Here is a 72,089-nt window from a genome sequence, read left to right on the forward strand (position 1 = left end):
GGTAATTGGCAGAGCTGAAATATGAATCCAAATCTAACTGATCCCATGTCTGAGCTCCTAATAATTTGTGGTATTTTCCATCGAGATCCATAGTAACCATTGTGGTAACACTGAAAATTAACATAGCTCATGAGAAGTACGTAGCCACCAAAATGGCTATATTAATCTAAGCACCCCAAAAGTAGTGCATAATCTTTTGTGAAACTTATTTTTAAAGGAATATAAGCAACCTAGAGTGAAGGGAAGGAAGAATGATCCTAAGGGAACTAGACTCCAAGTTTCTGAGCCAGAAAAGCTAGAAATGGTACACCTACAAAAAATGGGAGCTCATGAGAGTTTCAGTATTTGAAATGCTGGCCGTCATTATACAGTAGTTAGATATGCCTAGATATAGACACAGTGGACCTGAAACCAATGAACTAAAGCAAACCAGAAGATAGCTTTCTAAAAAACAAAGAGATCTGAAAATGGAACGGGCTGCCTTGAGAGGTAAAAAGATTCCCACCACTGGCAGGTTCAATAGAACTTAGAGGACATCTCATCACAGATAATGAAATCAGGACTTGAATTCTCTCACATAATTTACAACAAATTATAAGAAGTTATATATAAATATATTTATTATATATTTATTTTATTATATAAATCCCAGAAGTTTAATAACAACTGGACTTTGAAAATCTTGCAAAGAGGCAACTAGTCAACTTGGTGCAGTAGGGCTAGGGCTGGGGCAGGGAGGGCTGGCCAAAGATAAGGGAAGAGGTAGTGTTTCCATTCAAGGAGGTGGTACCCTTAAAAAATCACTGGATCAGGGGCACCTGGGTGGCTCAGTCGGTTGAGTATCCGACTTTAGCTCAGGTCATGATCTCACAGTTCATGGGTTCGAGTCCTGCATCGGGCTCTGTGCTGACAGCTCAGTGCCTGGAGCCTGCTTTGGATTCTGTGTCTCCCTCTCTCCCTACCCCTCCCCCACTCATGCTCTGTCTCTGTCTCTAAAAAATGAATAAACCTTAAAAAAATTTTTTTTAGATCACTGAATCAAGTAAATCTCCTATAGAGTGGCTGAAGTTGTCACGTGTAATGATCAAGATAGGTTGGCAAGGCATGATTCCCACTGCTCTGAACTAGAGTAATAGAAGTGACCAGTTTCATTTAGAGCATGAGTCAGTACATAGAATACATCAGAAATAAACAATAGAGTCCTTATAGTACCATCTTCTCAATTCTGCCCTCCTAATGCCACAGCGGCATTCCTGTCTTGAGTACGATACTCCAGTATCCTAATAAATTATGCTCTTTGCTTAAGATAGCCTGATGTTTTCTCACTTGCAATGAACAGCACGTATTAAGTACTTAGTATACAGCACATTAAGCAAAATAAAGAAAAACAAGTAAAAGAGATTTTGGAAAAAGTGTTATTTGTATTTGAAACTTTCAGGCCCATTGTTCCTACAAGAAATTCAGCCTTTCCTCATCCCAATCTAGGTATAGATGCTCCTCCCATGTGCTCCTCTAACAAAAGAGAATTGGCCTGTTTGCCTATACTCACTAGATTATAAATTCCAAATTAACAAGGGTTGTATTTTTGATATAAGCCCTCATTTTTTACACCATCTCTCATTGATATAACCCAGCATCTGGCGCTATGTCTTTTATAAGCAAGTGTATACCTTGTATTACTATGTTCAAAGAGTAATCTCTGTACCAGGAAATAGCCGCACATAATGGAAACAATTGGTCTGCTATGTGCAAGACCTGGGTTCTAATTCAAGCACTGCAGCAAATGAATCTCAAGTTACTTGCTGGCATAATGGGAAAATAACCTCTGTTCCAGCTTTACACTTCAGGTATGTAACATTTACTAAGAACCTAAGTTACCTCACACTTCCCAATTCAAATAAACATTGACATACGATTTCTTTTATAATCAAGATATATAGGATTTCTTGTCATCTTAATTCTCTAAAGACAATGTTTTCTTTATAAATCTCTGGCAGAGACGTGCTACTCGGGTCCCTTTGACCAACCCACCGCCTAACTGCAAGGAAGAGGGGCTATGTGACAGCCTCTGGTGTTGGCTTTGTCAGGGTTCACCTCAGCTTTCTAGCCAAGATCATGCTAATCTCAAGGTTGGGCCGGACAGCTGGCAAGCCAGTGACACAAGGGCCTAGCAGCCACTTCCACCCAAGGCCTCTGACAGGCAGTCTCTGCTGCAGAGATCCCCACTGGACCGACAGCTACTCTGTCAGCTACACGTCGAGGAACGACAGCTTTCCGTCGTTAGCCTTGCAGCCTCCTTTGCCTCTCACCAGCCCACTTTGCACTTCTCCGTGTTAATTAGCATTGACTCCTGGAGGATTCTGTGGTGAAATCAGACTAGTTTGTTCCCAATGTAGTCCACTAATTTAGTCTCCTTCTCATTTACTTAACCTCTGCTGATGTTAATAATGCTTGAAAGGCTTTCCATCAGAGCCTGCCATGTTAGCGTCCTCAAAAGCATTTTAAGTCTAGTACAAGACACGACTTTTTTCTTCACATAAAATATTGCAATTTTACCAGAAGTTATTTAAATATATTTCATTGTATTTAGCAAAGATATATTTATTATTAAAACAGAAACCTTAAGAGCTGGGACCAAAAAAAACCCCAAAACAAACCCCCAAACACCCCACCAAACCTTAATAGCACCATCTTGTGGTGTTTAACAGGAACTGTTCACTACTCAATCGTATTCGAAAACTTTTGAAGCCCTAACGCCTTCCTGTTATCTTCTGTCCATCTAGTTTAGCCAAGGTTTTAAAATATGGCCAAATGCACTTAAATTAAACCTTTAACGCTGTTAAGTACACAGGCCTTGCTTTCCTTTTTCAGGGACTTGAGGTAGAACAACCCCCTCTCCCATGTCTTGTGATCACTACAACATACTAGGACTTATTTTGTTTGTGGCCATTTATCAGTATCTGACATTTTGCAAACAGTTTCTATCTTTCGTTTATCTGGCTTCCCTACAAGAAAAGAAGCTCTATGGAAACAGAGCCTTTTCAGTTTTACTCATCCTTATAATGCTCAGTGCCACGTGGCGTATATTCTCAAAACTTTTTGAATGAGTATTTTACTCAATGAATGGCTACAGTGAAATCCGCCTTGGAATCAGAAAAAAATCACCTGGGATAGAATTTTACTGTGAAGATCTCGGAACAGGAACTAGTTGAGCAGCTAGAGAAGTGATGTTCACAGCCAGTCAGGGAGAACCAGAAGACCTGGCAAGAAGAAATTAGGGGAAGACCAGACCGGTGTAGGGGTGTTTCTAGATGTGCTCACAATTGTGTTAATTACTGAAAACAAATGCCTGAAGGGAGTTCTCCTCGCACACAACCACTTACGACTCTAACATGCATGCAGCCTGTGCTTGAGTATTTAGAGGGGTACAGAATTGCTACCTTACAAGGCAACCTGCCAACTACATTTTGAGACCTTAGACCTACCAACAGTAGGTTAGGAGAGTTATAGGTAGGAATGAGTAATTATAGACGGAAAAGTTAATACCATTGGTTAATTAAATCATAAAATAAGTGGCCCTCTTGGTGCAGTGGTAGCGTGTCAGTCTCATAAAACAAACAGAAAAGGTGTTAATTAGAAAAATTATTTATTTCTGCTCCTTTCATACACCTTATTGTGCAGGAAACGGTCTTGCAGACACATCTGAAATAATGTACTGTCACACACTCTGTTTAAAGGCAAAGCACCATAGGTAAAGCTGATCGTCTGTCCAGAGTTCTCAGCTTACGGGATCTCGCTTCCTGATTTTACATTAATTTTTGAAAGTCACAAATATCATCTCCAAAAAATGTTAAGGGGGCTGTAAAAAATAATCACTTTATTCAGTATTACAGCTGTAGAAACGGAGTATATTTTCTTTAAGAAATGAAAAACTAAGAAGAAAATGCCACTTAACATCATTGGTACGTCGGCATAGGCCAGCAGGAAAAATACTGTGATAAGCTTGTCTCTTTGATACCAAGAACACATTCTAGTTCAAGCTTTAACATGCTTCCTATGTTTTCACTAGATGCTTCTTTTCTGCTGCTTCGTTCTTTTCCATAGTTCACGTCAGAGGATTGGTACAGCCTTTAAAACTTCATTAGCAGGAGCAAATCCAATATCCACAGATTTCATCCCAAAAGGCATTTTAACCCATCAGATATCCCCTGCAGGAATAAAATTTATAAACACAGAAAGTGAAAAGGAAGCAACATTTCAAAACACCCCAACAAATTTTATGATCAATCAAATGACAATCTGAAAATATAATTGTGACTCATCCTTATGGTTTTTATTTAGAATCTTGCCTCCCCAATAAATAAATATATTACTGGGCTTCAGTTCCATTACCCTTTCCCCTCAAAGCATACAGTTACAAACCAATATGGCTCCAAACCTGGAAGCAAATGAGCAGAGACTCAAACACCCACAGAGGCTGTTAAAAAGCCAGGCCGTGAAGCTATCCTTCAACAAGGACTGATCTAAAACGCAATCAAATAGCTAGGTTATCTATGTCCTCAAATCACAGAATTAACAACAAAAAGAAGAGAAAGGAAAGGATAAAATGACAACAGGTATACAATGATAACAATGAGAAATGGCAGATTACATCAAGGAAATAAAATGAACTGAAAAGTATTGCTATGCCTAATTAAGCGTAAATGGAAAAGGATTCTGAGTCTAGAAGGCAAAATTATGCTTAATGTTCAGTGTCCAGCAAATAACTGTTATCAAATAATATTTGCTGAATACAAATGTAAATGCTAAGGAAGCAATAAAACAGTTTAGAAAGTGGTGGGTCAAAAAAGAGGAAGATAAAGTTTTAGTACATGTACTAAAGTTAAATTTCAGTTACAGGGAAAAATTGCTTATATGCATTCTCCTAGTCCCTAAATGATATTATTATTGTACATTTACTTTTACTTCTCATTTCTCCTTTCCTTTAAAATTTCTTTTCTGAACTGATCTCATGATCTCAGGATTCACGCAGGAGCTCCCTAGCTTTTTTCATCAGGTTTAACACATGGTAGTTCAAATTGCTAAAAAGGCAATTGTTGCCACTCTGTCCTCAACTGCATAATAAAATCTATTCAATAGACTATTTCATATAGCCTTTATTTTTTAAATTTTTTTAATGTTTACTTATTTTTGAGAGAGACAGAATGCGAGTGGGGGAGGGACAGAGAGAGAGAGAGGGAGACACAGAATCCAAAGCAGGCTCCAGGCGCTGAGCTGTCAGCACAGCTGACGTCCCTATACAGCTTTAATAACATATTTGCCTAAAAATAGAAACCCATCCCTCTGCTCTGAACTAAACACTTTTCTAATTTTAGAACATTACACCATGGGGTGCCTGGGTGGCTCAATCGGTTAAGCCTCCGACTTCAGCTCATATCATGACCTCACGGCTCCTGAGCTCGAGCCCCGCATCAGGGTCTGTGCTGACAGCTCAGAGCCCTGGAACCTGCTTCAGATTCTGTGTCTCCCTCTCTCTCTCTGTCCCTGCCCTACTCACACACACACACACACACACTCTCTCTCTCATCTCTATCCCTCTGCCCGTCTCTCCCACTCATGCTCCCTAAAATAAAAAATTTTTAAAAGTTAAGAAAAACCTAAATAATTGCAATAGTAAGATGGAGGCAATCCAGAGAATTAAGCACTTTCCAAAGCTTTTTTTTTTTTTTTTAAGCAGTAGATAGCTCTGTTATCCTCAAAGTCAAATACCTGAGCTAAAAAGAAAAGCACTTATATCCTAAGGAGAACACCTAAAACTATAAGGAAGAATGAGAAGCTTAAGTAGAATAAAAACAAATCTGGCTCTATGGACAAAACCAGCCCACCTGTTTTTTTCCCCCAGATTTTTTTTCTTTATTTCTGAGAGAGCACGGGGGAGGGGCACGCACGGATGAAGGGCAGAGGGACAGGGGAGAGAGCATCTTAAGTAGGCTCCAGGCCCAGTGTGACAGAGGCTCAATCCCAGGACGCTGGGATCATTACCTGAACCACAAATCGAAAGTCTGATGCTCAACCAACCGAGCCACCCAGGTGCCCCAAACCAGCCCACTTCTATTCTGCTACATTTCTCCAAACATTCCATCTGTTTTGGTTGGTAATTTGTAGTAGCCTCTCGATCTCTCTAGGAGCCTCCTCTTTTCTTGTTTTGCTCTGGAAAACTTCAGCCTCTTCCATACCAAGTGTATCTTTTCCAACAGGGACAGAAAAAAAGAGGAACAAAAAGAGGAGGCTGGAGTGCCTAATTCTTCATACAACTTAGCCAATGGCTAAAACTGTTTTCCCCAGACAAAAATAAGAGCCACTGGCAGAGGAGTCTGAGGGAACTATGTGGCCACACAGATATTCAGCTGACAGAGAACGCTGCTCTTTTCCCATCTTTCCCATCCTGCCTTAGCATAAGAACATGACTGCAGGAGAAGTGAGTCCTTTGGACTTTCTAGGGGAAGTCTGCCCATTCTACTCTAGATGTTACGGTGGACAGGTTAAGCCACAGAATAAGTGAACCTGTGAAACACACACATCCTGTATTCTTTTACTGTCTATTATAATAAAATATGGGAGTATCAGTTCTAAGAAATCAGTATAGTTGAAACTTGACGTTTAATATACTCCCTGAAAAATAAATTTACCAAGAGCTAATCTTTGTATGGTATACTTGTCCAATGTTCCTGCAGTTACTAATTCATCCACGGGTGAAATAAGAATATAGGGAAATGTGATCAGACTTGTCCCTATTTCAAGTTAACAATCTCAAATGGAATTACAAAAGTTGCCATAAAACCAATTTTTTTTGTTTTAAAAATATTGTATGTTTTCTGAAACAAAATCTTCTTATACACACACACACACACACACGATCCTTTTCCCATCTTTTTGGAGAGGCAATAACTCCCTCCCTGTCCAAGGCTTAATGGGTTTTCCTCATACCAGTATTCAAAGAGCAGCAGTAATTAATGCCTTGAAAAAATTCCCTACTATCACTATTACTACTGAAATCCCATATGTTATAGATTAAGCAAAAAGCAATTTAAAGAAACAAGATCTCCAGTCAGTGGTCAGTGACATTGTAGCAAAATAACCATTTTTCATGAACATGAATGGAGATGACAGAAAGACAACTGGTCTCAATTTTACTACTAACCATAGCTATAACCTTGAACAAGTCACAAATTCCTTTGGTTCTCAGCATTTTCATCCGTTTAAATGAGGGTTAAATTAAATCCTCTATGATTTTATGTGATCCAAGTGATTATTTTACCAACTTGCAACAAAAGTTAAACTGCTGATTATACAAAGTACTTGATAACTTACGGCAGTTTCATTCTCATGAATACTCTAGCCATGAAAAAACTCAATAGGACACAGACGAATCCAATGAATAGAAGAAGAAATCTATTGAGTTTTGGAATGTTTGGTGCATTCGATCGGTCCAGGATTATGAAACCTAAACCTCCCATTGTGAACAGGAAGCTGGATGCGAGTCCTTCCATAATATATTGTCCATTTACTCTGAAAAAGAAAAACCAGATTAAACAATAAATGAAAATTCCCAGAAAAATAAAAAAACCTGTCTTTAGATTGAAAGACATATTTCTGCTTAAATATTTTTGTGCTGCTTTTTTATTCTTAGCCTTACAACTATTTTACCACATTTCTGTATATTCATTTCAATTCCTGCCATCTCTGAATTATGAATCAAGCACTATTCTAGGTTCTGGGGATACAACAAAATCTGTGTCTTCATGGAGCTTATGTTCAAAAAAGTTTTAGAACCTCAACTAACACAACTGTCAATGTAAAATCAATGCTGAGATTTTAATTATTAGCTTAAAAAGCAAATTAGTGTATGTATAGAAACCCTTAACCCAGAACTTTTGTTTTGCTTTTAAAAATAATGACATTTAAACTTCTATCAAATTCAAATTTGAATTGGTAAGAAATGTTTCTAGAAGTTTCACAAGAGTAAACCTCTTGTTTCAAAGGGAAAATTTTATTATTTTTTTTTCAAAGGGAAAATTTTAAAAGGAAGTATTTTTAACTAAGGCTCCATGAGCCCCACAAGAATTTCCAGCAATCTATAAATCCTTAGAATTATATGCAAATTTTTATACATACGTATATCTGTTTTTTTCTAGCAATACAGACCTTTCAAAATTCTGAATCCATGAATCCCCAAAAAGCAAATTCCTCTGTTAAAGGGATAATTTATACAAAGGTATATCTAAAGAAGGTATATTTTTTGTTAGCTAATTGCCTTAATTGAAAACACAATACACACATACACAAAACACAATACATAATACATTTTGAGCACTGGGCTCAAAATTCCAACAGTACCAATGATAACAGTATGAAAGGTTTCCCTACCATCAAGATCTCCTGTCATCTAGATACCCCTCACTCCCAGAGAATCACAAACATTTTTTTCAGGAATATGCTATGTATGGAACATCATTAACGTTCAGCATGAATACAAATATATAGCTATGTTTAGATGGACAGTTATCAAGTGGATTTAGAAAGCAACATAATAAGCATTGCCCAGGTAAGCCAAACCACACTGGAATGGTGATTCATTAGTCAAATGGAACACCTAAGTCTCAAAAATTATTTTTAATGTTTATTCATTTTCAGAGAGAGAGAGAGAGAGAGAGAGAGAGAGAGAGAGAGAGAAGGGGAGGGGCAGAGAGAGAGGAAAAGAGAGAATCCCAAGCAGGCTCCACATGGTTGGCACAGAGCCCAACACAGGGTTCAATCTCACGAACCGTGAGATCATGACCTGAGCCAAAATCAAGAGTCAGAAGCTTAACTGACTGAGCCACCCAGGCACCTCAAAAATTATTATTATATTTTATTATTTAATAGTATAGTCTAGGGGCTCACAGATTTTTTTCTTAAATGGCCAGATAATACATGTCTCAGGCTTATAGGCCATATGGTTTGTGTCACACTTAGCACTGCAGCTTGAAAGCAGCCATAGATAGTATATAAACAAATGGGCATCCCTGGTTCCAATAAAATATTACTTACAGGGGCGCCTGGGTGACTCAATCAGTTGAGTGTTCCACTTCAACTCAGGTCATGACCTCAAGGTTCGTGGGTTTGAGCCCTGCATCGGGCTCTGGGCTGACAGCTCAGAGCCTGGAGCCTGCTTCAGATTTGGTGTCTCTCCCACTCTCTCTCTCTGCCCCTCCCCCACTTGCTCTCTGTCTTTCTCAAAAATAAACATTTTTTAAATTTTTTTTAGATTAAAAAACATTACTTACAAATAAACTGGTACCTGCAGTTTCCTCATCCCCAGAATAGCCTATAAATGTATTTTAAACCAATACCCTCCTTTAAATAAGTGATCATGTCAATCACTGTGAAATATATTATTTCCTAATAAATAATATACTTCTGTTCTTGCCCACTTCCTGCATCTCTGCATTTAGCATTTTAAATTTTTTTTTTCAACGTTTTTATTTATTTTTGGGACAGAGAGAGACAGAGCATGAACGGGGGAGGGGAAGAGAGAGAGGGAGACACAGAATCGGAAACAGGCTCCAGGCTCCGAGCCATCAGCCCAGAGCCTGATGCGGGGCTCGAACTCACGGACCGCGAGATCGTGACCTGGCTGAAGTTGGACGCTTAACCGACTGCGCCACCCAGGCGCCCCTGCATTTAGCATTTTAAAACAGCTATTATCTAAATGCAGATGGACCCATAGGTTTCACTGTATTTTTAAAAAGCACTCATGCCCCAGCAACCTTCTTTCCCACCAAATCATTCAAAAAGGCAACTGTTACCTGTAGGCCAAGAAGGCTACTGGCCTCTGATGTCCATGTTCATCGGTCATAGAGCCAACACTTGGAGGTTCAACAATAACATCATAAATTATTCCTATATGAAAGATAATAGTACAGATTAGATTGGATTCCTAGTTTTTAAAAAGGATTAGAGTTTTCATCAGTCTCTAAAGATTCATTTATATTTAAACAGGACTGCTTTGATATATTATTATAATCAAGTGAGGCCCAGCTAATCTCCTAAACTTTAGATAAACCTTTCAGAAATTCAACTCAATATTTTAGCATACTATCTCTAAAACAGGTATTTCATAAAAGAAATTCATTCAGTAACTGTTTCTTATACTCAAGAATTCCTCCACAATAGGGGCGCCTGGGTGGCTTTGTCGGTTGAGCGTCCGACTTCAGCTCAGGCTGGTCATGATCTCGTGGTTTTTGAGTTCAAGCCCCGTGTCAGGCTCTGTGCTGACAGTTCAGAACCTGCAGCCTGCTTCAGATTCTGTGTCTCCCTCTCTCTCTGCCCCTCCCCTGCTTGCACTCTGTCTCGCTCTCTCTCTCAAAAATAACATTAAAAAAAAATTACTTCATAAAGGAGATTAAATATTAAAGGCTATTATTTTAGTTCAAGAAAATGCTGTCAATTGAGAGGTACTGTGACTAGAGTAATTTTCTTGCTTAAATGTAAAATAAGGAGACATTTTTAAATCATACCAATAGGCAGACAGGCAATACTAGAGATTCATGATCATTAATGTCCATCACTTATGTCACGATGTCCCTGTGACCATTAATTCCATCAACATTAGTATTTTCCGGATCTCCCACTGTCCACATCTACTCTCCAACATCCTCACTTCCAGCTTTTCTTACACATCGTAGGACTGACTGTGTCTCCCTCACCCTTGACTAACAAAGCAATCACATTGGGCTTCCCTAATCTCTCACCACCACCACCAAGCCTACCAGCTGGCATCTACAGCCATCCCTTCCTCCTTCCCTCCAGCTCCAAGAGAGGAAGAGTTCCTCCTCCTACCAATGTGGGATTGCTTCTGCAATTATCAGGATTCCATCCCCTCCTGCCTTCTCAGAGACTTTGTTCCTTTGGCTATCGCTCCTCCTTCCTGTATTTCAACCCTCTCCTTCCTACATCAACCTTCCCTGGATTCCAGACCCTTCTAGTTAAATCCTATTACTATGCTTCCTTTTTGAAAAAAAAGTGAGACTTCCTTCTTGGGGAAGAAAAAAAAAAGGTAAACTTGTTGTCTCCCTTTCCTTATTCTTCAGTCTTCAACTCACTCGAACTTGGTATCTGCCTCCGCTGATCTTACTCTTGCCAAAGTTGCCAATGATCTCATGGTGTCAAATTCGATGGACATTTTTCAGTTATCTTAGGAGGCTTCACGGCAGCACTCAATCCAGTTTACTAAATCCATTTTCCTTGGGGGAAAATTGGTTTCTCATGGCTTTTGTGATACTCCTGTCCATGTTTTCTCGCTACCTCTCTCACAGGGCCTCCTCTTCTATAAAACCGCTACATGCTGGGAATTCCTTAGGGCTTGATCCACTGTCCTCATTGTCTACATTCCCTCTGGAACTGAACCCATCCCTTCCCAGGGCTTTCAGTTCCATGCGCTAATGAAGGTCAATATGCCAACACCGATCAAACAATGTTAGCCCCAGTAGAATTAGATGTAAGCTCCCTAAGCACAGGGACTTTCACTATGTTCTTCAATACCTGGCTTATGAGAGGCGTTCAAAAAACATTTGTTGTTAACCAACTTCAATACAGACCTATTTTCTCAACTCTAGACTCATATCTGCAAACTTGACATAACCATGCCCAACTGTTACATATCCCGAAGTGACCTGTGGTTCACTGTACCCCAGCAAAAACCTTCATCTCTTCAATCTCAGAAAATGACACTTCCATCTACTCAGATGCTCAAACCAAACACCAGTTTAAGATTCCTTCGCACTGCATTCTCCCCAATCACTCCTGATAACCCAATCAATCCATCAAGATCTACTGAATCTACTTCTGAACTATCTTTCATTGTATTTTCCTCCATCTCCACTGCCACCAACCTAGTTAGTCTTAGTCAACTACAAAACCCACCTAATTGGTCTCTTGGTTCCGTATCTGTCCATCCTTTTCCCTTTGCCTACTATTTCCTCTCCCCCAATTCTTTAGATTTTGGCTAACCTGTCATTTCCCCAGGAACCACACTGCAATGTGATGTTCCCAACTTCTGTTATTTTCCCATAATCTCTTGTTCTTTCCCTTCAGTGCAACTCCGGCAATTTGTAATGGAAAAAACAACGCAGTGGAAAAAGCTTTATGTGATATTTAACCTTATGTGATATTTAACCAACCTCAACCATGACATTATAAGCTTCAGAAGGACGGCGTCCTTATGTTTCGTTCACTGTCGTTCCCAGTACCTAGGGCCTGGAACTTAATCGAACCTCAATGCATTGTTTGCTGAATATTTCTCAGCAATGAACATTATTTATGGAAGTACACTCACAGTTTTTAGAAGAGACTCCTTTCCAGTGGCAAAACCGATTCCTTGTATGAGACACCTCATGGCCTTGGCCACTAAAAAGTGTCCTTTGCAATTTGCCCCTGGGATTGGAGCAGAGAATCTCCCCATTACAACAATCAACGGGAATAAGTGGACAGAATGAAAACTGTGAGGCTTCTAACAAAGGCTTGGACTCCAAGGGAGGTTAGGGTTAGGAGAAGAGACCAGCAGATCAAAGCAGACGAAGACTCATTTTTTGTTAAAATCACATGCATTTTAAATTTCATTTATTCAATACAGCACCCATTAATGTGCTGAGCAAATGTTAATGTTAATGCAATGTTAGGATAGTATCTTACCAACATAAAAAAAAATATTTAAAATATATTTTACTTAAGTTAACTATCATTATTCTAGATTTGGGATGGGAGTTGATTCAAAGACAAATTCTAGTCCCAAGCCCTCAAAGTTTCACATTCTTCCCTCTTAACAACTCTTTTCACATCTATGAAAATAAAGACGCCTATGGCTATTCCCTTAAAAAGGGAACTTTTGCTGTCCCTAATCTGTAAGCTTCAATTTTATAACACCTAAGTTAAGTACCCCACTTCTCAAAATCTGGAAGTACAATAGAATAGTCTTGAGTACATCGTGGAACTGTGGCTTGCAAGGGTGGTGGCCTGAAAATTGTAGCCGGATTGCCAACTCATCACTATACAAAACAACGCCCCTTTTGCAACTTTTTATTTGGAAAAAAAACAAAACACCAGGATAGGACAATTCTGGAGTGTTTAATAGTACTGCTATTTTCCTTATTCTTTAAATCTTCAACTTCTGCTTTTTGAAATACAATACCTTCTGCAAATCTAACTCCGATCTTAAATATTAATCGAAACCGTGGATTTGGAAATTTCCATTCACATTTATTGTTGACCAGGGCAAAAAGCAACAACGGACCCTTAGGTGTGGGTTAACAAACCCCAAGGATTGTCATGTCTCTTCCACGTTTCCAGGGGCTGTACACAAAGATAAGGTAAAAGTCCCAAAACCCTCCTGACCAACCGAGTAGAATGGGCAAGACTAGACTTCTCCAGGGCCTCTGTCAAACAATTTACAGGAGGGGATGGAGTCCTGATAATTGCAGGCAATAAACAGAATTACAATCTGGGCTTGAAAAATATATTCGATTCGCATCCCTAGGCTAAGAGGCTAGAAGTGCGGAAAGGCAACGGGCGTGAGAACATGGAGAACAATGAGAGTAGCCTCTCAGGACACAGGACAGGGCGTGAGGGCACATGAACCTCTGGGCTGTTAATACTTGAGACCCCAGAAATTCCCTCCACCCTGCGAAAAGACCTAGAGCACAGCGATGCTTCCCCCGGGGCTGAGAGCGGAACGGACGCGCCTCGGGGGCCGCCGGCTCTCCGCGTCTCAGCGCCTCTCGGGCCCGAGCCAGCCCGAGTTACCTCCGGTAATGAGGAAGTAAGACACCACCACCAGAGCGTACACCGTCATGGCCGACGGCATATGCACCCAGGGCGGCTTCTTCAGCTTCAGGTTGGGGCATTCGAGCACTAAGAACGGGACCCGGTACAAAGTCTCCATGCTGGTAGCGGCAGGGGAGCCTCCCGACCACAAGCCCCACGCGCCACCCGGAAACAGGCCCGCCCTCCCGTTCGCCGGCGCATGCGCCAGCGAACGGAACTTGCAGGTCCGTAACTCTAGGAGACCTACATATATAGGAAAAAGAAGAAACTACGAAGAATGAGTAAACAACACGATTTAAAGCTATATCTTATTAAATCTTTTAAGCATAAATTTGAATAAGAAGCTCAGTTATTGCTAATGAGTAGACAGGTGATTTATATACCTTCAAGGACCTGCAGGGCGTCAGACGTGGCCAAGCCTGAGAAGCAGAGGAGGCAGTCTACATCTGAGCCCCTCCCACTTGCCGGCGCTGGGGATTTGGAAGCTGATTGGATGCGGGCGTTGTAGGTTCCCAGAGCTACAGGATGAATGGAAGCGTTTGGGACGTTCTGCCTTTTCCATTAGCGGTTTTTTTCAAGAGCCTGAGAAAGTCCTAGTTGCTGAACTTTTGCTTCACGATGTAGTTGTGGGGACAATCATAATAACAGTTGTTATTAATAATTGCTAAACTAGTATATTATCAAAGTTTAAAAAATATCCAGTCCAGATCTATCAAAATTATCAAGAGGGCATCTCCACAGGATGCCTAAAGCTGATACCTCGACGTGACCAAAATACTATTTTAAATAACCCATGTCCTACCCTCCACTTTGCTTCTCCCTCAACCATCTCTATCCTCATAAATGCTAAAATCTTTCTGGCCGAAAATCTTGAAATCAGCCTGGTGTCTCTATTAAAACTCCATATCCAAAACATCAGCAATAATTAATGAGGGGGGTTTACACGGAAACCAGTATTTATACATTGGAAGATTTTCTGGGAATTCTAAAGCAGAATGTTTCTGAACTTAGCATGGTTTTATAAATGAGGAAAACTTTGGAACAATTAAAAATATGTTGCCTTGAAAAAATAAGGGAAAGAATAGAAATTCAAAGTTTGTAAGCTTCCTTTGCAGCTTCAGGAGGGAAACATTAATTAACCACTGCTTGGCAGATACTGTGTTAAGTGATTTACACTGGTTCTTATTTCATCTTCATGACAACTCTATTAGGTGAATTCTATCGCCAGCACTTTACATATGACAAAACTGAAGCTTGAGAAGTGAAACTTACAAAGTGTAGTATAGTTTGTGATTGGCTGAGACTTGCTCTGAATGGAAGTAAGATTTGAGATGCTTAAGATGGGGCAAGTGTATCCTTCTTCCTATATGTTTTAGGACAAAATAATTCTGTATACATTGTGGGGAAAAAACCTAGACATTTTTAAAATATACATTTTTTAGAACAAAATAAAACTACCTAGTCAGTACTTCACATTCATCTATGTATTATTAATGTCACTTTTTTACTCTGTTCCAAAAAGTAAGTTTGTTCCAGAAACCAACTAATTATTATTTTTAACATCCTAAAACTTGAAATATTTGCCAACTTGACTTTGTAATATTCTATAAGCCAGGTATTTAAAAAAAAAAACCCTTTTATGAATAAAAATGCACATCTGTTACCATCTGTGTCCTAACCAAAAATATTTCTGCGGAAAATGTTTTGGTTAAACACAACATAAACTCTGTAACCGAAAACCAAGGAAATAATGAATATAACCATGGATATTAGAGTATGCCCTTAAGTAAACATAGAATCAAATCAGTCAGTGAGTGGATATTTTATATAAATGAAGAAGGGCAAATGTTGGAAGAAACAGATTCAAAACATTATATACAGTCAAGCTTATCATTCTAAGTTACTTATACATACAAGCAAAAATGGCTAATTCTTACTACACACAAGAAAATCTCCACTTAAGGAAGATAAGAGCATAAAACTGATATCTGCCAAGATTCTCAAGTTTAAGATAGGAAGTATTAATTAAAAGCCTTGGGGCACCTGGTTAGCTCAGTTTGTTAAGCTTTCGACTTAGGCTCAGGTCATGATCTCCCTGTTTATGAGTTTGAGCCTGCATTGGGCTTTGTGCTGACAATGCAGAGCCTGCTTCAGATTCTGTCTCACTCTCTCTGCCTCTCCCCCATGACTTCTCTTTTTCTCCCTCCCTCCCTCTCTCAAAAATAAATAAACATTAAAAAAAAAAAAAGCCTTGAAGTCAGGAATGGCTCTGCTGATCAAAAGAAGGACAATCCCACAAATAAGTTTTTAACTAAATTCTAAACAAATTAGAGCTACCAAGACTATTAATACTATACTGACTGTAGTTTATTTGAATATGTATTTAGGGAGGAAATTTGTAGCCTTTTTTTTTTGTCAGATAATAATACACAATTTTAACCCTGATTTATTTACAAAGACATTTTGCAGTTGAGCTGACAGTCTCGTGAACTATGTTCTTTCCCTCCGGGGTCTGTATAAGCATGAGTATGTTTGTTTCCCCAGCTCAACAGGTATTTGCTGAGTGGCAACTCTGTTCCAGGCCCTGGGTGAGGCACTATTATGTCTCCTGTTCTATCAAACTCTTCCTGATGCAATATTGGATTGTGAATTTTGTTATCATTGTCATTATTTAAAATTTTGAAAATTAAAATTCACAAGTAAAACATAGGTATATGTGTATCATGACGACAGCAATGCATGGAACGAGTTCCCTTTCCATCGCTGCTCTCCTTTTACTTCTCCTTCCAGAGGCAGTAAGAATGCCGGGATTAGTTCAGCTGGAATAAACATACTCAGATGTGAAGCAATCCCTGTATCAGTTTCCTGACCTGTAGAGTGAGAGCTCTTATGGTAGGAAAGATAAAGTCGAACCAATAGAACAGGCTTTACCTACCAAAACAAAAGCGGTGACTGCAGAGACTGATGTCATCATCAAAGATCTGAAAGATGCACTATGGCAATTCCTACTACATTGCATTCAGTTAGCTAATTCAGCCCTTGTAAAAGAAGGATGGATTTTGAAGAACAACAGTGGATTAATGTAAATTTAATCATATCGTAACTTCCTCTGGTCATGTTATTCCAATCTGTTTAGTGAGTAATCCGATAAACTGATGATTTTGAATGGGAACCCAGAATAAGCAAAGCTTCTCCAACAGGTCCAGCCTGCTGAGAGCAAACTTCTCTGTCACTTGGGCCACATAACTCAGCAGATCCAATATCCTTCGTAATGTCTGTGGCAGATAGGGATGTTCTGTTGAGCTTTTTTTTTTTTAACGTTTATTTTTGAGACAGAGAGAGACAGAGAATGAACGGGAGAGGGTCAGAGAGAGAGGGAGACACAGAATCCGAAGCAGGCTCCGGGCTCTGAGCTGTCAGCACAGAGCCCGACGTGGGGCTCGAACTCACGAACGGTGAGATCATGACCTGAGCTGAAGTCGGACGCTCAACCGACTGAACCACCCGGGTGCCCCTGTTGAGCTTTTGACAAGCCCCTTAGGGGAATCATAGCACTAAACCCTAGGCTTTTGCAGCAAACCTATGTCCCCCTCTGAAGATAAATATGTTCACTGAGAAATAGCTTCTGGCTTGCCATTGGAGCTTAGTTAAGACTATGCTATTGACCATGGGCAACAAGTTACCATGAAACCTGAACCTCTAACCTATCAGCCAATAAACATGGTGCCTACAGCAGCATTCTATCATCAAATGAAAGTGTTTTACAGGAGATCAAGCTCATGCAGATCTTAAAATTACACGTAAGTTGCATGAGAAAATAACCCAGATGCACATGGCCCACATCCTTGCACATTGCCTCTGCTCTCTCAATCTATACTGTGGGCATTATGGAAAGTGCCCTATTGCCGGTAAACTGAAGAAGAAAAGGGGAGGAGGCTATTTCACAGATAGTTCTGCATAATGTGCTTGCAGTAACTGAAAGTAAATGACTACAGATTCACTTGGAGGGAGCCTCACTTGAAGGAAGTGATGAGGGAGAATCCTTTCAATGAGCAGAATGTTAGACTCTACCTGGTTGTTCATTCTACCTGGAAGGAGTGATGACCAGAGTTGCAGGTCTATAGTGATTCGTGGGCAGTGACTAATCATTTGGCTGGCTGGATGGCCAGGGAATTAGAAGGAACACAATTGGAAAATTGCTGAGGAGGTCTGGAGAGAGACCTTCCTGTAAAAGTTCAAAGTATGAAGATATTTGCGCCCCAGGTGATACTCAATAAATTGCAACATAGGTACAGAAGGATGTTCATAATCAGGTGGATAAGATGATCCATCCTATGGATAGTCATCCTCTTTCCCCAGTCACTCCTGTCCTTGCCTAGCGGGCCCACAAACAAAGTGATCATGGCTGCAGGGATGGAAGTTACACGTGGACTTTCACTCATCACGGCTGATCTGGCTAGAGCCACTGCTGAGTGCCCAAACTGCCAATTGAAGAAATCAACAACAAACCCACAAAATGGTATCATTCTCCAGGAAGATGAGCCATCTACTTGGTATAGGTTAATCACATAGGACCACTTCCAGTAGGCATTTGGTTTTTACTAAAATGGACACTTAATACTGCATACGATTTTTTCTTCCTTGGCCACAATGCTGCTACAAAAATCACCATTGTGTGGATCTGAAGAATGCCTTGCTCATCATCGCAGTATACCACACAGCATCGCTGTTGGCCAAAGAACTTGTTTGACAACAAATGAATTGTGGCAATTGGCTCACGTTCATGGAATTCCTGGCTTTAGCATGTGCCCTATCACCTTGAAGCAGCTGTGTGGAATGGTGGAATGGCCTTTTGAAAACTCAGTTATGATGCCAACTGAATGTCAACACCTCTTGGAGCTAAAACAATGCCTGCCAAGATGCAGCGTGTGCTGTAAATCAATGATCAGTATATGTGGCTGTTTCTCTTGGAACCAGGATTCACAGGCCCGGGAATCAAGTGTAGAAAATGGGAACAGCTCCTCTCACTGTGACTTCTAGTGATGCACTCGTGAAACTTTTGGTTCCCATTCCCTACAACTTTGGGCTCTGCTGGGCTAGGAGTTTTAGTCCCCCAAAATAATATTTCCATCAAGGGATGGCCACCTCAATAGTTCCATTAAACAGAGCCGAGAGGGTCACCTCACCTCTTGAGTGCCCTCATGCCAGTGAATCAAAAAGCAGGTAAAGGGTACTATACCGACCAGAGGTTTGATCCTGACATCCATGGGAAATTCTGATTGCCACTACAAAATGGCAGTAAGGGGGAGTGTGCTTAGGATACAGGAGATCCCCTGCGCCTCTTAATACCCCCAAAGTCTATGGTTCAAGTCTATGGAAAACTACAACTTAGTAGGGTCAGGATTGGTAATGGCTCAGACCCTTCAGGAATTAAGTTTTAGATCACTCTGGCAGATAAAGAACCTCAGCCAGCTAAAGTTTTTGCTGAAGGCAAGGGGAGTGTGGAATAGAGAGTGGAAAATTGTAATTATAAATACCAGTTGTGACCATGTGAAGAGTTGTAGAAATAAGCAATGGGACAGTTATGAGTATTTCTTCCTTATCTTGATATGAATATATTTGTACGTATGTTAACCAATATTTTCTTCTTTCTGTTTCCCATTCTCCTACCATCTATGGTATGCTATTTGTTGATAATATTTAACCTGTCAGTATTTCAGTTACTGGATATCAAAGAAAGAATAAGACTTATCTAGAAGAGGGATGATTCTTGCCCCAAAATAAACAAAAAGCCTTTGTTTTCTCCCTGGAGAGAGCTGGTTACAGTTGCACGAGGGCTAGTTGCATTGTATTAGGGGAAAGCATATTGTTGCTGCTGCCCTTATGTTAAAATTAAATTAAATATAGTTCAAAAAGGTATATGTGGATACCATGCTAATAAGGACTAGACTGTGGTGGATTTGTATTGTGTCAATTTAGCTAAGCTGGAACTATATTTCCCAGAATCTCTCCACTGTGAAGTTCTGAATTAGTGTGGGCCTCAAGAGACATTATTACTTTTAAGAGACACTATTTTTTTTAAGCTAGTGAAATAAATTACCATCTGATCATCAGTTACTTCCGAAACTGGAGTTAGCAGATTCGTTAAGTGAATTATGAAACATCCATGTAGGGGCACCTGGGTGGCTCAGTCAGTAAAGCGTCTGACTTCAGCTCAGGTCGTGATCTCACAGTTGGTTGAGTTCAAGCCCAACATCAGGCTCTGTGCTGAGAGCTCAGAGCCTGAAGCCTGGTTCAGATTCTGTGTTTCCCTCTCTCTGCCCCTCCACTGCTTACACTCTTTCTCTCTCAAAAATAAATAAACATTATATAGATATAGATATAGATATAGATATAGATATAGATATAGATATAGATAGATATAGATACCACATGTATCTATGTGATATAATACTATACAACCACGAAAAATGATATTGTAGTAGTGTATTTTCTGAAATGGAAGATGTTTACAATATGTTTTTTTTTAAATTTTTTTTTTCAACGTTTATTTATTTTTGGGACAGAGAGAGACAGAGCATGAACGGGGGAGGGGCAGAGAGAGAGGGAGACACAGAATCGGAAGCAGGCTCCAGGCTCTGGGCCATCATCAGCCCAGAGCCCGACGCGGGGCTCGAACTCACGGACCGCGAGATCGTGACCTGGCTGAAGTCGGACGCTTAACCGACTGCGCCACCCAGGCGCCCCTACAATATGTTTTAAATGATGAAAAGCGTCCACAAAATTGTATATAGACCATTGGCCCATTTGTTTTGTAGGTATTTTCTGGGCACTGTGCACTGAAAAGTCTGAGGGACATGGAGATGATTAATATCTATGTGATGAGATTGTGGAATTTTTCCTTTTTTGAAACTGCCTGTATTTCCTAACTTTTCTATAATAAACATATATTACTTTTGTAATTAAAATAAAGTTTTAAAAATAGTATTTTGTTGGAACATAGTAAACATCTTTCTGGTCTTTCATGAGTATATCTGTCTCTCTACCCAGGTATTGTTCACTGCTGTATTCTAGAAGGGGTGAATAATAATGCCTCCCAAATCTGTTTCCATTCAACGTAAGGGTATCTGGATGTTGATCACTACACAGACATTACTACACCACGGACAGCCATCTGTAGTATCAGAAACTCAGTGTCTTGAAGTCAAGGACAATATCATTTTTGCCACAGAATTCCCTGCACCTCCACAGTGCTGGCACATAGTAGGACTCCTTAAATATTAGTGGAATGAATCCGTGAATGAACCCCTTGCCTCTTCCATGTCTTTTTATCCTTCAATGTATCACCTTAACAATTGTGCTTCCTTAATTTTTCTTTCGTTTGTTCCCACATTTTCGTCTCCACCACCGCTTCTTAGTCCAGACCCAACCATTTCCCATCCCAGTTCTCTCCACATTGCAGCCAAGGTGTTCTTTCTAAGAGACTGAACAAATCTCAGTATGCCAATCAAGATGCCATCCTTACTGCTAACTAGGGAGATGTAAGTAGCTGGGTAAAAAGTAAAATTTGGTTTCTTTTTGCTCGTTACTATCTTCTTTCTTTTCTATCTCAAAGCTCCTTTCCATATCTTAATACATGTTTTGCCGAAATTGTGGGTATATTCTGAAAGCATCTACTTATGCTCACATACTTCTTTCCTTTCCTTTGGAGAAATGGGGACCAGCGAGGGCAGGCAGTAGTGCTGGTGATGATAATGTTCACCATTTCCTCCTTCATTCATCAAGCATTTATAGAGAATGTAGCAGAGACAAGTTCTGTTCTAAGTGCTGGGATGAGGGTGGAGGAGGGACAAGATAACTAGTACCTGATTCCTGCCTCAAGAAACTGCCATTCTGATCAGGAGAGAAACACGCACACACACACACACACACACACACACACACACACACACACCACAATCAATAGCAGGACTGAGAAGTGCATGCTTACTGGAGTTCTGGACAAATTGCTTAGCAAGTCCTGGAACAGAAGTTACTCATTCTTGTGGGTAGGAAATTCCAGACTCACAGAAGAGCTCATATTTGAGCTGGGCATTGAAGGAGGAGCTAGATTCCTTAACAGTCAGGCTTTTCAGGCACGAGAAGCAGTCTGAACAAAAGCAGAGATGTATGAAATTCCAAGGGAAGGTGAGTCGCTTGCATTGATGGTTCAGTGGTAGAATTTCTCGCCTGCCAAGGGAAGGTGAGTGATTGCATATGACAGAAGACTAATGGAAGAAAGGCTGGAGATATGACTCTAAAAGGAAGGATGAAGCCTGATTGTGGAGGGTCTTTCAATGTCATAATGCATCTAAATTTTACTTAGATAGATTGATAACTGAAGGATTTTTGAAATTGAGACAATCGGGTGTGTGTTTGGAAGACAGATGGGAGAGCAGACAGACATGAGGCAGAGAGAACTTTTAGGACCTCAGTGTGAAATCCCAGATGAGAGACAATGAGGGCATGGGATAGACTGTGGGAATGTTCAGAGCAGGGAGGTTGGTGGCAATGGAAAGACTCTAAAAGATCGTCACTGGTAGAATCAGGTGAATTTGATCAACAAATGGATATGAGGCTTGAACACTGATAAAAGCGAACTGGGAAATAATGGTCTTGGGCAACTCCGCTGCTGAGTCCATGAGCTGGACGAAAGAAGAAGGCTTTTTCCTGGACCTAGAGGAGGAGACTGGGGTAATGGCCAGGGTCAAGTAGTGCTTTCGTGGATAGCAAGAGCCAGGGTGGAGCACACCTGCTTCCTCCCTGGGACTCTTGCTATATATGCATGCCACATTCACCCCCAACCCACTCAATGCCTGTCAGAGGAAGATACGTGGAGCTGAAGGCTAAGGTCCTGCCATCTGCCTGATGAGAACTATTGTCCTGGAGGTACTCTCCAACAGGGGACCTTGCCTCAGGAGGGGACCTTGCTCCTCCTGGGACCTTGCTCCCAGGAGGGGATCTTGGTGGAGCCAAGATTTCGAGATCCAGGAGTCAGCAGCATCTGGGTGATAGTGCATGTCTTATCAGTGGATGAAGATGCCTAAACACGAGACGGAGTAGGCAGAGGGTTTGTTTAGAGGGATCATCCTCCAAAAGATCTCCTTGCAAAGCTGATAAAAGCTATGACCTTTCTTCCCAGAAAAATGCCCACACATACCCACCAAATGTAGCTATAATTATAGGAGGTTCAGAGACAAAAGTTGAAAGACAGAGGGAAGAGAACAGAGGACGATGCCTAGGGAATCACCCACAGGATTAAGAGGATACCACATAGTAGATACAACAAGATCAAAGGAGCAGAAGAATCAAGGGAGAGCAGTAGCAGAGAAGGCTCAGAAGGGGGAGTTTCCAGCAAGTCAGATGGAGTGAAACTGAACAGAAGCCACTGGGTTTGACAATTGGTCATTGGTGACCGTTGGCCAGTGAGTGTACTGTTAAGTACATGACACTAGAAAGACTCGAGAACAGATCTGACTCCACTGCAAGGCACAATCTTAAAACGTGGTATCGTGATCAATGCTTATAAATGGTTGGTGAATTAATTCATTAATTTCAGTAGCATGGTGGCAGGAGAAGAAACCAGATTGCAGAAGGGAGAAGTGAGCGGGAATTTTAAAAATAACAGGAGTGAAGGAATATAGGATTCATCCCTCCTAACACAGGAGGTGTGAAAGGAATAGGAGAGCTGAGGTGGTAGCTGAGGTTTTTTAAAGATGGTGCAACTTGGGCACGTTTGTATGAGACAAGGAAAGAAAATTGTAGAGATAGTGGGACAGAAGTGGCAGAAGGAAGGGAGGGTGCTAAGGAACAGAACAAATTCAGGGCCATGGCACAAGGGTGTGGAATGGAGCCCATCAGAGGTGAAATTTACCTTGGAAAAGGTCTGAGCCATCTTCTGAAGAAAAAGAGATTAGAGGCATAAGGCAGCCAATAGTGTGTGTCTAGACAGGAGTGTGTATACTATACACAGGAGTTGTATTAGGTTGGCTTATTTAATTCATCCAATAGGTGTTATTGACTCCATTTTTCAGATGAGGAAGCTGAGGCTTGTCGAGCTATTGGGCAAAAGGCTCAAGTTAACACATTTAGAAAGTGGCAGATCCCTGGCCTGCTGATTCCAAAGCCCACACCTTTCCACACATTAAAGTTTTGTGCCAAAGGATGATTGCTATGTTTTCAGATACCATTAGGCCACTTGGAGTGAGGGTTGGATTGGGAACAAAAGCACATACTTTCAGCCACTTTGAAGAATGCATTAGTATTCAACATTAAAGATCCAGATTAAAAAAAAATTATATACATATATATTTAAAATTATATAGGTATATTTTAAATTATATCTTTGCATGTAATATATATGTAATCTTGTGTAATATATGTTTTATATATACATATATATTCCATTACGCTTTTTAAAGACAAATAACTGTATCTGAACATTTTTTACCTTTTCGTGCAAAGCTGTTGCAATTCAACAAAATAACAGTATGACAGTATGACAGTATAACAGTATGACAGCCACCCACCTGTAATTTCTTTCTGTGGCCACAGCAGGGCAGGAGTTCGCTTTTACAGGAATCACAGTACTTCGCCAAAATGTATTTTCGATACCTTGAGATTTACAAACTATATTCGCAAGCATAATGAAAAGGCAAACTTATTTGAAAAAACTTGCCTCAATGCTGTGATCAAATAAACTCAATGAAACATTACACAAATGGAAAAGGCTGCTTCCCACGGCAGTCAAGCATATCTTTAAAATGCAAATGGTTTACTCTTTTAATGATGAAAGAAAAATCTTGTGAAAGCAACATTTTCAGATGAATAAAATATCAAACCCAGGATATTTTCTTTTACATCTAGTTGCCTTGCAAATCATATAGCTTTATACGAGTGAAAAAAAGAAATGTGTATTTGTCTGGCAAGTTTGGGTTATTAAATCTTAAGGAAAAAAAAGAAAGAATAATTTCCAGTTAAGCCTTTTAAAGTAAACTTATTAGATTTCATTTTTTTCAATGCAGAAATTTATAAAGAAGACATAGCAAAAGTGGCCTGAAATGCCATCAGATAGTCCCTGTTCTTTTAAAAATAAGATTACATGTTGAGAGTTATAAAATTCAGAAAGTACAAAGAATAAAAATATGAAAATTGAATGCCATCTTCCCCTTAGCAGTTTCCTCCTTCCCTATTTCTTCTTCCTGAAAGTAACCACTATTAATAGATTCTTACGATGAGGGATACTTTGCAAGGACTGTTTTACCCCGAGATTAGGAATAACATTTAATATAACAGACTTTAGGGGCACCTGGGTGGCTCAGTCCATTAAACATCCGACCTCGGCTCAGATCACGATCTCATGTTTCCTGAGTTCGAGTCCCGCCTCCGGCTCCGTCCTGACAGCTCAGAGCCTGGAGCCTGTTTTGGATTTTGTGTCTCCCTCTCTCTCTCTCTCTCTCTCCCTCACAAATAAATAAACATTAAAAAAATTAAAATAACAGACTTTAATCTTTCCAAAAGAATTTGAAGCGAAACCCAGACTGCAATTTTGTTGCACTTGTGAAATGTGGCAGTGGCCTCAGAACCAAAGGCCTGTGTAAAATGGCCAACCACTCCACCACCATTCCCACCGCCATCTTTCAAAGTGAACAAGAAATCAAAGTGCTTTCTCACCTCCAGAAATGATCTTAGCAGAGGTAAGGTATTTGGGGTACATTTGAACAGCAGCTGTCCCTGCTGACTGCCAGGAGCCCAGAGCAAAGACCACTGTCTCCAGGGGCTGTCAGTCTGGCTCTTTCCGACTCACTGAAGTGGATTTAACAACACAAAACAAAACAATCCTATCTTGGAAATGACAAGGGACTCTTTAAGACATTGATGTATCCATATTTGCACACACTGAAGAGAAAAGTATGTTTTATATATATACTGAATAAAATATCTAACTTTTTAAGAATGTTGTAAAATATTTCCATATGTACATTATATCAAAGTACTTTCCCCCCAAGTTCGGTTGAAAGGAAATACCCAGAGCATTAGGACCATCAGAATAGATGTCTCCAGTTGTGGTTTTCAGATGCCCTAACGTGTTCTGCCCAGAACTAATCAAATACAGCTTGGCATTTTCAGACTGTGTGTGTGTGTGTGTGTGTGTGTGTGTGTATAATTCCTTACAAAGAGAAAAAAAAAATCATTTGGGATAAAACATGATAGAGGAGGATAAGGTATCCGCTGACTTTTTGGTTTATTTCCAACATTGTCACTTGTTTTTAATCATACAAATGAGAGGACTCCATCATGACCATCTTGATGCACTTTGTTGATTTCTCCGTAAATATATATGAAGGCATTTCCATTCTAGAACCAGGAAAAGGACATGCAGAACGTGGTGTGGATAACACAGGATATTTAATTGAACTGAACACTAAGAACGCTTGAAGTTAAATATTATCTTCATTTTATAGGTGTGGTGACTAAGATTTAGAGAAGGTAAGAAACTTGCTCCAAGTCACCTAATTGATGACCAATTGGTGGACCTACGATTTAAACCCATTATTTGCCTAACACCAAATCGTATATACTTTCTACCGCATCTTGTGAAAAAGCAGTCCGAGGTGCATCTCTGTGAGAATCCGCTAGGGGATCTCGTTAAAATGCAGGTTCTTGGCTGGACTTTCACGGGTTCTGACTGAGAAAGTCTCAGACAGGGCTCCAGAACCTGCCCAGCAGATTCTTCAGTGACTTGAAAGTGTGAGAACCTTTGTCCATATCATAATGCTCAGTTTTTTTAAAAAACGGAAAAGGAAATTTCGTACAACAAACCTCATTTGAGCCCCTCAACATCCGTTTGTAAAGAGGTGGCAATCCCAGTGTGCTCTTCACCCTTGACCATGTCCTTGGCATTACCCGGAGACTTTGTATTTCTATTTAATAGAGTGATCCTTGACTCCCAAGAGATTGAATTACCCGCTTTTCCTCCCTGAAATTCCTTTGGCACAAGTCAGTCTTTCCACCCACCATCAGGAATTACAAAGCTAAAATGTAAATGAGCCTAGAGGGAATACACTGACTTATGTTCACACTATGGCTGATGGCAGATATGTTCTGAGATTAAGTTTTGAGAAGAGACGGAAAGGGACCCAGAATAAATATTAATTAAATGCCTACTAACATAAATTTTTTTTAATGAAGTAACTTAATTAAGTGTGCCAGGCACACTTAACCTTTTTAACAATCTTGGAAGATAGGTATTTTTATACCCATGTTTGCCTTTCATAAACAGAGACTGGAAGGATTTAAGTGACTTCTCGAGGTAACATGACAACTAAGTAGTGGAGACTATGCTTTGTTCATGACACCAAACCACATGCCTGTGTGCACAGAAAGAGGGGGCAAAGAAAGGAGATTGGAGACTTTGTGTACTCCAGAAATTCTCACCAGGGGCAGTGCCAGCATAGTGCCTGGTATACACCCTGTGCACAGTTAATGTCTGTTGAATGAATTGATGTGAATTCTTCATGCCATCAAAACATTCTAAACACTAATATCCTTAAAACCCTGTGCTCGCTCCCTGTTGCCCCTAGTAGTAATTCTCTAACTTATACAGAAAGCAAAGCACTTAGAATCATGGTGCTCTTTTCAGAACACAATATATATATATATATATATATATATATATATACACACACACACACACACACACATATATATACATATGTGAGAGAAAGAGAGTGAGTGTTCTCGTGTATGAGCAGAGGAGGGGTAGAGGGAAACGGAGAGAGAGAGAGAATCCCAAGCAGGCTCCACACCCAGAGCTGAGCCTGATGTGGGGCTGGATCTCATGACCGTGAGATCATGACCTGAGCCGAAATTAAGAGTTGGTCGCTTAACCAACTGAACCACCCAGGCGCCCCATAATAGATTTATATATTATGCCATGAGTTAATTTATTGTTAATCAGATCTTGTGCAGACAATATCTAGTACCAAAGATTTAAGAAAAAAATGTAAACCAACACATTCATCCATACATTTATGGTTTAAAAAAAAAAAAAATAACTGGGAATCTTGGATTACCTTGCAGAAGATCAAAATTTTATGGTTTGCTATTTCTTTTTTCCAAAGTGTTGAAATTCTCCAGATAACGTTTGGAATAAAAATATAATCTCCCTTCATTTTACATAACACACTCCTGTGCAAAAATACTTTTTTTTCATATTTAAATGGATAAGATAATAATAAGGCTTAGATAATAATAAATAGGTTTCCAACCTACGTAAAAATCTGATTGGATATTGGAAAGTCATGTAGGACTCAGGTCAATTCGTTGAGCAGGACTGTACTATAAATTAGAGAATGCATAGCATCAGTGCCCCAGCACATTTCCAGCATGCCTCATAGGTGCCCTCCAACCTTGAATCAGTAATCTACCAAGAGCCATAAGCACCTGAAGTAAGCAACAAGACTGTGAGGTCTTGGAGGGCACTGGTGTTATCATATTCATCCTCAAACTCCCATCCGGGGCCTGAAGCACAGATCTCCAATTCATTACCAAGACAATGAAATGAACTAACACCTCCATGAATGGGAGACTTGGGAGAGCACCAATCCAGTCTTCCAGAGCAGGTAAGTGACTTGTCATGATAACGGAAGTAGCTAGTGGTAGAACCGGTTTCTCAGTCCAGCCCTCTCTGCTTCTAGCATGATACTCTTTCTACTGTATCAGAAATCCTCAAATTGTGGTACTTCATACCTTCGATCCCCAGAGTTACCCGAAGACATCCCAAGGGGTACAGGGGCATTGCCAGTTTTAAGGAAAAGAATTTCTAGATTATCGGTTCCCATATGTTCTCTTTCCTAAAATTGATCTTCCCAGGAAGGTGTTCCACCAATTCTCCCTCTCATCCCCTCTTTCACAATCGTTTTGCTCCTCTTTTACGAAAGGGAACCCTAAACCCAGCTGGTGTTCCATGGTGCACTGACTGGAGACATAAAATTTGGGGGCAGTAAATGGACAATTTTAAATACTGGAGTCAGCACTGCCTTCTTCAAACAAGGCACCTCCAATGGCTTCCCATCCAGTCAGGAGCCAAAGAGCCAGACCTGCCCACAACATTTTGCAGGACTGAGCACAGGAGTACAAATAGATGTGTACTATCATGTCCAATATCACACCCAAATACTAAAAAAAAGTAAAAATCGAGACAAAAAAAGGATTCAACAAGGTAAGTTCTAGCCTCTCCTTTGACGAACATAGCTTCCAAAGGTCTTAAAGGCCAGGTCCGACATAATTCTAGGACTTGTCAAGGCTCTCTGTCTGAGCATGGTGGCATAGGAGTAGCCTGTACCCTGCCCAGCCCTCTTTTTTCCAGACCTCTGGCCCTACCTACCTTGATGGGCCTCACTTGCAGCTGTGTGGATAATGCAGCCCATACATCCAAGCTCCTCGCATAGCTCCTGCAAATACCCTCGGGCTTCCAGCGAGCACCTCAGGGGCACGGTTCCCCCTGAGAGACTGGCCAGAGAGAAGGAGAGCTCAGGCTGAGTGAGGGGCATTGGAGTGCCTTGGGCAGAGGCATCTGAGGCCATGTGGACCCTCAGCAGGGGGAACACATGCTTGGGAGCAGCATGCCCCCCAGTCCCCTGGACTCTTTGCTGGTGGGGTGGGGTAGTGGCAGGGGGAAGGCAAAGAAGGACACTCTAAAGCCTGGGGCCCAGAGCAGAGGCTCCTCCTGCTGTGTGAGGGCTGTAGCAGTGGTTGGAACAGGGAGCTCTAAGGACAGATACAACCTGGCACCCTGTGAACTTCCTAACCTCATCTCTCCTGCTTTCTCCCTCCACTCCAGGCACATGGCACCCTCCGGCCCCCTGGCTGTTCTCTACTTGGAATGCTCTTCCCCAGATATCCTGTTTTTAGCCTTCTCAGAGAAGCCTTCCCTCTCACTGCTTAAATTGCAAGCGCCTGCTTACCCCTGCATTCCATCTATTTTCCCTGCTTTACCTCTCTCTATAGCATGTATCAGTCATACTGGATATTCCACGTATTCACCCATTCATTCATTCATTCATTGTCTATCTCCCCTCATTAGAATGTAATTTCCATCAAGGCAGGGATTTTTGTCTTTTTTGCTTACTTTTGCCCAGAACACGGCCTTATAAACAGTAAATGAATTATAAATAATGCTTGATCGATTGATATTTAAGAAATAAAAAATCAGTGGCAGGGCTTTGTGTCTTTCCCTGTCTTACACGGAAGGGGAATGCTAGACATTGGAGCAGGATATCCTGGCCCGCATTGGGATGACCTTACCTCAGGTAAAATGTAGAATAATGGATAATGACAAAACTTTTCATGTACTGCCCTCCCCTCTTTCATCTTCCCCAAATTGTTGAAGAATAAATAATTCCTGAGAGAGAGTCCCTTGAGAGTGAAGCAAAAACAAGACAGACAAAAGGGCAACGCTGCCTTATTTCCTCCAGAGGGCAAAGGGCAAAGACTCCATGTCTCTCTGTTTTGCTTTTTCTTCCTTAGAAATAGAATTGGGGAGGAGCCCTTAAGTGACTCAGTCAGTTAAGCATCCGACTCTTGATCTCAGCTCAGGTCTTGATCTCAGGTTGTGAGTTCAAGCCCCACGTTGGGTTCCACACTGGGCTTGAAGCCTACTTAAAAAAAAAAAAAATAGAATTGGGGCCCCTGGGTGGCTCAGTCGGTTAAGCGTCTGACTTCGGCTCAGGTCACCATCTCATGAGTTTGTGAGTTCAATCCCCGCATGGGGCTCTGTGCTGATGGCTCGAAGCCTCAAGCCTGCTTCAGATTCTGTGTCTCCCTCTCTCTTTGCCCCTCCCCCACTCACAGTCTGTCTCTCTCTGTCTCAAAAATGAATAAACATTAAAAAAAATTATTAAACAAAATAGAGTTGTGGAAATCACCAATCAGGAACAGACTTTCAACAAAAAAAATTTAAAATCCCATGGAGAAAATGGAATGATAATATGAAGAGGAAAAATGAGGAATATAAAACATCCAACTGTTGAAAGAGCCTCCCGGTGTCTTTGTTTTTAATGGTTGCTATATAGATTTAATTCCATATATTTGAAAGGTGATAGTTTTTTTTTTTAATTATTCACATTTTTACTACACTGGAAATTATATCCTTTGGAATGATTTAAAGTTATAATGAAAAGTTTTATATGATAATCTAAAAATGTGCAAAGGTCTACACAGTTTTTCAAAAACAATTTTAAGGAATATGCAAGTAAAATCATATTTAAAGACCATTGAACTGTACCACTGTTTTAGAGGTATATTGCTATATAAGAAACTACCTCAAAATTTAATGTAATAAATTATTAATTTAATAAATTAATAATTATTTAATAAATAATTTAATTTAATTTATAATTTAATATTTAATTTAATAAACAAATAAATAATTTAATAAATTAATAATTATTAATAAATTAAATAAAAAGAATAAATTTAATAAATTATTAATGTAATAAAACAACCAATTTATTTTTTCTCAATATCCTTTGGGTTATTCAGACTCAACAAAGCAGTTTTCTGCTGGTCTTGCTTGAGGTTTCTCGTGCACTTGCAATCAGAAGGCAGCTATAGAGGGGAGCAGCGGTCATCTAGAGCAAGGGGGGGGTGTCCACAAACTACCACCAGTGGGCCAAATCTGACCCAACATCAGTTTTTGTAAATAAAACTCTACTGGAGTACTGCCAGGACTGTTCATTCAGGTACTGTCTGTGGCTGCTTCCACGCTATTGGTAGAGTTGAGTAGTTGCATCAGAGACCATATATAGCTTACCAAATCTTTATACAACTTATGTTAAGATGCAATACACATTTGCGTTTTCTTCAAGGCCATTCGTTCTTCAGGAATGTCAAGCGTAAGCTTATTCCCAACCCAAGAGAGAGAAACAAAAGAGAGAGAGAGCACGCATGTGAGCCAGTAAAGCCCTCAGGCTATGGCACAGGCCAAGAAATACAGAAGCTGAATGAGTATTAGGGGAATTCAGTCAATAATTTTGATCCCTTTCCTCCTTAATAGTAAGTTGATGCCTAAATTATAGAGGGGAGTGCATAATTTAAATATCCTCTAGTGCAGAGGAGTATGTCTTTAGAAAAGCTTTTCTTTCACTGGTCTCCCTTAGGAAGCAAGGGTAGCATACATCTTTTGGCTCTGGGGACACATAGATGGACCAAAAGCTATGTACTAACAGGGAGTTCCCTCTTAGTGATTAACAATTTGTTCATACATATCACATTTATTTGGCTGTAAATACTGAGAGTGAATAGGGTTGCAGGAATTACTTTATTTTTACGATCTCTTTCTTGACAGTAAGGCATTTACACATGTTGGCGCTTCTGTTTGGAATGTTCTCCCTACTTGTCACCCAGCTAACATCTACTTATCCTAAGATTAAACATCACTTCCTCAGAAAAACCTACTTTAACTCCCCATGAGGTTTCTTTCTTGCCTGTTTCACAACATTGTAGTTTCCCTTTATGATTCTTATCTCAAAGAGTGCAATTAAAAATGTATTTGTATCCTCATTTAACATGGTCTCCCCTATGTGCCACGAGAGCAGGGAAGAGTCTGCTTTGTTGACTACTGTATTACTATTTACTCAACAGCACAATTTCTGGAACATAGTAGTTTCTAATAAATATTTGCTGAGTGAATGAATGAAAGCTAAAGCAAATTGTAACAGAATATAAATGTAGTGACAAAAATATTTATATAATCTTTTAAATTAACCAGAAACACTTAAGATTTAGTCAAAAGAGTATTGAATGCTAATATTTTGGAAATCAAAAAGCATCTTTTGATACAGAATTATTGTGGGTCTCATCCCTTAAAAAGGACATTCATGAAGATAGTCTTAACTTTTCTACTCCTGGTTTATAGTAGTGTTTATCACATCTAGTTTTCGTTGTTTAAAGAGATGAAATTTGCACCTTTGCAAGGTTTTTAATTATTTTCCTCTACATTCACACAAATGGATTCAATAAAAGCTTTGTTTTGTATTTTATGAAATCAAATCCCGGAATATTCACGGACTCAAAGCATTAATAAGCTTTTACTCCAGAAAAATTTAAAGTATAAATCATTACTAAGTATGTACCAGATATATGTAGAGCTCCTGAACCAACAGCAGCATATTTAAGTTGTGACAAGAGACTGTAACTTGAGTAATAGCCAATAGCTAGCTGGTAATATTTAATATCCAGCTCCTGAGGACGGAAAAGGACTTTTGTAGCATTTGCTGATTTCCAGGTGTAAATACTCCCACCATGCCGATTTCAAGGCACGAACCGGACATCAATGAACACAGAGCTGGAAAGGCACACACTACTGGCTCTCACGGCCAGAATGGGCTGGCTACACACACTGCTGCTTCTGTTGGTAATATCTGATGATTATAAATTCTGACCAAACCCTTACTCTTAAAAATTCTAAGTAATCCAACTCAGACAAAAACCATAGCATTTAGCCTTGCTTCACAATCTTATTCTGCAGGAATTGAATATGATTTTAATTGGTGTGATAAGAAATATGGGTTACAGTTAAAGCTGGACATGGTCCGGACTCAAAATTCTGGGAACCCAAGCTCCAAATCATTAAGATAAAAATTCTTTATGTATGTTATCGCGCTGCTGAAAATAACCTTAAAATTTACTTATTTAAACATATGGAGATTTTCTGCTTTTAAGGGTGGAAGACACCCCTCCCCCATCCTTCTAATAGAATTTATAAGCAATTCCATGGAAGGAGAAATACTAGACTTTGAAAAGAAACCACTGACTACATTCACATGTCTTTTAAAGAACCTGTCAAGAATACTTAAGTCACACACACAGAACTGGATTCAATAAAAGATTCATTTTGTTTTTACAAAGTTAAAACCCAGAACAGAGCAGAATCCGTTTTGGTCGCTAGGGCAGTGCTGGTGCTATGTTCGTGCAATTCTAGGCTCTTCTAGATCTACACACAAGACAAACTCGGTCTGCTTGGAGTGTGGGGTGGGAGGAAACTGGACCGGGCAGTATGAGAGGGAGAGATGAAGAGAAGCATTAGCAAAGGGAGGCTGGGAAGCGGTTTGTGGCCAAGAGCTTCAGTGGCTAACCCAACAAAGGTGAAGAAATTGGTTACCAATTAGGCACACTTCGCATCATTAGACGTATGGACATTAGCCTATTTGTGTCCCCCCCCACCAAAAGTCGTTCAACTGAAGCCCTGATCCCCAAAGTGATGGTACGAAAAACGGGGGCTTTTGGCAGGTAATTAAATCTTGAGAGTGAAGCCCTCATAAAGGCATCTGTGCCCTTGTAAGAGACACAAGAGGGCTTATTTCTCTGCTCTCCATCATGTGAGGATACAAGGAGACAGCACTCTGCTAACCAGTAAGAACTAAGAACTGAATCACTAAGAACTGAATCTGTCAGAACCTTGATCTCGCACCTACCAGTTTCCAGAACCTTGAGATAGGTATGTAGTTTAAACCACCCAGTCTATGGTAATTAGTTACAGCAGCCGGAGCAGGTGTCCTAAGATACCTAGGAAACAGTCCTGTAACCCCAGTAACTAAGCTGAAGGGCTGTACTTCAGTGCCAGCTTATGAATTTAAAAACAATCAGAATAAATAAAACAATCAAATGTATAAGTATGCTCACAAGTATTAAATAGAGCAAAATTGGAAATAGCTTTCATCTTCAAAAGAAAGGGAGTAAATTATGGCACGTAGATTTGACGGCACATGCAGCCACTGCAACCTTTTCAGTTAAGTGGGGAAGAAGGATTGAAAATATATATACATGGTATGCCTCCTATTTTGATTTAAAAGGCTCTTAAGTCTAGAAAACAAGATGGGAACATATCAAACTGGCAGATAACCTGTGTACTGAAATTAAAAGGCATTTTTTTTCATTCTGTTTTTCCACACTTTCCAAATGGTCTACAAAGACATTTATAAAAGGGAAACGTTTCAAACTTTAAAAAGGCTAAACCATTTGACAAATCCTTTGAAAAGTACGGAACTTCAATGCTTTAGCTGTCTAAAACTTCTGCCAACCCATTTCTTTTGCTGAAACTTGGGTAGTCCTCGTCGGTTAGTCTTTGGGTTTGGTCAGGTTGTCCTGTGGAACTCTTTGTAGTAGAGGGAAGAGCCCCGACAGGGAAGAACTCCTGGTAGGCTGGCAAATGAGGAGGCTGTCCCCTCACAGCTGGTATGAAAAAGCTACATCTCAAGCCTTTCAGAAACTCCATTCATCTACAAAGCACAATCAAGTAACTGAATTAAATTTTAAGGCATTGTTTCTGAATGTTAATTTAAGTACTAATTTGTACATTCTTATACCAAACCCACCCCAGGATTACCAAACATGTTGCTGCAGAATACATAAGCCTGAGTCATGGGGAAATGAGAGGTAACTCTACCTCAGAATCCAATGTTTTTCCGTTATATTCTCATCAGAAATCTTATTATGCGATTAAACATTACACAAAGTGATTCCATTACCCCAGTTGCTCAACAAGCCTTAGGATTGGCAGGTGTTTGGGGAAGCCTAACGGATCTCAATTGTCTGAGACCACGTGGGCAACAGGGGCCTCCGCGATCACTGCTTATGCTGTAGTGTTCACAGGAAAAAGGCAGTCATTTGATTCCAATCACTAAGTAGATCACTTGCAAAAAACCTGGGAACACTTAAATGACTCTGGGTACTATCGTACAACCTCTGTGCCTCAGTTCCCTCATTTGTAAACTGGGGATAAAGTAGGTGTCACAGAGTGGTTAGAGAGACTACATGAAGGTTAGTTTGAAGTGTTAGCCACCACTAAGCAGATGCTATCAAGTACTGTCGTTAAATTCTTGAGTTCCTATGCAGCTTAACCACTTACTAGCTCTTCTACAAAAATGTTTAAAACCCGTTGTCTGTCAAGAAGTTAACTGGCAGTGTGGCACAATGAGTGTTTAAGAGGCCAGACAGATTTGTTTTCCTTCCTACAAGGGGAATCATTTATTATAATTAAGAGAAAACATTCCTCTGCATGAGCCATCAAAGTTAAACCACACCAGTACAGTAAATTCTTCTAAATTGAAGAAAAGGGTCAGAATTTACAGAATTCTTCTGGCTTCCAGATTTCTTGGCTTGTGCAAATAGCCTGGGGGCTCTGCTCTCTATTCTTCCTTGAGATTGAAAATAAGCTTGACATGATCTGAAAAAATGGTCTTGGAAGGGAATTCAAATGAGCTTATGCATGTAGAGTATTAGACAAATACTTGGTACAGTCTGAGCACTGTAATGAGCTATTATTACTGTGTACATACTTATTAAGAGTTGTTAGAGGGGCGCCTGGGTGGCGCAGTCGGTTGAGCGTCCGACTTCAGCCAGGTCACGATCTCGCGGTCCGTGAGTTCGAGCCCCGCGTCAGGCTCTGGGCTGATGGCTCAGAGCCTGGAGCCTGTTTCCGATTCTGTGTTTCCCTCTCTCTCTGCCCCTCCCCCGTTCATGCTCTGTCTCTCTCTGTCCCAAAAATAAAAATAAAACGTTGAAAAAAAAATTAAAAAAAAAAAAAAAAAAAAAAAAAAAAAAAAGAGTTGTTAGATACACAGAGCTTCCAAGAATAAATATAACTAAGGCGTGTTATTTTAATTTTCTGGACTGGATTAAAAATCCAATTTAAGTTAGAATTTAAATTTCACTAGACCAGAGACATGAGGTTTTTGTATACGAGTGGAGCTCTTGATTTGCTGAATATGGAGTTCTGAGCTCTCCAAAATAGACCGTTTTTGGTCTGAAGTGAACTAATGAAATGGAGGGTTTAAATACAATGGTGTATAAAAGATTCTATTCCAAATAACTTGTCAATAAACACTGTTTAATTTCCATCCTGAGTTTTGGTGCTGAAGGAGATTGGATGGAAATGATGCAGCGGAATTAAAAGAAACATCCAGATATAACAGCCACTCTTCTCAAACCTCCCCAAGTGTTCTAGAGGTGCTATCAAAAAATTCTACCCATCACTGGCCTCCATTATGGTCTTTCAGTAAAAGCAATCAACTAAAAATCACGGAATTCCAAACACCACATAGAAACCAAACCTGTATACTAACAAATTACAACAGCAATAACAGAAAACGCCTTTGACTGTTTTATTACTCAAAAAAGCTTCATTTCTTTATTTAGCTTTCTGACTCTGTGCTTGTGCCTTCAACACTTTCACAACGATTTTCTGCTCCTCAATAAGGAATGCACGTTTGATCCTAGAAAGAAAAATAATAAATGAATACAGTTTAAGATAAAACCCACTGATTTAATAGGCAGGAAAAGTACCATAAAAGAATTGAGTAAAGCAATCAGGGAAGATATGTAGAAAGTAAATGAAACCCACCAGTATAGACTAAAAACTTAAGAGATGAAATTAGATGGCCAGAACCGTTTGGCTGGCTGAAAGTCTCCTTTTTACACTGGCAGTTTAAGTAGGATAATCCTTCAATTCTATGCCAATTGTACCTGCCCTCTTCTTCTGAGTCACGAAGGAATTACATATGGGAAACCAAAATGAAGGTTAAAAGCTAATGGCAAGAGGCATTTTATCAAGAGCAAAGTTTCTACAGCCTGGGATCAACTCTACTACTTACTAGCTGTGTGATCTTGGGCAAATAACTTTCTCTGTCAAAAGGTACACAAAGAATCTTATACCCATTTCACAGGGTTTTTATGAAGATTAAACTTGGAAGGAGTTGCAGTGTGTGTACTCTGAACCTCCATTTAGAGAGGAAGTACATTTTATCAATCACTATTATTACAGTGCATGGGACCTGGCAAATAGCAGGTACTAACTACCATTCGTTAAAGCAAAGCTACCTCCACAGAGAAAGCACTCATTTCCCACGAAAACCTTCCCATTTATGATCTTTATTTGTAACCCTGGTCATCTAATAATATGGCCTAAAATTCCTGGGATTTTGGACTCCTTCAAATCTCTCCAATGTAATCACATTATAGAAACACAACTGACTGGTGCCACTTTTACTCAGGACCCTTACAAATTCCCTAAACTTACTCAAAGATCAGACTCTTGTCAGTGTCACAGCTAATACTAACCTATAGACAACTGGTAGATCTACATCCAAATTTCCAAGAGCTAGGGCCCAAGAATTGGACTTTCAGTAAATGTGCCCATGATTATGTATAGCAAGGTTTGGGAACCAAAGACTGGTAAAAGGCCAAACTCCACCAGCTTAAAACTAACACATGACCCTTCCGCCTCCATGTATCTTTCCAATCTCATTGCTCATTCTTTCATATTCTTTGCCCTTTCAACCTCTTGACCAACATTTACCTATCATGCAGGTTCCACCTCAAATACCGTTCCCAGAGTCCCAACTACTTGAAAGTAATTTCTCCTCCAAACTTCAATCATAGTTCAGTTTTCCAGTATTTCATGGAAATTCTATTTACCGTGTATTTGTATTACTGTAACATGTTTACCATCCCCCTACAAATTAACTCCTGAAAGGCAGAGGGAACTTGCAAGTTTGTTGTCAGATTTGGTTTAGAAACCTAGCCTGACCACTTTACAGAACTAGCTGAATAAACTAGAGGCATCCAACTCTTCTGAAGCAGCTCTGTAACTTGTGAAGACCAACCTCCTTGCAAATCCTCCCAGTCAGGTCTTTAGAGGCAATTCATGTATATCAGTGAGGCTACAATCAAGGGTCTCAATAAAACCTAGAACGAATCCCAGTGCTGCTCCTCACTGGCTGTGTGAATTTAAGCAACAAGCCTTGTTTCCTTCATAGAAAGTAGAACAGTCCTGATGGACTTTTGACGTTTAGCATAAAAACTCTACTACTCCACTTCTACCTATGCCACTACCAACTCTCTCACATATCCCAACATCCCAGTCCTCGACCTGGAACACTGTCCTCTCCTCTAACTCACTCCACCAGCCTTTAGGTCTCCATGCAGGTGCCACCGCCTTAGCCTTCACCAAGAGGAAAACCATTCCAAGCACTCACCTTTTGTTGAAAGAATGAGGTTACAATCCATCCTGCTGCAGTTTTCGTTCTGGCACATCAAAAGTCTCCCTCCTGGCTAAAAATCCATCAATTCCTACCTGTTTTAGGATCGAGCTAAAAGTCTGTCCTTTAAGGGCCTGCGTAACCTGTGACTTCTACCTTTCTTATCTATCACCTCCTGCAAAGCTCTGCTACAGCCACACTAGAACTACATATAGTTATTCTCTTCCTACACTTTTTAGACCTTCCTCTCTCCATCTACCTGACTGACCAAAAACTAATAGTTTCTTATCTACCTCCTCCACAAAATCAAGGTCATTTTAATTTCTACATCTGGCATAAAGATGCCACCAAATCCTAATTGAATTAAAGTGAACCAGTATCTTTACTGGTTTGTACAGTATCAATTGCCCCTAGCCTAGGAAGGACTCTAAAATAGGCTACTCGTGTTTACGTTTCACCAGTCTTCTAATAATCATTAGCATTCAGTGTAACAGACATGCACAGACGTTTGAGAAAGTCCATTTAAGAGTGATATTTACCTGTCACGAACACACTTAGCACACATGGAACCACCGTAGGCCCTGCTGACGTGTTTTTTCGTTTTGGACAGCCTCATAAGAACTTTAGGTCTCACAGCACGAACCTGCACAAAGTCAATGTTGAGATTATTTCATGATGCTTTAACAGAAACAGAAATTGTACTAGATGTGACATATGGCAAGTATAAACACTAAACTAGAACAGGAAATGGTATACTGCTTTATCTGAAAGGCATTTCCCTGTATTTACCACATAGGCTTTAAAAGTCCACGTTCTTGACAAATGTGGATCATGGATGCTTAGTACTTTGCAACCTTCCTAGTGGTGACCTCTCCTTCACTCCATCCCTTACCAAGATGCTAACGCTCCCTAGTTCAATTCTTGTTTACGTTATTCAGAGCAAAAAGGATCACTTACTCCTCGAAGTCGGCCTGGGCACACGCCACATGCAGATTTTGGTGCTTTCCCAACCTTCTTGGTATAAAGGTAAACGATTCTATTACCTGGGGTTCGGGACCTAGAAAGTGAGAGAATAGGGAACAGGCTCAGCATTCTGCAGAGTAAATGACAATATGTATTTTAAATTTTAGAAATACTTACAGCCTAGTTTTGTTAGAGGCTGTATTGTAGGACAGCCTACGTCGGTATGTCAAACGCTGGACCATTCTGAATGCCTAAATTAAGAAAGGAATGAAATTGCATTGTAGGAATAATTCCAACCTTACAGGAAAACAGCATCACATAATTTATACGTTTCGTATATTCTTATATACAATAATCCTTAAAGTATCTTATGAAAAGAATTCCGTATTTTAAAACTACTGAGATTTAAAGGTGCCTGGTAAGAATACTAACAGACCCATGTTTGTTTTCCTTATGGTAATCAATGGTGGCACTTGGTTAAAATTTACCAGATGTATTCCTCAAAACGTCTGATTCTGTTTGGAGTCGTGTCCAGAAAAGCGCTACTAACAGGCAAATTTAAGAAACCCTGTTTTTAAAGGAAAAGCGCACCTGAGCATCTATGTTGAACCCTCACTTAGGCCATCTACTGGCCTATACAGCACAAGGGGCTAGCTTCCTTGTCTCTACATTTTTACGGAGTTCACACAGCTGTCATTAGTTAACAAATGAGAGAAGCTATCCTGACCAACCTAGTGCAATGCCTGTCACATGAAAGATGCTCAGGGTTCAGTGTCTTGCCCCGAAGTACCACGTGTGACAAGCTAAGTGCCAAATAATACTTATTTTTGTATCAAAGAGTCTTTGGATTATGGCATTTTTTTTAATCAACTGGAAATAACACTGAATGTCACTGAGCAAATCGGTATGTAAGTATGCCTATGAACCGTTTTCTCAGTTAACTGCTCAAAGTAACATGAAAACGTAAACAAGACTTGAATCCTCATTTTTAACCCCAAACTTTGTAATCATTTCATCACATGCAATGCAAAAGTAAAGAGCCTGCTTTTGTTGTTATAAGGTCTTTACTAACATTACACTGAAACGTAACTATGAAGACATCAAAAGCGACCCCGAAGGCCAATGAGATCCAAGAAGCCACCATTCCGTTTATATCTCCAAAACCAAGACCGAAAACTCCCTATTAACATTTTTATCTTCCTTGCTATTGGCCTTGGAAAAGAAAACATTTTGAAACAACGACCCGAACATCCTGGTCTCCAGTCCTCCCCAAAACCTGAGAACATCTAGTACAGGCGCACTTAACGTGGGCGTTAAAACAGGAAAACGTTCTGCGATTTTGCAGCCTCAATCAGCCGAACCACAACTCGTAGGTCTTCAAAAGCGACCTCGAAGGCAGCAAAGTTCCAGGTGATGAGCTCCGGCTATTCCCGGCTCGGGAGGGGTGGTCCGGATCGATGGCGCTCTGAAGCTAAAAGCCGGGGGACCTGCTCACCACCAGCTTTCCTCCTGAACCCTTATCCCTATGCCAGTCCAAAGGGCTGCGCCTGAGAAATCCTGGTTCCTCTAACTCCCCGGATGGCGGCCGATTGTAGAAGGAATAAGCAACAGGGAAAAGGAAAAAGCAACCATACCTACAGACGCCGTCCCCGGAAGAGGAAAAAGGAAGTACTTGCAAGTTTAAAGGTTAAATAGGACTGCGTCGGACAGGAAGTTACGTCATAACCAGAGCCGCCATGTTGTACGGAAGCCACCTAGCTCCCCTCCATGGGAGGGAATGCATAGCGCCGCCACGTTGTACGGCAACCGACGTGCCGCCTTTCCTTGGGCCCGGATGCAAGTCAGCAACCCACAAAGCCACACTTAAGATCTTTTGGGAATCGCCCTAGAAACAAATGCAAATGACAAAGGAGCTGCAAAGGGCGGAGGTGGGACAAAATCAACTTTTTTCGTTCTTAGGGGCGCTACAACGTATTTAATCTAAAGGGCGCCAGCTTTGCAGTCAGACCTGGGTTTAAAACCCAATTCTGACACTTGTTATTAGTTGACCTTTGAGGAGTTGCTGTCTTTAACCTTCCCTTCTTTTTTACTTATCATTCATTCAAAGCACAAGCTTTACAAATTGGATTTAAATCCAGTATCTACTAATTATTAGCTGTGTTACTTTGAGCAAGTCTTTAAATGAGTTATGTCATGATCAAAGGCACAATAAAATTAAAGCACTTAGCACAGGTCTTGTGGAGGAGCAAGTGCTCAATAAATGGTGGCTAATCTTACGACTATGTACAAAGAGCTTCACATGAGTGGTAAAATTTGAGCTGGGACTTAAAAATGAGGAGAAAAGGGAACCCCCCCCCCCCGAAATAGCATGTAAAAGTTAACATTAAGTGCCTATGTGTATTTTTCTGTGACCAGAATTCTTAGACTTCTTTATATTGTCAAAGGGATTTGTGACCTCCAAAAAAGTAAAGAGCACTTTGTCTGGTCTCTAAGGAAAGATGCTAAAAAGGGCCTTTAAATTTTTATCTGACCTTAGGTTCCCTGCAAACATACTGAAGGTTGCATGCCGGTGTATTGGAGAGTGCTCCTAAAAAAATACATCCCTAGGGAAATGAAGAAGGTAGGAGCAGGGGACCCACAATGTGGTTGCAGCTGAGTCCTCAGCTATTCCAACTAGGAGCTCTGGAATTAGGATGTCTCTCATCGTTGTCCCAAACAGGCAAAGGAGCCAGGCCTTTGTATTCCCAGATCAGCGTCCTTACTCTCTGCATGCCCTCTGACCCTGAGTGAAGCAGGTTCTTTCTTTCTCTTTTTTTTTTTTTCAAATTTTTATTTTTTAACATTTATTCATTTTTGAGAGACAGAGGGAGAGGGAGACACAATCTGAAGCAGGCTCCAGGCCCTGAGCTGTCAGCACAGAGCCCGTTGCGGGACTCAAACCGACGAACCATGAGATTGTGACCTGAGCTGAAGTTGGATACTTAACCAACTAAACAGCACAGGCGCCCCTCTTTCTTCATTTTTTTTTTAAGTTTATTTATTTATTTTGAGAGAGACCGAGCGCAAACGCGAGTGGGGGAGAGACAGAAGAGAAGTCAGAGAGAATCCCAGGCTGCCTCCGCGCTGCTCCATCTCAAGAACCATGAGATCACGACCTGAGCTGAAACCAAGTCTGACGCTCAACCTACTGAGCCACCCAGGCGCCTGGAGTGAAGCAGTTCCTTGAAGCTGAGAGCAATGTCTAGTGAGGGAGGCAGATGTGAGCCTGCTGCATTGACCCAGAAGAGAGAATTTGAGTAGAGCGTCCCAATATCCATTCAAGGTCCCTTCCAGGTTTCCTGGTCTGACCGTCCTTGAGGTGAGGAAGCAGGCAGGTGACTGAGAGCAGATTGCCTTGTTCATATTAGAGATCTGTCTTGGACTGTGAGTCCTGTTAAGGACATCATGCCTCACGTTTTTGTCACCATACCAAATGGAAGGCTCTGGTTATATCCTTCCCTTTGTTAACTCTTAAAGAGCTGCTTCTCTCCTGACCTAGTCGTGAGTTATTTCCCTCCTTTCCAGTCAGTTTTTGTCCTTCTGGAATCCCTTTCATCTCTGTAGCAAGCAGCAGACAGAGTCATAAGTGGTTTTTGAATGAATGAACAAATTTACTTGGAATATATTCTCTTTCTTTCTGGAGAGACTGTGCTGGGCTTATGGGTACAACAACAGGAGATGGGAATCCTTAACATGCTGTAGTATGGTTTACTTAAGTTTCCATGCCCTACTCTATCCCAACAGAAAAGAATAGTGGTCTATCATAATTTTCCCTTACTATACTTAACTCAGTTCCATCATGTGACTTTCTTCTCTTTCAATCTGTATTTGCATTTTTCTTGGTCAGTCTTGCCAGAGATATGGACTATTTTATTAAACATTTCGAAGAACCTCATTTGTTTTTATTAATCTTTCTCTCTTTTATTCTCCATTCATTGACTTCTGTGTACTTTTACTAAATATCTTATAAACTTTGTGAAATTGAAATATGATGAACCTACCTCACACTTTTTTTCTGGCTTGAACTGGGAAACTTTGAGGTTTAAAATTCATTTACTTGAAAGACTTTTCCGGAAACTTATTAATTTTAATGTGGCCAAATGTATCTTTTCTGAGTTTGTGCTTTGTGTGTCTTGTTTTAAGTATCCTTTTCTACTCAAAGGTCTATAAGATAGTCACCTGTATTTTCTGGCAATTTAAAGTCTTGTTATTGACTCTTTTAGAGTTGTTTTTTTGCGTATAGAGTGAGTTAGAGATACAATTTTCTTTCCATTATGTATAATCTTATTTTTTTCAGCTTTGCCTATTGAATAGCACCCTCTTTCCCCACCAATCTGATATCTAAGCTCTGTTGTAAATAGTACTTTGTAGCTCCAAACCTGTGTGGGTCTGTTTCTGTCTCACTATTCTCTTCCACTGGTCACTTTGTGTTTTCTTTATTAGTTTTAGACACTCTAAATTCTTTAGGAGATCTTAACTGCTAGAAAGTACCTTTCTTTTTTGGGAGGAAAAGTCTTGACCTTTTCTCTCTTCCAGTTGCATTTTAGAGTCAGCTACTCTGAATTTTGTTTGCATTTGCATTGGCTCTGGATCAATTAGAGGAGAATTAACATTTTTATACTATGAAGTTTTCATAAATGTGAATATAGCATCTCTCAATGTATACTTAAGTCCTCTTTAATGTCCCTTAATAAAGTTTTATAATTTTTCTATAGAGATTTGCATGCTTTGGGTTAGATTAATTTCTAGGTTAATTAAAAGTTGACATTTTCTGATTCTGTTGTGAAAGGTGTCTTTTAAACTATATATTCTCATTTTTTTATTGCTGATATATAGAAATGCAAATGCTTATATATTAATTTGACTTTCAGCTGTCTTAATAAATTCTATTATTTCTACTAATTTGTATGAAGATTCTTTTGGATTTTCTAAGATTTGTTTGAAGTAGTAACTTAAAATCTTCACACATGTCATACATATGTAATTTAATACATTTTCACAAATTGAACACACCTAGATCAAGACACAGCATTATCAGCACTCCAAATGGCTTTTCTATATACTCCCATTCTTTTCCCCTCTTTCCAGGGATAACCACTATTCAGACTTCCACCCCATAGATAAGTTTTGTCAATTTTTGTACTTCATGTAAATGAAAAATATTTTTTATATCTGGCTTCTTTTGTCAATCTTTATAATACTCATCTCTATTATTATTATTATTTTTTTTTAATTCTTACTGCTACGTAGAATTCCACTGAACGAACATTGTACTATTCTGTTGAAGGACATTAGGTAGTTTCCAAGTTTGGGCTATTATGAAGAGTGCTTCTATGAACATGGTTAGTACATGTTTTTTGGCGAAGATAATACTATACATTTCAGTTGGTATAAATGTAGCAGTGGAATTGGTGGGTCACAGAGTATGCATGGTAGGCAGAAGGCTAAGAATTCTAGGATGGCCCCAGTGACTTCTGTCTCATGGTGTTATTCTCATAATGATGTTATGTTACATGGCAGAAGGGATTTTGAAGATGTAATTAAGGTTACTAATCAGTTGACAACAAATGAAGCCAAAATTAGAATTGGGCTGAAGGAATGTTGAAGGACACCAGCAGCTTCTGCTATGCTAAATAAGAATTCAAGGCTGGTGGTTGGTTTTTTCTGTTTTTTTGTTTTTGTTTTTTGTTTTTCCTTTCAGTACTTTGAAAGTACCAGTCTGTTGTTTTTGGTTTGCATGATCTGTTGAAAAGTCAAATTATTCTTATTTTTTCTTTAAAAAAATGTTTGCCTTTTTTTCCTCTGTATTTTGGAACATTTTCTCTTTAGATTTGGTTTCCATTGGTTTTACTATGATATACTTAGGCAAGCTTTTCTTCATTTATCCAGGAGGTTTGTAGGTTCTTTTATATCTGTATCTTGGTATCTTTCACAAATTTTAAGAAATTCTCAGCCATTATCTGTTCAAATATTATTTATGCCCCATTCTATTTCTTTCTGGCACTCCAGCTACACACTGTATTCTTATCACTATATCTCTAGGTCTCTCTCCTAGTTATTAGTTGCAATATAACAAATCATCTCAAACTAGTGGTATAAAATAACAACCATTTTACTCATGGATTCCTTGGGTCAGGAAGTTCTATAGGACATAGTGGGAATGGTTTGTCTTTGCTACATCATGCCTGGTGCCTCAGTGAGGGGTAACTTGAATGCTGGAGGCTGGAATCATCTGAATGCTTTTTTACTTAGTGCCTGCATTGGGATACCTTAAAGGCTAAGCTCAGCCTGAGACAGTCCACCAGAGCACCTACATGACCTGTGCATAGGGCTTGGACTTCTCATACATGGCAGTTGGGTTCCAAGAGGAAGTACCTCGGGAGGGAGCAACTAGAAAGTAAGCATTCTAATAGAAACACCAGAAGCTGCATGGCCTTTTATGGCCTAGCCATGGAAAGGCACATAACATCACTTATGCCATATTCACAAGCTCAAGGTTCTGGTCACTAATTCCGGCATGGGGGTGGTGAGGAAGGGGTTTCCACACCACCAAGCAAGTCTCTGACACCAGCCAGATGTCCTACAATTCAACTTAATTCCAACACTGTCTACCTGGAGATAGCGTCAGGTCCCACAAGTAAGGGCTCAGGTCTACAAACTGCCTTTCACTTTAGATGCCACTTATGAGCCCAGGTGGTTACCTGTGCTTCCAACCAACTGGCTATGAAGCAGAAGTTACCACGACTCCCTCTTTGGTTTTGATTAATTTTCCAGAGTGACTTATAGACCTCAGGAAATCCATTTTCTCATTAGATTGCCAATTTATTACAAGAGATATTAAAGGGTACAAATCAGCAACCAGATGAAGACATCCATAGGGTGAGGTCCCCCAAAAAGGATCTTTTGTTCCCATGGAGTTTAGGCCCAGGACAGTGGCTCGTGGAAGTGTTCCGTTTCCCCAACCAATCCTGTAATCAAATGGTTGGTTCTTCTGGCAACCACCCCCCAGCTTTAGGCGAGGTCCAGGAATCACTGAGTTAACACAACAAGACTTCACAACTCTTATCACTTAGGAGATTTTAAGGGGTTGACAGCTATGTGTCAGGATGGAAGGAAGATCAAATATATATTTCCAATTTTAAATCACAATATCACAAGCCCACCTAGATTCAAAGGCAGTGGACTTACATCCTTACCTCTTGATGGATAGAGCATCAATAATTGTAGGATCATATTTTATTTTATTTTTTAAAGTTTATTTTGAGAGAGACGGAGAGAACAAGCCGGGGAGGAGCAGAGAGAGAGAGAGGAAGACAGAAAATCCCAAGCAGGCGCTCAGCACAGAGCCCAAAGTGGGGTTCCAACTCACTTACCAGGAGATATGACCAGAGCCTAAGCTTAACCGACTGAACCACCCAGGTGCCCTGATACTCAACAGATCTTAATACTTAAAGTATCTTAATAGATACTAAGAAGGAAATTCACAAATTCAGCACTCATTCTTGACATGGTTAAAAAAATTAAAAAATAATTGACAGCTATTTTCTTTATATATATATATTTTCTTTATATATATGTATATATATATATTTTTTCTTTATATATGTGTATATATATTTTTTCTTTATATATATGTATATATATTCTTTATATATATGTATACATGTATATATATATGTATATATATACATATATATATACACACATATAGGTATATAATGTTTATTTTTGAGAGAGAGAGAGAGAGTGAGTCAGGGAGGGGCAGAGAGAAAGGCAGACAAAAAAATCTGAAGCAGGCTCCAGGCTCTGACCTGTCAGCACAGAGCCCAATGCAGGGTTCGAATTCACAAACTGTGAGATTTTGACCTAAGACGAAGTCAGACACTGACCGAGCCACCCAGGTGCTCCGTACAGCTATTTTCTTAACACAAGACTTAGTGATGTTTTCCTACTAACATCAGGACCAAAATGGAAATGCCCAGTGGAAATGGATAAGATCAGCCAATGGAAATGGGTAAGAGGCATAAGAATTAGAAAGGAAGAGGGAATATGCCTGGGTAATATACCTGGAAACCCTGCAAAAATTAATTAAAAAGTTAAATACCAATAATATGAGAATTTAGTAAGATAGCAGGATATTAACTAATATACAAAAATTCATAGCCTTCAATAAAAAGAAAACAGTGAAATGGAATAATGGAAAAGAGGATGCCACTTACCTACAGAGGATGCCAAAATACCTACAAATAAACTGGGGATCATGGGTGGCTTTTCTAATTTGCACAAAGCCATCACGGTGTTCTTGTTTCATTGGCTATTTCTCTGCCTGATAGCTACATGGCGTACTCTTACTTGCTCTACCTCTTTGTTCCAGGTCCCTTTTTTGGTGAGGCCTATCCTAACCATCCCACTTAAATTGCTCATTTCTGTCCTCATTGGCACTCCTAGTCCCCCCCCCCCCACTCTTTTTTTTTTCCTCCACTCATCACTTTCTAACGTACTATATACATATTATGTCCACTATGCCTTGTCTGCCTCCCTTAGAAGTATGCTGCTCAAGTAGGGAAATTTTGCCCTTTAAAACAACTCTTGGGGGGACACCTGGGTGATTCAGTAGGTTAAGTGTCCGACTTTGACTCAGGTTGTGATCTCGTGGGTTGTGGGTTTGGGCCCCCCGTGGGGCTCTGTACTGACAGCTTGGAGCCTGGAACCTCTTTGGATTCTGTCTCCCTCTCTCGCTACCTCTCCACCTGTCTCTCTCTGTCTCTCTCTGTCTCTCAAAAATGAATAAGCGTTAAAATAAATTCAATAATAAAAATTTTCAATACCTAGAATGGTACTTGGAATGTAGGAAGCACTCAAAAAAAATTTTTTTTAAGTAAATGAATGAGATTGGAGATTGTCAAAGAATGGTGAGAGGGAGCATGTGGACTGGAGCTTCCTATTCAAGAAGAACTACTTAAGAATTTTGTTATTTCTAGGGGTGCCTGGGTGGCGCAGTCGGTTAAGCGTCCGACTTCAGCCAGGTCACGATCTCGCGGTCTGTGAGTTCGAGCCCCGCGTCAGGCTCTGGGCTGATGGCTCGGAGCCTGGAGCCTGTTTCCGATTCTGTGTCTCCCTCTCTCTCTGCCCCTCCCCCGTTCATGCTCTGTCTCTCTCTGTCCCAAAAATAAATAAACGTTGAAAAAAAATATATAAAAAAAAAGAATTTTGTTATTTCTAGATGAGGTTATATTTGTAGTCATTGAGACACAGGACGGAAATAGAAAGACTTTCATTGTAGAACTTGTACACTTTGTCCCATTACTGGGTGTCACACACTATAGACCTCCATAAATTAATGCCTTTTATTAGTCCTGTGATTATATGTGGATAGGTGAATTGTGTTACACTGCATTTTGTGTATTAAACACTTTAATTGGTTTAATGTAAACATTTAAATTTTTTTAATGTTTTTATTTTATTTTTGAGAGAGAGACAGAGTGAGAGCAGGGGAGGAGGGGCAGAGAGAGAGAGGGAGACACAGAATCCAAAACAGGCTCCAGGCTCCGAGCTGTTGGTGCAGAGCCCGATGCGGGGCTTGAACTCACCAACTGTGAGATCATGACCTGAGCTGAAGTCGGATGCTCAACCGACTGAGCCACCCAGGGGAGCCTCAGTGTAAACATTTTAAAATATGCCATGGTTTTGGTAATCTTGCTTTCGCATGTCTTCATTTAAAAAAAGTTTTTTAAGTTTGTTTGTTTATTTATTTAGAGAGAAAGCATGTGTGTGCCAGTGGAGGAGGGGCAGAGAGTGAATCCCAAACGGCTCCATGCTGTCAGCACAGAGCCTGATGCAGAGCTCGAACTCATGAACCGTGAGGTCATGACCTGAGCTGAAATCCAAAGTCAGATGTTTAACCACCTGAGCCACCCAGGGGCCCCAGCATGTATTTATTTTTAAATTTATACGCGTCTTTCTTTACTTACAGTAGGGTTACATCTTATGCTGAAGATACTGTAAGTCAGAAATGCGTTTAATAGGGGTCGCCTGGATGGCTCAGTCGGTTGAATGTGGGACTTTGGCTCAGGTCCTGATTTCATGGTTTGTGAGTTCGAGCCCTGCGTCAAGCTCTCTGCTGTCAGCCCAAAGCCAGCTTCAGATCTTCTGTCCTCCTTTCTCTCTGCCACTCCCCCACTCTCTCTCTCTTTCTCTCTCAAAGATAAATAAACTTTGTAAAAGTGTGTTTAACACACTTAACAATACACTAACATCACAGCTTAGCCTAGCCTCCCTTAAATGTGCTCAGAACCCTCACATTAGAGTATAGTTGAGGAAAACCATGTAATGCAAAGTCCATTTTTCCATAAAGTTGACTATCTCATGTAATTTACTGAGTACTGCACTGGAAGTGAAAAACGGAGTGGTTGTGTGAGTGCAGAATGGTTGTAAGTGTGCCAGTTGTTCACCTTCGTGACAGTGCAGCTGACGGGGGGTGGGGGGGGTGGGGGGGTTGCTGCAACTGCTGCCCCTGCCCAGCCTCGTGAGGGTGTACCCTACCATGTACCGCTAGCCTGGGGAAAGATCCAAATTCAAAATTCCAAGATGGCTTCTAGTGAATGTGTATCATTTTTGCACCATTGTAAAGTAGAACCATTGTAAAGTAGAACCATTGTAAGTTGGGGATATTCTGTACTGGGCACCTCAAGAAACGTAGCAGAAGTGGTCCAAGCTTTCCTTGATTTTTTTTTTAAAGTTTATTTTCTTTTTGAGAGAGAGACAGAGACAGAGCTGGAGTGGCAGAGAGAGAGAGGGGGAGACTCAGAATCTGAAGCAGGCTCCAGGCTCTGAGCTGTCAGCACACAGCCCGATGCGGGGCTCAAACCCACAAGCTGTGAGATCCTAAACTGAGCTGGAGTTGAATGCTTAACCAACTGAGCCACCCAGGCACCAGCAAGCTTTCCTTGATTCTTGAAAGGCCCTATTAGAGACCTACTGCTCACCTTATGCTGGAGCTCTGTGTCTTCTGAACTACTGTGGAGCCTTTTTGCTAAATTATGTTGCCTGCATCTTTAATTGCTCTGCCATTTGAGCTGTAGTTTAGAGATGATTTTTGCTACAAAGAGTTAAAATATCAGAGCATTTTAACCACTTGAAAATTTAGAAATAGGAATTTGAGACAAATTAGATTTTTCTAATAGAAATGTTCTGAGCCTAATGCCCTAAAGGGGAGTAAAGAAACCAATTAACTTTAATTTAAATAATCATGTCTTAAGTAGCAAATGAACCGAGTTCTATTGTTAAAGAACAACTGTATTAAATCCCTGAAAGGTTAGTTTCAAAATGGCATTAATGCAGTGGTTTCATGTTTTACTAATGAAGTAAGTTTCCATTGGTCACTGTGACTTCTGTTTGTTGGCATACTGGTCATTGTTACCAAGAGGAGAGGAGGGGGAAAGATTGAGAGCAAGGATAGAATAATTGTGTGAAATTGCCAGTGATGTTTCTCTTGCTAGTAATTTTTTTTTTTTTTTTTTTTTTAATTTTTTTTTCAACGTTTATTTATTTTTGGGACAGAGAGAGACAGAGCATGAACGGGGGAGGGGCAGAGAGAGAGGGAGACACAGAATCGGAAACAGGCTCCAGGATCTGAGCCATCAGCCCAGAGCCCGACGCGGGGCTCGAACTCACGGACCGCGAGATCGTGACCTGGCTGAAGTCGGACGCTTAACCGACTGCGCCACCCAGGCGCCCCTCTAGTAACTTTTTTTTTAAGCGACAAAGAGAAAAGCTAATAATTTTATTTTTGGGGGAAAAATAGTATAAGAAAGTGTAAGAAAAGCTTGTTTTCTTATTCTAAAACTTATGTATATGGCATATGATTTTCTGTTTGTAGTTGGTATTTGAAAATAATGTATTTAAGATGACTGAGATCACTGTTCAGAACTACAATGACTTAAGTTTCAGCAGATGTTTATAAACATTAAGGCAACCATCAACAATGTATCAATAAGGTATATATTATACTAAAATCTGGCAGTGGGTTAATGCTGAAGATGCATTTTGGATGAACTTATGTAATTAAGTAGAAAGAACATGAACTTGGCAGACAATTTGAAGCTAGATCATGGAAGGCTTTCTATGCTCAAAGGCTTGAAACTTTCTTCTTATGATTTCTCTATGTCTTCCTTCTCATGTGCTGCCTTTGTGACCTTAGGAAGTCAAGTTAACTTTGCAGAGACTGTCTTTTTATCTATAATATGAGGATAATAATCTTATGTAATGGGTATGCTGGGAGAATTAACAGAGGTAAAGCATGTGATTGAGGCTAGCACACCTCAGTGGAAGCTTAATAAATAGTGGCCCTAGTATTGTTTTCTAGAAATGAAATGCTGCTTTGGCTCTCCTTTATTAACCAGTTTTGCATATCACACATCACTATCACATCTTGTGCTCTACTAATGTTTGCTGTATTCTTGGGGAAACCTTTTAATTTCCTTTTGGTACTTTGTAGACGAAGCCTAAAGAAGCCACTACAGAATTTACCAAAATGGAAAACAGCATGGCTTGACAGAAAAGGGCAAAAGAGTTTAAGGGTTGGTATATCAAAGCCTTGATTTTTCTGCAGATGCTTTTTCTTCAAAACAGTCACTGCCTTGGCTGGCAAAATGACCTGTGCCTTGATTCAATTATTTATGCAAATCAAAACAATTTTTTTTTTTCCCCTGGGAAGGACATGGTGAAATGATGCTATAGAAAGATCCCGTGCATTTCCCTTATTGCTTGCTCCACCGCAATACTATTTTGTAGCAAGAGGAAAATGATTTGGCAGAATGCTCCCCCACCCCCACATAGAAAGCACATAATATCATGTTTGTGTTGAAAGTTTTTCTTCCAAAATGTCATAACCCCATACGAAAGAGAATTAAAATCCCGTTATTTTAATTTACATCTCGCCACAAGATAAGTAAAGTTATCATTGAAATTCTAATTAAATGGGATGATTGACTAAGGTAGCACATCAAAGAAGAGAAGTGAATATGATAAGTCAAAGACTTATTAATTAGTCTGCGTGGAAGAAATTCCAGGGATGTCAAGCTGAGCCTGCTGCAAGGAGAAAAAAAGCAGACAAGAAAACGTTCGTTTCTTTGAAGTTAGGAACTGAGATAGTGATGGAGGTAATTGTGTCTGACTGGATCCAGTAATGAAGAGCTGTAAATCAGACCTCAGAATCGGAGGAAAGATTCAAGTAACGAATGTGGCTGCCCCCCTGCACCCCCCGCTGCGAAGAAACAGAATACAGAACACACTAATTGACCCAGCCTATTTCCCAGTAGTTCTCTGTTATTATTTATTAATTTTTAATTTCTGAATTATTTACGTCCTGGGAAATTATTCTTGACAGCCTGTTAGGCGTGCCAGAGTTAATGGAGGATGAAAGGGTTGGTACCAGAATTAGCGGGGATGTAGTCACAGGCTACTGGATTTAATGATTTGGGAAAGAGAAATTGATTTCACACAGCGTGTCACTTTATACTACTTTAGGGATACACCAGCTATTTGATTAATTGAGGAATAACCAATTCAAAGTATATTTGAAGTGTAAATGAGTCACACTGCTCAGCTGTTTATTTTTCCCTCTTTCTGAGAGATCTGAATTTTCTTGAAGCTGATGATTAAAAGCTGATGAAGACACACTCACATGCTTTGAATGCACACCTGTTTGATTCGTATTACACTCAGAAGGGAAGAGAGCCCTGATGTACTAGAGAAAATATTTTCACTTTTCTTCTTTCTAATCTCTTTCTGTGATTTCTTTACTCCGGTGTGTGGGATAGCAATAGTTGTAATCTGCATTCCTTAAGAACAAGGCTTAAGAAAAATCGTTCTTTTGTTTTACCGCCTGTCAGCAAGGAGCGCAATCAGAGACAGTGCTTGCTCAATGAGCAGAGGGAACAAACAGAAGAAAAATGTATTAAAAGAAAACAGTGACTTTAATGAACAAAGGGAAGAAGATTAATCTGTTAGGAAAATGAGTGAGGCAGAAATACACCATCACCATCTAGCCTAAAAGTTCTGCATCGTTTACAGCCTCTCCCTTCCTGGCCAACCTCATTAGCCTTGGTGGGTCTACTTCTGCCATCTTTGTTCATCTCTCTTTGGCCTAATCCTTTTTCTGGTCTCCTTAAGTCAAATCTTCCTCTTCCACTGTAATCTACACCAGTGCTTCTCAAAGTTGAATGTGCAAAGAGATCACTTGGGGGCCGTCGCTCCCCCGTGGGTTTAGATTCAGTGGGTCTGGGAGGCCAGCTGAGATTTGACATTTCTAATAGGCTCCCAGGTGAAGCTCATGCTCCTGGCCCTAGACCCGACTTTGAGCAGCCAGGTCCTACGGAACTCTGACAAACTCACGTTCTTTGAAACACTGCTTTTAACGATGTAATTCTCTCATTCAGAAACTGTAAGTGATTTTCAGTACCTATGATTAAAAACAAATTCCTTAGCCTGGTGTTCGAGACCTTCCAAAGATGATCACAACTTGCCCTACTGGACATATACTACGTTTCCCAGTACTTAATGTACTTACTTCTCCCTCTGCACATACAAGATTGCAAGTTCTGTAAAGATGGGGACTGTAGGGGCGCCTGGGTGGCGCAGTCGGTTAAGCGTCCGACTTCAGCCAGGTCACGATCTCGCGGTCCGTGAGTTCGAGCCCCGCGTCAGGCTCTGGGCTGATGGCTCAGAGCCTGGAGCCTGTTTCCGATTCTGTGTCTCCCTCTCTCTCTGCCCCTCCCCCGTTCATGCTCTGTCTCTCTCTGTCCCAAAAATAAATAAACGTTGAAAAAAAAAAAATTAAAAAAAAAAAAAAAGATGGGGACTGTACTTTATCTTTGTAGCCTTCCTAAGTGCAGGTGAAATATCTAACAAACATTTCATTAAACTGAACTGTGAGAATGTTCCCTCCATAGTCATTCCTATCCTTGTAAACTTGTAGCGTTTTGAGAGCACGCACAAGTGAGGGGCAGAGAGAGAGAGAGAGAGAGAGAGAAGTGGGGCTCACCAGATGCGGGGCTTAGGCTCACTGGATGTGGGACTCAAACTCAGGAACCATGAAATCATGACCTGAGCCAGAAGTCAGATGCTTAAGGACTGAGCCAGCCAGGTGTCCCACCCTAATTTTTTTTTTTTTTTAAATCAAAACTCCTCTTGATAGTTCTTGTAACTATTATAGGTCCAAGCATCATTACCTGAGAATCTGGACTTCCTTGAACTCTGAGGAACTTACTGTTCTATCTTGACTTTGCATGTATTTATTTTCCTCTCTGAAGGATTTAAAAATCATTAAAGCCTTCCCTGTTCAACCACAATTCCCACTTTACTTGCCCCATACCCATTTTTCAGCACTGTACTAGTTCTCAAACCTTTGCTCTTCCCTGTCTTAGATTGCACAAGAGTGAGGCTCCACAGTGTATTTAACAAACTTACCCCAGTACCAAAATTGTTCTCAAGTTCTTTCCCCTTCCTTTCTATTCTTTTCCTCTGTCTTTTCCTCTTTGTGTATCTCATACCCTTGCCCTGCTGTACTTTCTATCCTTAACCCCTACACCATACCAAATCTGGAGGGAAGAAACATTTAAAAAATCTCCTAATCTTATATCAAGTATAAAGATTCAGACAAAAATATACCACAACAAGCAATTGTGTCATGAAATGCGTGGCAGAAATGTCCAAGAGTCTACAAATAAAGAGACAAAGAAAATTGTACTTTTTTTTTTTTTTTAGTGACAAGTAACAGAAGGCAACTCTTGCTAACAAGCAAAAAGAAAAGGACTTGAGGGCTACTCAAATAGAATTCAATAGAGTTGAATTTAGGTGAGTAAGAGTGCTACCCAATAAGAAACTAATTCCTTAGTGCACATGATGGGAGTACCTGCTTAGGTCTAGATCTTAATTTCTGTCCTAAGAACTGACTCACAGGCAGAGTAACCCAAAGAGGGAAAAGGACTGGAGCTGATCAATTCCCCTTGGGAAGTCTTGTTATCAATTTCTATGTGCCCAGAGCCATCTTGGTTCCAGGTCTTCCTGAGTCCTGGCTGTTCAGCTTTTTCTTCAACTGATTTTTATCAGTGTCAGCCAGAGAACTATGTGATACAGGAGACATTTAAAATAGCAGGGGCTCATAGAGGTTTGTTCATCAACCACATGGTGTAGCAGAAATAAATTTTATACAATCTACAGGGACAACTCCTTAGTCACTCAATACCTAAACATTTCACCTTTATGCCTTTACTCAAGGTTTCCCATCAGCCTAAGATGTCATCCACCCTGCTGCTCTCCTCACTCCCCAGGGCCTACTCTTTTCTTATTTTTAAAAAAAATTTTTAATGTTTATTTATATTTGAGAGAGAGAGAGATTGTGCATGAGTGGGGGAGGGGCAGGGAGAGAGGAGACACAGAATCCCAAGCAGGCTCCAGACTCTCAGCTGTCAGCTGAGAGGGCTCGAACTCACGAGCTGTGAGATCATGACCTGAGCCAAAGTCAGATGGTTAAATGCTTAACCAACTGAGCCACCCAGGTGCCCCTATTTTTTTTAACACTAGTATTGCCTACAGTTAGTCTAAGTTTTATTGTGAAAAAAATTCCACATACATCAAAATTAAAAGAATTGTACAATGAAACTCACCTATCTTCCACTGGGATTCAATAGTTGTTAACATTCTCCTCTATTAGCTTTACATATTTTCAAAGTACATTTGACATCATGACACTTTTCTGCCAAACATTTACCATGAGACTCCTAAAGATAAGGATATACTCCTATCTGGCACAATTCCATTGTTATGCCCCAGAACATTAATAGTAATTCCATGTTGAATGTATCCAGTTGTTTCAAGAGTGTCATGTATATATTTTAAGCCAAGGTCGAATCAAGTTGTTCACTCACTGCATTTGGTTGTTATGTTTCTTTAGTCAGTTTTCGTATAGAACAGTGCGCTGTCCTTTTTTTCATGATGTTGACTTTCTGAGAGCTGCAGGCCAGTTGTCCTGTACAATGTCTCACATTCTGAACTTCTCTGATTATTTTTCTCATGTTATCATACAGCTAGTTCTACTATCTCCTATATTTTTGGTAAACTGAAAGTTAGGTGCAGAGGTTCAATTAGATTGATGCTAAACATTTTTTTTCCAACGTTTATTTATTTTTGAGACAGGGAGAGACAGCATGACGGGGGAGGGTCAGAGAGAGAGGGAGACACAGAATCTGAAACAGGCTCCAGGCTCTGAGCTGTCAGCACAGAGCCTGGCGCGGGGCTCGAACTCATCAACTGCCAGATCATGACCTGAGCCGAAGTCGGACGCCCAACCGACTGAGCCACCCAGGCGCCCCGATGCTAAACATTTTTAGAGAGACTACCTCTTAGGAGATGTTGTGTACTTCTCATTGCATCATCTCAGGAGTCACACTACATCTGTTGTCTCACTATTAGTGATGTCAAGTTTGATCATTTGGTGAAGGTATTGATCACTTGGTGAACCCAAGTCTTGGGTATCACTGGACCCAAAGATCACTCCATTTTTAAGTTAAAAATTTCACCAACTGTTTTTCAATCCCCAGACCAAATGTGTTACTTTAATCTCTTCCCCTTATGTATTTTTTAATTTAAAAAAATTTTTTTAATGTTTATTTATTTTTGAGAGAGAGAGAGAGACAGAGCGTGAGTGGGGAAAGAGAGAGAGGGTGACACAGAGTCCCAAGCAGGCTCCAAGCTCTGAGCTGTCAGCACAGAGCCCAATGCGGGGCTCGAACCCACGAACTGTGAGATCATGACCTGAGCCGAAGTGAAACGCCTAACCGACTGAGCCACCCAGGAACCCCATGTATTTTTTTTATTTTTAAAAAATTTTTAAAAATAATCTCTATGCCCAATGCGAGACTTGAACTCACGACTCTGAGATTAAGAGTAGTAAACTCTGCTGACCAAGCCAGCCTGATGCATCCCATTGTGTATTAACTATCCCTTATTTTGTTAACAATATCTATATCGTACTGCTTTTACCTTGTATTGTGGTAAAAGTTTTGACATATGTTTTTCCTGCTAGATGGAGAAATCCTTGAGGGGAAGGTTGATATTTTATTCATTTTATCGTTTTTAAGTTTATTCTGAGGAAAGAAGCTATAAATGTATAAATAAAATACATTTCATTTATATTTGAAACCCTAATGTCCAACACATAGAAGACTGTTTATAAGGTATGATTGAGCCTTGGCCGCTCCATCCTTCAGGATGGTCTATCAGTGAATGAAATGACTTTGAATTTACTCATTTGTCATAAATTGTTTTCAATGACCTTTGGAACCACAGTTTCAAACAAATGGAAGATCCATTTTGAACCGTGGAATCTGGAGGATACCCCTAAAGATCCATGGCCATTCATTGTTGATCAAGCCTCTACACAAGTCTTATATTGAGAGGATTATTTTACTGGGTTCTGGGTTAAAAGTAGTTCAGATAATGACACCAGGTAACTGTCTGAAACGAACAGGCAGATTTTAATCTATACCAATTCTAAAAGACTCTCTGAGAACAACCTCCTTAAGAAAAGGCAGTCAAAGGAAGTTCCAGTGGCAGTAAAAACTCATATTACTTAAAAGGCAAAATAAAGCAAAGGGAAACCATAGAAAGCCTTTACTGAGATGTTTCTAGCTGATACCAACATAGGAATGGGGAATTATTTAAACTTTTAGTTATTAAGGAATATTAGAAAGCAAAAAACAGTATGGTTCTGGTGTAGAAATAGACCAATGGAGCAGATTGCAAAGTTCAGAAGTACATCTTTGTGTATATGGGAATTTGATATTTGATAAATGTGGTGCCACAAAAAATGGAAAAGGATGCCTTGTTTGGTATATGGTGTTAGGAAAACCAGCTCATCACTTGGAGAAAAAGCTGGGCTTTTGACTTATACCATACAAAGATGAATTCTAGGTGAATTAAAAACCTAACCGAAAAGGTGAAAATAGAGAGTGACTAGAAGAAAAAGAAGAATATATTTGTGAAGTTTATTAAATCATAATTCATAAATCAAAAAAATTATGATTTAACTATATCAATATTAAGGCTTTTGTTGTTGTTCAATTAAGGATACCAAAAACAGAGTTAACAGGGAGAGAATAATTGTAGCATCAAAACGAATATCATTGCTGTCCACTAAAAATATAATGGGAACCATATATGTAGCTTAAAATATTCTAGTACTTTTAAATCACATTTAAAAGTAAAAAAAAGAAGTGAAATTAATTTTGGTAGTATATTTCACCCAATAATCTCAAAATATTGGTATATCAATATGTAATCTAAAAAGAAAATTGTTAATGAGATATTTAAAATTTTTTCTATACTAAGTGCTTGGAATCTGGTGTGTGTTTTATACTTGTAGCACATCTCAGTTTAGATGATAAATGTTCATTGGAAGTGCACTATATACATTTGTATTTCATAAAAAGTTGACTCACATGCCCCAGTTATTCCAAACATACTTAAAATTTTTGCAATAAATAAATACATTAAGTTCCAAAAAATATTTTCCTTTAATATTTGCATTCATGTTGACAAAAATGGTTTATATTTAGAAGAATTGATTTGACATTGAAACAAAAGCATATCAGTTTAGAATGCTACGTTAATCCAAGTTAAGTAAATTCACTAACCGTTGTGTCTACTTAATATTATTGACGTCGAGTCCAAAGGGGTATTGCATAATTTGAAAAGTAACTCTAAATTTACTACCATAACAAAGCATTCTTCAAATTTTTTCTCGTGTGTTCTTTTTCTTTTTTGCAATCAAATTATGTAATGCCATTGATTACAGTTAGAATTTTCTGCACTTCGATTCATATTAGAAAAATGTGTAAAATCATAACTATCGATTTGTATTGTGAAGATATCTAGCTAATCAGTTTTAGACTTTTTTAAAGGATAAATATTTTTAAAGTTTATTTATTTTGAGAGAGAGAGAGAGAGAAAGAGAGCAGGGGAGGGGCAGCGAGAGAATCCCAAGCAGGCTCCCTGCTGTCAGCACAGATCCCAAGGCAGGGCTTGATCCCACGAACTGTGAGATCATGACCTGAGCCAAAATCAAGAGTAGGATGCATAACCAACTGAGCCACTCAGGCGCCCCTCTTTAAGAATTTTAAATTTAGCTAATTCATACGTAGTTTGATATCTATGGGAAAATATAAATCACACTGTTATTTTCTGTCTTAGATTATCAAATATTTAGCAAGCATTCCTTCTGTTTCAGAAAAATCTTAAGTTGGACCTAATAGTATCTTAAAATTTTTTCCATGACTCTATCAACAAGCACTGACAACAAACACTGACAAGATCACAAGAATCATAATCTTTTATTTCTTTCAACAGTTCCTTAAGTTGGAAATGATTCATATAATTTGTACATATATACCAATAACTTTTAAACAAGTATGCCCATAACACTTTTCATAGTGTCTGCTTCAAACAACTGAGCACAAATATTTTCAATATATTATACTTTGGAATGAAGCAGTAATGAATGGAACAATAGCCCCTTGTTTTAAAATTCCAAAAAATCTGGATTGTTGGCCTAATAGAAATGGACCACCATGTGTCATGTTAGAAACACAATTTTTATGTCTAGCTGAAATTCTTCTTTGAGGGTTATAAAAGATTTAAAAATATCTGCACCACGAATTCATTCCCCCCTCTCTAATTTGATAACATTTCATAATTTTGGAAGTCCTTTGAGAAACAAATATACCAAAGTATTGATGGACAATATCTCCTCTGTGACATGACCCATGTGAGGCTAAAAAACGAAGTTACAATTTTTCAAATTATGAATCAATTGATCTTTGATATTATTAAGAAGTCTGTGGGCAATTGTTTGGTGGCTGAGTTGAGATCTTTCACTTTTTGTAGAATATCTTTTAGTCTTTGTTTATAATTTTCTTTATAATTTTCTAGCAAAATTTCCATTACTGAAATCATTTCTTTTACGACGGTGTCTAAAAATGCTTTTCTATCGATTGATTGATGGATGCAAGAATCCAAAACATTTTGTAGCCGATTAAAATTATAAGCTCAGATTCTACTATAAGCCATTAAGAATTTTTTTGTTGCTGGACATTTAATTCCCCCTTCAAGCCAATTTCCTTGATACATTTTTACTATCAAGAGGAAATTTCTTACCAAATTCACCATGTATTTGCTTAAAATATCATCCAATTTATTACTTGAATTTTTTTTGTATAAAACGAACAGTTTTCTTGATTTTGTGGTGCTGCAGGAAATTTCAGTTTCCATTCATTGTAAATTTGTGACATACTTCTAGTCTTTTTTTTTCTTTTTTTTTTTTTAATTTTTTTAACGTTTATTTGTTTTTGAGACAGAGAGAGACAGAGCACTAACGGGGGAGGGGCAGAGAGAGAGGGAGACACAGAATCGGAAACAGGCTCCAGGCTCCGAGCCATCAGCCCAGAGCCCGACGCGGGGCTCGAACCCACGGACCGCGAGATCGTGACCTGAGCTGAAGTCGGACGCTTAACCGACTGAGTCTTTTTTTTTCAATTGGCCTAGCTATTGTACTACTCTTTGTATCTCCACTTGATTCTGCATCAGAGTATGCTTTTATTTTATGCTTAACATAGATTCATTTATTTTTAAGCTAGAAAAATGATCTAATTATATTAGAATTAGTATGATAGGTAGTTAAATCTAATTAACTCTCAGGCAAAGGAAAACGAGGAGAATTTGTTGCCAGCAGACCTGCCTTTAAAGGATGGTTAAGGGAGATTCTTTAAAAGTAGAGGTAACAGCTGGCCTAGAACTTCAGATGAGAAGAAAGAACAATGGGATGGGTAAAAACAGGGGTAAGCATAATAGATTGTTTCTTCATCTTGGGAGTTTTTTAAATCATGTTTGATATTTTGTATCAGTTTTCTGTGTTGCTGCTGTTAACAAATAACCACAAATATAATGGCTTAAACAATGCAGATTTATTTTCTTACCGTTCTTAAGGTCAGAAGTTTAAAATGGGTGTCACCGGGCCAAAATCAAGGTGTCCTCAGCACTGTATTCCATCTGGAGACTCTAGAATAGAGTCCGTTTCCTCATCTTCAAGGCCAGCAGTGTTGGCCAAGTCTTTCTCACACTGCCATTTCTCTGATTCTCTCTTCTGCCTCCCTCTTCCACTTTTAAGGATTTTATGACTGCAGTGCCCTCACCTTGATAATCTAGTATAATATCTCCATTTTAAGGTCAGCTAATTAGCAACCTTAATTTCATCTGCTACCTCAATTCCCCTTTGCCAGGTAACCTAATGTATTCACTGGTTCTGGGGAGTAGGTTACGGGCATCGTTGAGGCAGGGGACATTATATTCCCTACCACAGCATTTACTATTGTATCATCAGATGTGGTGCTTCGTGTATGTAGAGGAAATACTTAGGACATTTACATTTAAAAGGAGGGATAAGTTATGATGAGAAAAAAGCCAATTCCAAAGGTTATATACTATATTTTTCCATTTATATAACGTTTTTAAAATAGAAAGTATTTAGGAATGGAGGGCATATTGCCAGGGCAAATGGTTGCCAAGAGTTAGGGATTAGGGAGTGGGTGGAAGGGAATGAATAGGTTATAAAAAGGCAACATACACGACCTTTGTGATTTTGGAACTGTTGAATATGCTAACTGTGGTGGTGGATACATGAACCTACACAGGTGGTAAAATTATATTAAACTTAATACATAAACACACACACATAGACACACATAGACACATGAATATCATTAAAACTAAGAAATCTGAATGTGATCAGCGAGGTGTGTCAATTTCAATATCCTGGTTTTGATGTAGGGACTTCAAAGTCAGTATGTATCTAGAGCACTGAAATTTTTCTAAGTTAATTATTTTTTGCAGGGGAGCGGGGAATGAGAAGTATTGGGTTTAATTTGTGTATTAATCTCAGTGTCCTTGAAGATTGCAAGATATTTTAGGATATTGATAATTTCCTTAGTCTAGCATCTTAAAAAGTGGTTGATAGAGGCAGGAGGAAGATAGGTGTGGTTACAACAGGGCAACATGTGGGACCTATAGTGTTGGAACTATACAATATCTTGACTGTGGTGATGGACACATAATCCTGCACAGATGATAAAGTTGTGTGGAACTCATGATCTACAGACAGATACACACAAATATAAATGAGTCCAATGGGGAAATCTGAATACAATCTGTAGATTTTATTAACTTCCATATCCTGGTTGCGATAGTTTTGTAAAATGTTGCCATTGGGGGAAACTGATATCAGGACAAGACATCTATCTCTCTTTTATTTCTTTTTTTTTTTTCTTTCAGGTTTTCATTTAAGTACAAGTTAGTTAACATATAATGTAATATTGGTTTCAGGAGTAGATTTAGTGATTCATCAGTCATGTATAACATCCAGTGCTCATCATAACAAGTGCCCTCCTTAATACCCATCATGTATTTGGCCCATCACCCGCCCACCTCCCCCCCCATCAACCTTGTTTGTTCTCTGTAGTTAAGAGTCTCTTATGGCTTGCCTCCCTCTTTTTTTTCCCCTTCCCCTATTTTCATGTGTTTTGTTTCTTAAATTCTACATATGAGTGAAATCATATGGTATTTCTTTTTCTCTGGCTGACTTATTTCAACTAGCACAATACACTCTAACTCCATCCACATCGTTGCAAGTGGCAAGATTTCATTCTTTTTGATGGCTGAGTAATATTCCACTGTATCTATATACACCACATCTTCAATGGACATTTGGGCTCTTTCCATAGTTTGACTACTGTTGGTAATGCTGCTATAGACATGGGGTGCATATGCCCCTTCAAATCAGTATTTTTGTATCCTTTGGGTAAAAACCTAGTAGTGCGATTGCTGGGTCATAGGGTAATTCTATTTTTAACTTTTGGAGGAACCCCCATACTGTTTTCCAGAGTGACTGCATCAGTTTGCATTCCCACCAACACACCAACAGTGTAAGAGTGTTCCCTCTTCTCCATATCCTCGACAACATCCGTTGTTTCCTATGTTGTTAATTATAGCCATTCTGACAGGTGTGAGGTGGTATCTCATCATGGTTTTGATTTGTATTTCCCTGATGATGAGTGGTGTTGAGCATCTTTTCATGTGTCTGCTGGATATCTGGATGTTTCTTTTGGAAAAATGTCTATTCATGTCTTCTGTCCATTTCTTTTCTCCCCCCCCCCTTAATGTTTATTTATTTACTTTTAAGAGAGAGAGAGAGAGAGAGAGAGAGAGAGAAAGAGAGAGAGAGTGCACAAGCCGGGGAGGGACAGAGGGAGTGAGGGAGAAATAGAATCCAAAGCAGGCTTCAAGCTCTAAGCTGTCAGCGCAAAGCCTGATGCAGGGCTCGAACCCACAAACTGTGAGATCATGACTGAGCTGAAGTTGGACACTTAACCAACTGAGCCACCCAGGCATCCCTCTTCTTTCCATTTCTTAACTGGATTATTTGTCTTTTGGGGTGTTAGGTTTGATAAGTTCTTTATAGACTATGGATACTAACCCTTTATCAGATATGTCATTTGCAAATATCTTCTCCCATCTGTAGGCTACCTTTTAGTTTTGATGATTTCTCTCTTCTTCTTTTTTTTTTAAATGTTTTTAAATTTATTTTTGAGAGAGAGAGAGAGAGAGAACGTGAGCAGGGGAGGGGCAGAGAGAGAGAGACACACACACACAGAATCCGAAGCAAGCTCCAGGCTCTGAGCTATCAGCACAGAGCCCAACGCGGGACTTGAACTCATGAACCACAAGATCATGACCTGAGCCAAAGTCGGCCGCTTAACCAACTGAGCCACCCAGGCTGCCCTTCTCTCTTATTTCTTACAACTGCATGTGCATCTACAATGATCTCAATAAAAATTTCAATCAGGAGAGGTGAGAGAGTAAGAGATCTAAAGGAAGTAAGGTTTCTATGCCTCTCCAAGTGACAAAATGTTGACACTGGTAGACTGTGACAAGTTATGCATGTGTATTATAACCATTAAGAAAACCGTGGCCACCATGAAGAAAAGTATACAAAAAAATACTCAAAAATACTATAAAGAAATTAAAATGTAATTCTGAAAAATGTTCAAGTGATCCACAGGAAGACAAGAAAAGAGGAACAGCAGAAACAAATGGTAGACAAATAATAAAATGGCAGGCATAAGCCCAACACATCAATAATTACTTTAAATGTTGGTCTAAATGTACCCATTAAAAGACAGAGATTGGCAGACTGGATAAATTTAATTATCAATTATTGTTTAAATAGATATCACTGTAACTCATGCTGTTTGCATAAAGTATTCAAATAGACGCATTAAAATATTCCATAATTGCATAGAAAAAAAATCACTCAGACTTCCAGGATGAATCCATTGGCACTGGCTACATTGGTGATGTGTTTATGTATAATATAAGAGTGTGCCCAAAATATGCAGGACAATAATATAATAATACAATGTTACATGATTTAATGGTTAAAATGAAACGTACTTTCACCCTGAAGTAATATGAGTCAATTCAACTCACATTTCCTTGGCCAAAGCAATATCTTGGCTACATCTGTCTTCAAGGTGAAGTGCAGTCTTACCATGCGCTGAGGAGTAAGACTGGAAATATTTGGTGGATAGTACTATTGACTATCACAGATGCTGCATAAAGATGGTTTTTGTCATGTTCGTGAAGTAGGGGATTGGAAGCAATCTAGCTGTCCCAGGGGAGTGGAATGGCACTTTTAATTTTATATTTGTTAAAGTTACTATTTATTGAAAGCTTAATCAACCACTCACTGTTCTAAGGCTCTGTATTTGTTAATTCATTTGATCAAGCTATACATGAAGTAGATATAATGATCTTTCTTTTTCTTGTGTTATACCAAAGGTGAGTAATTTGCCCAGGGCAAACCCTCTGATGAATGGCAGAACTAGGACTCAACCTACTGTTGTCAAATTCCCTAACACATGCTCTTTTATCCGTTGTGCTGTATTGCCTCTTTTGGGTTGTTTGCCCTTTTATGGTTAAACATGGTGATGGAGGCTGTTGTCAAAGCTTGTTTATTGAAGGAGACAGAAAGAGGAAGGAAGTAGGAAAAGAGAGGATTAAGAAGGGAGAAGAGAGAGTGGGGGACAGATAGAAATCCATGAGAAACGACTGCTAGAATGTGTGCTGTGGTTACTTCATAGGTCTCAACCCTATCAGAGCCCTAAGCTGTCTTTGTGCTCCTTTCTTCCAGATCCTTTGCTGGTGCATCCCTGTGGCTGGACATAAACGGAAATACGAATCTGAGATATACTCCATAAAGGTGAGCCTCCAATGACACAGTTAGGGTGCAGAAACAAATTCTTCCACACACCATGTCTTCCCCTTTCTTGGCTTTTTTCTTTCATTTTGATGGGAGCGTATCCTCTCTAGCTTCTTTTTTTTTTTTAATTTTTTTTTAACGTTTATTTATTTTTGAGACAGAGAGAGACACAGCATGAATGGGGGAGGGGCAGAGAGAGAGGGAGACACAGAATTGGAAGCAGGCTCCAGGCTCTGAGCCATCAGCCCAGAGCCCGACGCGGGGCTCGAACTCGTGGACCGCGAGATCGTGACCTGAGCTGAAGTCGGACGTTTAACCGACTGAGCCACCCAGGCGCCCCCTCTCTAGCTTCTTGAGAAAGAGTATATGGACATTAGCTTTTGAGAGCTTGCATATCTTTATGAAAATGTCTTTATTCTCCCCTCATATGAATGTCTTCATTCAAATTCCCTTCAATAGTTTGGCTGAGTCTCCAATGGCAGGAATACTTTCCTTGAGAATTTTGAAGGTCTTTTTCTTTGTCTGGTTGCAATTGAGATATCTGAAGTCGTTCTGATTCCTGATCCTTTATATGTAACTGTTTTGTGTAACTCTCTGGAAGCTTATAGGATCTTCTCTTGGTCCCCAGTGTTCTGAAATTTCGCAATGATGTTCCTTGATATAGATCTACTTGAATCTATTTGGTGGAGGGGGCACTTGTTGGGCCTACCAAATTACACAATTACATGTGTTAATTACTGAAATTTGGATGAATTGTTTTCTGGGAAAGTATACTCAAGACTTAGCATGAAGTACAATAAATAAAAAAATGGAAAATATTAATTCCATTTGTTTTCAATACAAAAATGAGAAAAAGAAATCATTAATTCTATTATAACTGTTATGGGTACTTCAGGACTATAAAATGAGAATTTTGCCACGGGTCCCTTAGACTGACCTTAATTAACCTTCAACTTTTCTTTCTTCCTGTTTTCTGTCTTTCCTTCCTTCTCTCAAACATGTTTCTTGATTCCCAGTATGTACAAGATTCTGAACCAGTGACTGGAGCTCTTGCTGTGAACAAGGCAGACATTGTCCCTGCCTTCTTGAAACAGTCTTTTGGCAGAAGGGACAAGGGCAAAACAAGTAATTACAACATGACTTATTGTGTTAAGAATATAAAAGAGGAGAATTTGCCCCAGTCTCAGCCGTAATGTTTGAGCCGAGGTCTGGAAGGGGCAAAAGATGTTGGTTAAGCGAAGGGGGCCCAAGAAAGCCACCACAGGTAAGTAACAGTGAGTGTGAATGCCCAGAGGCATCTTTGGACGGCCAGAGGCAAGAGACGGGGGCAGATCAGAGATGAGACTGGGCAGAAAGCAGAGTGCATGTCATGCCTGGCTGTAATATTCTCCCAGAAAGAAAAGAACTCCCTACAGCAGAAACACAGGGCACTAAATTTACTTGCTTAACACTTCAAACGGTCATCCTGCTGCAGTAGGACAGTACATGTCAAAGAAAACATTTTACTGGACACAAGTTTTCAAAAAGAGTATCTGTGTATACATTTTTCAATGGTTTTGACTTTTTAAAGAATCCTGATGGGCTTTCTAACCAGGGAACGAGAACAGGATCTATTAAGAGTACCCAACAATATCTATTATGCTATTGGCTCATGTATCTACCTCCCGATGTTTCTGTTTTGTTTTAATCACAATTCAGTGTACACAAGATAAAGCTTTTTTTAACATTAGCTATTGCTGAATAGCTGAATGCATGTGCTGTCCTAGATCATGGGGTTAGGGGTGCTTATTTCAATATTAAATAAAAGGACTCATTTTCATTGAAGCAAGCAGGGAATGAAGCTTACAACTTCAATTACCAATAATTAATTCCCCACACTGCAAGCCATGCAGTTTGCAGTTAAACTCCCAGTGCCCAACGGATAACAAAAATCTATTTTGATCACTTTTTATTTCATCATTTAAGGAGTACATCTTATTTCCATTAGGCACATGCATTTGCAGATTATAGGAGAGAACAAATACCCCTTCTAAAAACCTAGGCGACTGGAGCCGGGGAGACTCGTAAGCATGACAAAGAAATGCTAGGATCTTTTAATTGCTTTTGCTTTTGTTGAAGGAGCATCTAATGTTGTGTAGAATTAGCTACTTCATATACATGAACCTATTATTTACAGGCAGATGGATAATGTCCCTAACTTTATTTTTCCTTAAGCATTAAGGTATTCCTTGCTGGCTTTTCGCCCCCTGAGAAAAAGAAGGCAATTGAGCGCATGATTTAAAACGAGGTAAATTAAGTCCTGCTCCAAAGCCAATCCTGCAGGTTGGGAAGCAGGTGTAAGGATCAGAAGAACGCTTCTGAGAGGGGCGCTAGACATACAGATAGATTAGAGTGACTGAGCTCATGAGTATGTTCCATGGTTTTTGGCCAAATTCTGAGCAGCGGAAAGAAGCTGCCACAATGCCGCCAAATAAAAGACACAATCAGAACCAGAGTTCCTAGAGGTACAAAGAGGTGTTTGGAATCAGGTTTCACGAGAAACAGACAGACCTGTGTGGCATGCAAAAAAATGAGTTCTAAGAAGTTCTCATCTTTCAAGTTTTAAAGACATTAGTTTTCTTCCTGCTTGTAGGTGTTCACTTTGCCCCAAATAAATCTCACATTTCATAACAGAATTGGCCATCTTACAGTAAAATCTCTTTTAGGTGGAACTCAGTGAAATGAACCATAAATTAACTGGAATTAGCTTCTACACTGGCTTTCTGGAAAAAGAATGGAGTATCAGTCGTTTAATAAAAAGGAATAGCTACAAGGGCACTTTCTAAGGTTAATACATATTTAATCCACAGCCGTACAATGTCCAAACATGTCCAGAATCTTGATTCCCATATCCTATAAGATCCTTAATATAGTAGTAGCATAGTAAAAAAAAAAATTAAGTTCAGTGCATTTTACTTCTCATTTTAAGAAAACAAACCAATATCAACCAATATATTTTTAAATGATTCTATTAACAAGGGTTGAGGCAAAAAGGACTTTCTTGCTGAGTAAACCTTAGTGATTAAGAATGGCAATAGCGGGGCACCGGTCAGTTAGGCATCCGACTTCAGCTCAGGTCAGGATCTCATGGCTCCTGGGTTCAAGCCCCACGTAGAGCTCTGGGCTGACAGCTCAGAGCCTGGAGCCTGCCTCGGATTCTGTGTCTCCCTAGCTCTCTCTGCCCCTCTTCCGCTCGTGCTCTGTTTCTCTCTGTCTCTCAAAAATAAATAAACATTAAAAAAAATTTAAAACGTGGCAATAGCTATTCAGGCTGGCATTCAAGCATTTGATTAATACGTCAACTATTTCCATTATTAAGTAAAAATGTATACAACTTTGAAAGAGATCCAGCTCTCAAATAAAAGAGTTTTCAAATGCAAGAAAAAAAAAGGGATGGTTTTGCTGGATATTAATATTACAATACAAACAAACAGAAACAGATTTCTTGCCCCTGGGGGCCAAGACCCACATCTACTAAAATTACGTAACATAGAGACTCATCACTGACCCTACTGTGTATATGCTTGATGCATCGTTGTTAGCACAGCCAAATATTTCCACCCTAGGAAATCAGATCTAAAGGATATAACAAGTGATCTATTTTCACATGACAACTTTAGAGAAAGCATTAAATTTTTTTTTTTTTTTATTGCAGAGCTTTTGTGAACAGGCCACTGTGATGAAAGGTAGAGGAGATTTATTTTGCTTGGGAACGAAGAGCAACTGTGTCACGTTCGTTTCTTCGTTTCTGGCTTCATGATATTTTCAAGATCAGGCCTTCAACAATAAAGGTAAGTCACTCATATTAGACGCTTTGTCACCTTCCTGTTCAACACCATCTGTTAGACACCACCTCTCTCACTTCATTTAAGGCTTTGGTTCCTTCGCAATGGTCTGCTGATGTTTTTAGCACAGACCAGCAAATTCGACCCAGAAACTTTATTGTGGTATCATGCAAATGTAAGTTCCCAAGCACAATGGATATTATTAGCCCAAAATATCCCTACTGGACCACACAGCTCTGAGACCCAGCTCCGAGGCATAGATAGCCACAGGGAACAAAGAGAAGAGAGAAACCTCAAATTTGCTTGGAAAGATAGGCCAACCCTGGAGGTCCTAGACAAGGAGCAGCTGAATGCCTGACAGATTTGCTATTACACAGCTGTTCTTGCCTGGGAAGGGAGCAGGGAACACACACACTGCTTTCCAAGATTCTGTAAATGATGAACTTCTGAAGACAACACTTATCACTGGCTAAGAAACATCTGCATAAATATACAAAAACTCAAAACAGACTAGATTGGAAATCCTTGTTGCTTCCCAGTTGGAACGGGAGGCTATCTCAAGGTTAATGGTCGTCCAAAGCTTGCAGATGTGCTACTGTTCACAAGTAAAAGGGACAGTGGTTATGACCATCATCTGTTGCTCAAGCATTTTTGAGTGGTTTTTTCCACTGGAGATGATGGTCTCCTACTTCTTGGCTCCATGCTCCATGTTACCAAATTACCATTTTTTTAGAAGTTTACTTATTTATTTTGAGAGAGACATGGAGAGAGTGAGCAAGGGAGGGGCAGAGAGAGAGAGAGAGAGAGAGAGAGAATCTCAAGCAGGCTCTGCACCGTCAGCGCAGAGTCCCGGGCGGGGCCTGAAGTCATGAGCCACAAGGTCATGACCTGAGCCGAAACCAAGAATTGGGTGCTTAACGGACTGAGCCACCCAGGCGCCCCCCTAATTACTGTTTTTGAGGTGAATACCTAGTTAGAGGTGCAGACTTTGGCAATGCAATACCAGCTCATTGTACATACGTGGAGAGTTCGCGTGGCTTAAAATTAATCACAGTGATAAAACTAGTTAATAACTGAACACAGGCTTGAACTCAGGCCTCCTATCTGTTGACTCCAGAACTTTTCGCATTTTACTACACTGATTATATAAATCATTCCAGCATTTGAGATAGATTACTATTCCTCACTGTGATAGGTGGGACAATGGCCCTCCAAGATATCTACATCTTAAATCTTGGAACCTATGACTATGTTTTGTTATTGACAAAGAGAATTAAGGTTGCAGATGGAATTAAGGCTGCTAAGCGGCTGAGTTTAAAATAGAGAAATTGTCCTAGATTATCAGGATGGGTTCAGTGTAATCCTGAAGGTCCTGAAATGTGGATGAAGGTGGTAAAAGAGTCAGTGTCAGTGTGATATAATGTAAGAAAGACTTGATTGGACGTTGCTGGCTTTGACAGTGGAAGAGAGCCACCAGCCAAGGAAAGTGGGCAGATTCTAGAAACTGAAAAGGTGAGAAAATAGATTTTCCCCCAGCACCCCCAGAAAGGCAGCCCCCTGCCAACATCTTGATTTTAGACCAATGAGATTCAACATCTAACTTCCTACCTGCAGCACTGTAAGATAATAAATTTGTGTTTAAACCACTAAATTTGTGGAAATCCATTACAGCAAAAGTGGTAAATCAGTACATTCTCTAAAGTACCTAAAAATAAACACATAATAACTAAACTCAATAATACATCTTACTAGTTTTAAAAACTATCTAGTGTTCCTTTGAGGTTTGATCCTCAACAAGTGATAGCAATTAAGAGTAATAGCAAACACTCAAGTATAATACCTATTATGTCAGGAATACCTATTATGTGTTCTAGATGTTATCTATAATTAACCCATTTAAACCTGTTCAGAACATTATGAGGTTGGTTCTGTTATCATCCCCACTGTAGAGAGAAG

At 39.7% G+C, this 72,089-nt stretch overlaps 2 protein-coding genes across 2 annotated transcripts; both read right to left on the bottom strand.

Moving 5' to 3' along the window:
• Positions 1–3,629: 3,629 nt before the first annotated feature.
• On the bottom strand, positions 3,630–14,034 carry OSTC (oligosaccharyltransferase complex non-catalytic subunit). The gene is made up of 4 exons (XM_030313290.1): positions 13,840–14,034; positions 9,849–9,942; positions 7,372–7,569; positions 3,630–4,208 (listed from the first exon to the last, which is right to left on the bottom strand). The coding sequence occupies exons 1-4, from the start codon at positions 13,976–13,978 to the stop codon at positions 4,190–4,192; spliced, it is 450 nt and encodes a 149-aa protein (XP_030169150.1). The 5' UTR covers positions 13,979–14,034; the 3' UTR covers positions 3,630–4,189.
• Positions 14,035–37,049: 23,015 nt separating this feature from the next.
• RPL34 (ribosomal protein L34) lies at positions 37,050–41,584 on the bottom strand. The gene is made up of 5 exons (XM_030313291.1): positions 41,537–41,584; positions 40,080–40,153; positions 39,897–39,996; positions 39,479–39,582; positions 37,050–37,175 (listed from the first exon to the last, which is right to left on the bottom strand). The coding sequence occupies exons 2-5, from the start codon at positions 40,142–40,144 to the stop codon at positions 37,091–37,093; spliced, it is 354 nt and encodes a 117-aa protein (XP_030169151.1). The 5' UTR covers positions 40,145–40,153; positions 41,537–41,584; the 3' UTR covers positions 37,050–37,090.
• Between the last annotated feature and the right edge of the window lie 30,505 nt (positions 41,585–72,089).

Source organism: Lynx canadensis, chromosome B1, assembly GCF_007474595.2.
Source record: "Lynx canadensis isolate LIC74 chromosome B1, mLynCan4.pri.v2, whole genome shotgun sequence".
NCBI lineage: Eukaryota > Metazoa > Chordata > Mammalia > Carnivora > Felidae > Lynx > Lynx canadensis.

What these genes read in the sequence shown, in the direction of transcription:
- OSTC (XM_030313290.1), bottom strand. Translation starts at nt 13,978, where the DNA reads ATGGAGACTTTGTACCGGGTCCCGTTCTTAGTGCTCGAATGCCCCAAC. An exon ending in TTACTTCCTCATTACCGGAG is followed by an intron (nt 9,943 to 13,839) that starts GTAACTCGGGCT and finishes TCTTTCATATAG; the next exon opens with GAATAATTTATGATGTTATT. An exon ending in GTAGCCTTCTTGGCCTACAG is followed by an intron (nt 7,570 to 9,848) that starts GTAACAGTTGCC and finishes TTTCTTTTTCAG; the next exon opens with AGTAAATGGACAATATATTA.
- RPL34 (XM_030313291.1), bottom strand. Translation starts at nt 40,144, where the DNA reads ATGGTCCAGCGTTTGACATACCGACGTAGGCTGTCCTACAATACAGCC. An exon ending in GCCTCTAACAAAACTAGGCT is followed by an intron (nt 39,997 to 40,079) that starts GTAAGTATTTCT and finishes CTCACTTTCTAG; the next exon opens with GTCCCGAACCCCAGGTAATA. An exon ending in GCTAAGTGTGTTCGTGACAG is followed by an intron (nt 37,176 to 39,478) that starts GTAAATATCACT and finishes TTTTCTTTCTAG; the next exon opens with GATCAAACGTGCATTCCTTA.